At 37.7% G+C, this 72089-nt stretch overlaps 3 protein-coding genes and 1 pseudogene across 3 annotated transcripts; 1 reads left to right on the plus strand and 3 right to left on the minus strand.

The window, feature by feature from the left end:
- The first annotated feature begins 11407 nt into the window (after positions 1-11407).
- Positions 11408-12364, plus strand: LOC130026646 (olfactory receptor 13C8). The gene has a single exon (XM_056117476.1). The coding sequence runs from the start codon at positions 11408-11410 to the stop codon at positions 12362-12364; it is 957 nt and encodes a 318-aa protein (XP_055973451.1).
- A 14044-nt stretch (positions 12365-26408) lies between these two features.
- LOC130026479 (olfactory receptor 13C3) lies at positions 26409-27359 on the minus strand. The gene has a single exon (XM_056117320.1). The coding sequence runs from the start codon at positions 27357-27359 to the stop codon at positions 26409-26411; it is 951 nt and encodes a 316-aa protein (XP_055973295.1).
- A 22449-nt stretch (positions 27360-49808) lies between these two features.
- Positions 49809-55078, minus strand: LOC130026647 (olfactory receptor 13F1-like; annotated as a pseudogene).
- A 5729-nt stretch (positions 55079-60807) lies between these two features.
- LOC130026478 (olfactory receptor 13C9) lies at positions 60808-61761 on the minus strand. The gene has a single exon (XM_056117319.1). The coding sequence runs from the start codon at positions 61759-61761 to the stop codon at positions 60808-60810; it is 954 nt and encodes a 317-aa protein (XP_055973294.1).
- Between the last annotated feature and the right edge of the window lie 10328 nt (positions 61762-72089).

The raw sequence follows: 72089 nt of genomic DNA on the forward strand, positions 1-72089 counted from the left end.
CATTGCCCCATTTTTGGATGGGGTTGGATGTTTTCTTCTTGTGGAGTTCAGCTAGCACTTTGTATATCCTTGATATCAACCCCTTATCAGATGTGTATTGGGAGAATATCCTTTCCCATTCTCTAAACTTTGTATTTTGGTCACTGTTTCTTTTGAGGTGCAGAAACTTCTTCGTTTAAGATAATCCCATTTGTCTATCTGTTTTCACTTGCTTGGCCAGTGGTGTTACATCTTTGAAGATACCATTAGCTTCAATGTCATGGAGGGTTTTGCCAACTTTGTCTTCAATGTACCTTATGGGTTCTGGTCTGATGTTGAGGTCTTTAATCCATTTTGATCTTACTTTTGTACATGGTGTTAGGCAGAGTTCTGAGCCCATTTTTTTTGCATGTAGCCGTCCAGTGATGCCAGCACAATTTGTTAAAGAGGCCTAAAGACAGATTCTTAGATCAATGAATAGTGTTTAATATCCTGAGACAAAGCCTCAAGTATATGTGCATTAATCTCTGTTAATAGAGCAAAAATATGAAATGGAGCAAGGAAAACCTCTTCAACAAATGGTGTTGGAATAACTGGTGAGCTACATGCAAGAAAATGAACTCAGACCTCTTTCTGACACCCACATATGAATGGCAAATTAAAATGAATTAAGGACTTTGATATTAGTACTGAATTTACAAGGTACTTAGAGGGAAACATAGGCTGAATGCATCATTACATTGAAGCTAAAGGCATCTTTCAGGATAAAACACCACTGACCAGGGCTGGAGTGATAGCACAGCAGGTAGGGTGTTTGCCTTGCACACGGCCAACCTGGGTTCGATTCCCAGCATCCCATGTGGTCCCCCAAGCACCACCAGGAGTAATTCCTAAGTGCTTGAGCCAGGAATAGCCCCTGTGCATCGCCAAAAAATGTTCATCACCCAAAAACAAAACACAAAAACAAACAAAAAAATAACACTGACTAAGCATGTAGAAAGATAAACAATGGGACTACATTAAACAAAGAAGCTTCTGCACCTCAAAGGAAACAATGACCAGGACAGAGACAGCTTACAAAATGGGAAAAATTACTTACCCAACAACCATATGATAAAGATATGATAAGGGTTAATGTTAAAGGTACTAGCAGAACTTTACAAAAAAATCCATAGAATCCCATCAAAAAATGGGGAGAGGAGATAAACAGAAATTTCCCAAAAGATTAAATACAAATGAACAGAAAGTACAGGAAAGAATTCTACATCACTAAATCATGCAAATGCAAATCAAGGCAGCAATGATATATCATCTAACAACACAGAGAGTGGCAACATCAAAAAGAAGAAGAACAACCAGTGCTGAGGCAGATTAGGGGGCTCAGGTGGGAGAGTGAGGAGGGACCTTCATTCATTGCTGATGTGAATGCCCACTTCTCAAAGGCTTTTTGGAAAACAATGTTGGCATTCCTTAAAAAAACATAGAAATTGAGCTTCCATATGACCCAGCAATAATGCTCCTGAGAATATACCCTATGGGACCAAAAACACAATTCAAAAAAACCATCTGCTCTCCAATTGCAGCACTATTCACAATAGCCAGAATCAAGTGCCCAAGAACAGATGACTGGATAAAGAAACTATAGTACATCCTCCCAGAGCAATACTACCCAACTGTTAGGAAAATTGAAGTCATAAAATTTCCTTATAGTTGGATGAATGGAGAGTATCAGGCTGATACATAGAATGAACACTCTCATTTGCAGAACATTTAAAAAAATAGTAGACAAATCTCAGAAGAGAGAGAGTAACATGCCTCCACACCCCGAGCCAGGTTATCTAATTCAGGACACCCTGGATGGGGATAGCTTAGTCCCTCTTCCTGCCCCAACAGAGCTCTATCAGCCAAAAACCTCCAGAATCCAATTGCCACCACGCTCACAGACGATCTCCACAGGCTTGGGAATAGCCTCACCCATGAGAATGAACCTGCTGAAAACCTTGGGTATGTGGGTTTTGTGACTGAAATCTCCAGACTCTCATGGAGTCAGGAATGGATAAACTTCTCCCATCTCCCTGAGCTTCCTGAAACCTGGCCATCATGCCAACGAACTTCCTCTGGCACCATATAAGCTCATGAATGGCCATGAACCAGAAACTCACAAATAAATCTCAGAAGAGAAAGAGAGGAACATGCCACAGAGATGCCTCCACACCCCAAAGTCAACCATCAGTAAAAATTTTAACTCTAACTGTATCACCCTACCTAAAATTTTAGAATCCCTGGAGCACATGGCTGCATTAAGAGCCACACAACACCTCATATTCTACCCCACAGATGTACCAAGAGTAGCACATCACATTTGATGAGGTATAATGTAGAAGGCAACATATTTCAATCAACATATATATGTGTTGATCAAAATACATTGCCATTTATATTATATATATTATATCTTATATATATTAGCATGTGTGCACATGCACACACACATATTAGCACACAGGGACAAACCTGTAATAACATGATTGGATTTCATCTAATCTTATACAAGGGCTTATGGCTCCAGGGTGACATATAACACTCTTCACACACTTTCCTCTAAGGAAATTTCTTGAAATCATTTTTAGCGGATTATTCATAACAAGCAATGCAAAATAAATTATTTAGTATGTACTTTGGGGTGCAGGTTTGGGTGGTGGTGGAAAAATTTGAATATAATGTTGGGGGGATGGTGTAATGGTATCAGGATTGGTGTTGGAATATTGAATGTAATAAATTATCGCAAACAATTTTTTTAAAAATTATTAATATATAAATAAAGTAGTATAAAATAATAACCAAAGACAGTAGAAACGAGGTCCAGAAAGATGGACCCATGTTTGGAAACATCACAAGTGTGGGGGAGAGCAGTTAGGACAGAGAATAGACCACTATGACAATGATAATTGGAAATGATCACTCTAGAAAAGAACTGAGGGCTAAAACGAGGTAAAGTATATAAATGATACATTTTCAATAACAGTATTGTCAACCACAGTGCCTAAAAGAAGTGGGAGGAAGAAAAGTATCTACCATAGAGGTAGGCTGCAGTGGGGCTGGAGGGAAATTGGGAACATTGGTGGTGGGAACCATACAGTGGTGAAGGGATGGGTGTGAAAACACTGTATGGCTGAAATCCCATCATGAACAACTGTGTGACTGCGTCTTGTATCTCAAGTTGATTTAGTTAAAAAAAAAAAAGGAAAACTACTAAAGATATAGTACAGAGGTATGGTATTTGCTTTGCACGTGGCCAACCCCAGTTCAAATTACCCTCCCCCCAAATCATTCCCCTTAGTACAACCAGGTGACTCCTTCAGGGTCAGGGGAATGAGCCCATTGAAAATCAGATGGGCTGGAAACGTAATGAGATTTAGAGACGACCGCTGGACTAGAGCCGTTACCAACTGTATTCCACGGAACGTCAAAAGACAGCATGGCTGCCCACCTACAAGATAGTCAACTTCTTCGTCAAGACCCTGAACGATCGATTTTAAGGCTCTTCATGTTCCTAGAACAAACAGACACCATTGGGCTACATTGCACGCGACAGAGACGAATGGAGACGTTATTGGTGCCTGCTCGAGCAAATCGATGATTAACGGGAAGTCAAGTGATCAAGTGATCAAGTGTAACCAGGAGTGATCCCTGAACACAGGCCTCAGAGAAAGCCCAAAGCACATAGCTGGGTGTGGCCCCCCAAAACAAAATAAAAATAAAACCGGAGAAACTGTTCTGATAAAAGGTTACATTCTGATAAAAGGTTACATTCTGTTCTGTTTGTGCTAACCTGACTTTTTTTTTGTTTGTTTATTAAAAACTTGCATCTTTAATTTCACTATTGAAAATTTTGAATTTTTCTTCTTTTTATTTTTTTAAAAATATTTTTAGTGAAACACCATGAGGTACGGTTGTAGATTTACAAATTTTTGTGCTTGGGTTTCGATTATACAATGATCAAATACCCATCCCCCCACCAGTGCCCATTTTCCACCATCATGGATAATATCCCTCCCACCCCCATCCCCCCCATCCCACCCTGCCTCTGTGGCAGGGCAATCCCCTGTGTTCTCTCTCTCCGTTTGGGTGTTGTGGTCTGCAAAAGAGGCATTGAGTGGCAAACATGTTCAGTCCATAGTCTACTTTCGACATGCATCTCCCCTCCTGGGAGGATCCTCCAAACACCCTTTATTTGGTGCTCCCTTCTCTATCTGAGCTGCCCTTTCCTCTAGAATGCCCGGCTGGCCACTAAGCTATGGAGTAATCCTCCTGGTGCTGATCTCAACTATTCTTGGGTATTAATCTCATACTTTGTTACTTTATATCCCCCAGATGAATGCAATCTTTCTATGTCTATCCCTCTCTTTCTGACTCATTTCGCTTAGCATGATACTTTCCATGTTGTACCACTTGTATGTAAATTTCATGACTTCATCTTTTCTAACAGCCACATAGTACTCCATTGTGTAGATGTACCAAAGTTTCTTTAACCAGTCATCTGTTCTTGGGCCCTCAGGTTTCTTCCAGTTTCTGGCTATTGTAAAGAGTGCTGCAATGGAAAAACAAGTGCAGATGTCACTTCGGCTACACATTTTTGCCTCTCTGGGATATATTCCCAGGAGTGGTATTGCTGGGTCAAATGGGAGCTCAATTTCTAATTTTTTGAGAATCGTCCATACTGTTTTCCAGAAGGGCTGAACCAGTCGACATTCCCACCAGCAGTGAAGGAGTGTCCCTTTCTCACCACATCCGCGCCAGCATCGGTTGCTTTTGTTCTTTTGTATGTGGGCCAGTCTCTGAGGTGTGAGACGGTATCTCATTGTGGTTTTGATCTGTATCTCCCTGATGATTAATGATGTAGAGCATTTTCTCATGTGCCTTCTACCCATTCAGATTTCTTCTTTGGGAAAGTTTCTGTTCATTTTGTCGCCCCATTTTTTAATGGGTTGGATGTTTTCTTCTTGTGGAGTTCAACCAGTACTTTGTATATCCTTGATATCAACCCCTTGTCAGATGTGTATTTGGTGAATATCCTTTCCCATTCTGTAGACTGTCTTTGTATTTTGGTCACTGTTTCTTTTGAAGTGCAGAAGCTTCTTCGTTTAAGATAGTCCCATTTATCTATCTCTGTTTTCGCTTGCTCGGCCAGTGGCGTGGCATCTTTGAAAATACCATTAGCTTCAATGTCATGGAGGGTTTTGCCAACTTTGTCTTCAATGTACCTTATGGTTTCTGGTCTGATGTTGAGGTCTTTAATCCATTTTGATATTACTTTTGTACATGGTGGCTAACCTGACCTTTATGTAGAGGAAAACTGAATTTAAGTTTTGATATGTGATAAAATTATTAACATTCTGCTAACTAAACTTTCCTGCATTAATTGCAGAATAGAGATAATATATCCAAATATTTATTTCTGTTTAACAAGAGTTAGGAAGAGGGAAACTACTGCAAATAAACTGCAGGAGTCGGAGTCACCAAAGCTGGATTTCACATACTTGCTGGATAAACTCCAGTAAAATATTTCAACTTTCAGAATCAAGGAGTCGACATTTATATAATATGAATAAATGCCCTAATTTTATAGCAGTTTAGAAGCCATATTAGACCTTTGAGAACACTTTTCAAATAAAGGTGTTCTTAGTATTAATCATGAGAAGTTTTAGATAACTTCGAAAAAGGAAAAAAAGATAAGGTTCAAGATGATTTTAGTTTTAAAGTCTTCAAAATTGTATTAATGCTAATGGTGATAAATGTTTTTCATTTCAGTTGCATGACTACTTGGGTGTCTACCAATTATAAATATAATTGGATCTAACAACAATCTCCCTTGAGTTTTAGAAAGTTTTAATCCTGCATGTTTACATTCCTAACTTTTTTACAAATATTGAAACCTGTTCACCCCACAAAATAATATAAATTGCCTTTCTATGCTGATAGCTGATCTTTGGAAGGAGATTTCTGTGGTTCAAAATATGTAGACACAGATAATGACAAAGTAACCGAGAGCCTGTGTGTTATGTTTTTTATTTTTTTCTAATTCAATCTCTGAGTACAAGAATCAGAATAACTTAAGGCTCATCTATCAATTTTTCCTGAGGAGTAAACCACTGGTAAGTTGGGTCTTGAAAAAAAATAATTACAGCACCTGATTTCTGTCTGATTCTAATCATTATTTCTTCTCTTTATTGAACAAATTGCTGGATAAAATAGTAATTGTTTCCTGTAAAATCATTCATAAGGATGTAGCGTAATCTCAAACCAAGAGAAGCTTAGCTGTATAAATGATATTCATCTTCCATAGTCAATATTATTGTTCAAATTATGGTAAGATATCAAAAATTTTAACGCTTTAACTGAATACATCTTTTCTATTTATCTGCAAGTTCTCATTATTTACTGTTTTAAAATTTTGACCAGTTCTGGGTACGTTAGATGGGAATTGTAGCTTCATTGTTAAAAATGACAAAAGAATTCCAAATCTTAGTTTCAAATCTAGGTACTCAAACATAAAATTCAGCACTCCTTTGTAGGACCTGTCTCTTCAAAACCGTATATTCCACCACTCTCCCCTCTTACACAAATAGAATAGATCCCTCTGTCTTGTTTTCTTAGAGACACATTGCAAAACAGGTCTATTATCTTTTATTTTCTTCGGTAGGCAAGCAATTTGAACAATAATTGAACCTATTGTCTGCTGAAAAAAAATTGCGATCTGTTCCAAATATGTGGACTGCAATGAAACTATTTCAGCATCTTCCACAGTTGTTGTAGCAGTCATATTTTAAAATGTTCTTAAAGATTCTCTAAATAAATGAGATATCTTACAGCCTATAAAGTTATTTTCAAAATAATTGTTCAATTAAAATTAAGGCAGAAATAAGAAATACATTTTCGATGTGTCTATCATTCTGGTTAGGTTCTAAATCTGCTAAATTTAGACTTCTAGGCTTTGCCAACTCGACAAAACCAGTAATATTTGCATACTCTACCCATTGTATTATCTATCTATCCACAAATAAAGTATTTTGGGAGCTTTCATAATTATAAAATATTTTTTAAAAATTAGTAATCTAAAGTTTGAAAAATAGAAAAACACATGTTTCAGGCCACTTGATCACTGGTTTGTAAATTTCTGAGCTATTTCATTAGCAAGTTGGTGAACCCTTCAGTGATTATAGAAACAATAAATATCTGAGATTAATGGCCTTCCACAATATGTGTGTGTATGCTGAACAAATGAATTTTAAAAAGGCGTTTAGATATTACATTTAGCCTCCAATGTGATTTCACTGTATCATACTTTGAATTCTCTCCTAAATCTATGAAAGACCTATTTATAACTTTACAAATGAGAAATATAGAACCTTATCTCAATAACTGACCTAGAATATGGGCAAAATCTGAATTTAAATTCCCTAAGCATATAATTTTGGATCACATACTCTTTTTTATTAGTCTGTTTGGGGGGCACACCCAGTGATGCTCTGGGGTTACTCCTGGCTCTGCACTCAGGAATTACTCCTGGTTGGGATCCAGGGACCATATGGGATACGAGTGATGAACCTGAGTTGTCTGCTTGCAAGGCAAGCACCCTATCTACTGTACTCTCTTTCCAGTCCTGGATCTCATACTCTTAAGTGAGAATAAATATGACCCAGAGATTGTTTGCTTGACAGTTTGGAAAAGTAGTCTGTTAGAATAATACCTATTGAATGTCACATGCTGTTGATTTGGGCTTGTAAAATGGAATCAACATTTTGTTTATTCAAAAGGCATATATTATCTTTCCATGCTCTTCCTTGGCATCCTTTAAACATGTTAGAGAATGAAGTCCTAGCTTCTAGATGGTGACTATAACTTTTTTCAACAAAAGATGCCACCACTAGTAGTTTCCACTTGGAAAGCTATTATATCATAATAGGCTTTTCATTATGTTGACTGTTCCATAAATATTTGACAAGGAAAAAGAAAAGGATTGTGTATTCTATTCTTTTCATACAAATAATTGCATAAATGACTTCCTATTTTTATTATAAAGGAGAACTCTTTCCCTTGTAAGGTAACTGCAAAGATAACAGGTTGTGCATGTAAAAAGAGCGAAATATATTTTATAAAACTACATTAGATTTCTGTGCAGGTCTCGAGTTTATCTTTTCACTAGAGTAATGATATATTTAAATCGTATAAATGTAAAGGAGATTTTTTTTCCAATCAATTTTCATCAGGTTCTCACACACTCTTAAATATAACTTGCTATTTAAATCTTCTTTTTATTTTTATTCTTTTTTTTTATTTTTTCCCTTTATTTTATTTTATTTTTTTTACAGTTGTAGATTTACAATTTTTTGTGCTTGGGTTTCAATTATACAATGATCAGATACCCATCCCTCCACCAGTGCCCATTTTCCACCACCATGGATAATATCCCTCCCACCCCCATCCCCCCATCCCCCCTGTCTCTGTGGCAGGGCAATCCCCTGTGTTTATTTTTATTCTTTGATCACACAGGGTAATGCAAAGGAATTAATCCTGGTGGTTATTCATGGGACCATGTGCAGTGTTACAGCCAGAATCAACTTCTGGCTGCCATGTGAAAGGCATGCACTTTGTCGTACTATCTCTATGGCTGCTCAAATTTTCTTGTGTGTAATAAAAGAATTTGAAAATTTCAGTCAGGTGCTGAGTCAGAAAAGGTTAAAAATTTTTTTCTGTTTTTTAAATTTAATTTTTTGTTTGTTTTTTGTTTTGAGCACACCTAACTGTGCTCAAAAGAAAAGCAAAGACAGGGTTTTGCTTCTGTCTTTGACTCAAGAATTCCTTCTGGCAGAAAGCATGGTACCATGTGGGAACCCAGGTATCTAACCCAGGTTAGCCCTGTGCAACATAAGTGTACTACCCATTGTACTACCTATGATCCCCTAATAAAGATTTAGGGTGCTTATATATATATAATATTTTTGAAATATTATTAATTTAAAGTTTGAAAAATAAAAAAATTTACATTTTTCAGACCACTTGATCACTGGTTTGTAAATTTATAGGCTATTTGATTAGCAAGTTGGTGAGGTCTTTAGTGATTATAGAAACAACTTAAATATCTGACATGAATGGCCTTCCACAAACCCCACTTACAAAACTAAGCAAACTAAACAAAGAAACAATGACACATTCTTTGAACAAAAAGGAAATTTCTCTTTGCTTTAGTAATCTTATAACACACTAAACTAACTCTTTAATTCTGTTGTCACTTTTTTAAATGTTAAAAATTATAAGTCACATATAGTAATAAAGGCCCTCCCGTTGATCGTCGATTTGCTCGAGCGGGCCCAGTAACGTCTCCATTGGAGACTTTGTTGTTACTGTGTCTGGCATATCGAATACTCTCGGTAGCTTGCCGGGCTCTCCGAGAGGGGCAGAGGAATCGAACTCGGGTCAGCCATGTTGGCCGCTTGTAAGGTGAACGCCCTACCCGCGTTCGCCTTACAAGCGGCCAACATGGCCGACCCGAGTTCAATTCCTCCGCCCCTCTCGGAGGAACCGAAATTGTAAAACTCCTATGTCATTAGGAAACACCCAAACAAAATTACCTTGTTTTCCACAAAATAAATTATTTCATATAAACTCATTAATCCTCATTACTTTTGAGAAAAATAATACTTAAAATGTGTCTAATTGAATATGTAGACAAATTAATTTTATTCTATAAAAATGACCTGCTATATCTTCTCATGTATGTTTTTATTAATATTGTAAATGCTTTTGGCAAAGATATATATGCTTTGTTATGGTGACTAGATGCTTAATTTTTTATTACATTACATTGTATAAATTGATTCTATTATGTTTAATATTTATTTATTGATAATTTAGAGAGAAATACTTATTTTCTTCTTGATCCAATGTATAAAAGTTTTATTAATTTTTGTCTTCAGTTCTAATCAATTTTTAGTCTCTTTTTGTTACTACTTTTATTCATTTTCTTATTTTGACCAGGGCATAAAAACATGTTAAATAGTATTTGTAAGCGTATACATTCTAATATTATTCCAGATCTTAATGAGAAAGTATAAATTTTCTCTATTACTAGTGAATAGTAATTTGCTCTGTTTTGATCTATAGTTTTCTTTCAAGATTAGGTAATTACCTTCTGTTAACATCAAACTATTTGAATAAAAATTACAAATTTGTTTTCATCTAATGCATCTCTTGAATATCCTGAAATAATTATCTAGTATATTATTTAGTCTAGTCATATTATTATTTACTGATGATGTTTACCAAATGTAAAATAAATATAAATAACCTTCAATTCAATAATAATCCATGCTTTCTTAGATTGTGATGAACAAAATAATTTATAATATATTTTTGTATAGCATTCTATTCAATACATAAGTTAGCATAACTATGTTGCTAATAAAATTAATTAAAATACTTATTACTAACGATTCTTATCACAAGATGATTTTCAAACCAGTCCTCTTGGAGCCTTCTGTGATTTTATTGATAAACCATTGCTTTATAAAATTGCATTGGTTTTAAAGAGAAAATCACACCTCTTCCAAGTATGTTACTGCACCACACTTACCCCTAAGTACCGACATCTGTTCATTACGATGTTCTTAAACTGAATTAAGGCGGGAGAGTGTATGTGGTCCTAACAGAATAGTGCTTCTTCCTCACCTGAAAATTCAACCAGAAAGTCTCCATGGTTGTTTTTTTATCTCTGTATAAATTTTACTTGCTTCCTCTCAAAAATGTATTGCACATCCCTGACATAGTTAAACATACAGTTCAAATATAGTATTATTATTAACATTTATGCCTAAATTTTATATGAAGTATAAAATGAACGAATTAGGTGTCTATAGCAAATACCATTACATCTCTGTTTATGTTGTAATTGTCATTGTAAATATTTCCAATTCATATGTATTAAAACTTTTTAACCCATATATCCTTTAAAGATTGAGATAGACTCTGTACTGATATAAAGATATAGGTTGCAATGTTCTAAGCACAACTTTCTACTGCATCCATGCCATAAGAGACTAGTTCACCCTTAGTATAAAAACTCAGAACTGTTAAGAGAAAGAACGAGTAAATACGATAAATTGTTTTGTCATCCAAACATCCTTTAAAAAAATATGTTCTCTCTCAACTTTGAGAAAATCTAGTTAAGATTCCTGCTCTACTGGTTTGATTCATAGTTGAAAAACAAACAAACAAGAAAAAAAACTCTTGAAAAATACTCATGTTTCCATATACAGAACTTGAGTAATACAAATATGAGTCTTAAAGGAGGTAGCTCTCACCAACACTGTATTAATAAATTTCTGTTCTGTCATTCATAGAGTTCTGCTGGAGAAAGGGCATATGTAATATGGAAAGAAATAATGGTTCCATGTTGACAGAATTTATCCTCATTGGGCTTTCTGCCCATCCAAAGCTACAGACAGTTTTATTTGTTCTAGTTGTATGGATGTACCTGATTATCCTGCTGGGAAATGGAATCCTTATCACAGTAATCATCAATGATTCCCACTTACACACCCCTATGTATTTTTTCCTCTGTAATCTTTCCTTCTTGGACATTTGCTACACAAGTTCTTCTGTCCCATTAATACTTGATAATTTTCTGACAGTGAGAAAAAGGATTTCATTCTCTGGGTGCCTGGTGCAAATGTTTCTCTCATTTGCCATGGGGGCCACAGAGTGTATACTTCTAGGCATGATGGCACTTGATCGCTACATAGCCATCTGCTACCCACTGAGATACACTGTCATCATGAGCAAAAGTGTTTATGTGCCCCTGGCAGTAGGATCCTGGGTTGCTGGGTTTGTTGATTCAATGGTGCAGACATCTCTTGCAATACAATTATCATTCTGCGCAAATAATGTCATTTATCACTTTGTCTGTGAAATTCTGGCTATCCTAAAACTGGCCTGTTCTGATATTACAATCAATGTGATAAGCATGGCAGGGTCAAATCTGATATTTCTGGTTATTCCACTGTTAATAATTTCCATCTCCTACATTTTTATTGTTGCCACTATTCTGATGATCCCCTCTACTGAAGGAAAGCGTAAGGCCTTTTCCACCTGCTCAGCTCATTTGACAGTGGTGATTATATTCTATGGAACCATTTTCTTCATGTATGCAAAGCCCAAGTCTAAAAACTCAGCCGATAACCAAGACATCTTTGACGCTCTCATCTCCCTCTTCTATGGAGTGGTGACCCCCATGCTGAATCCTCTCATCTATAGTCTGAGGAACAAGGATGTAAAGACTGCTATGAAGAACATGCTGTACAGGACAAAGTTCTCTGACAGGATATGAATACTGATTTACACAATGTGACTTGGGATCCCAGCTACAGCAGATGCAAAGTTCAAAAAGAAAATTATCATATGAAACAAATTCATGATGTGGTATTTGAAAACATAAGATAGAAATATTGTGATTGCTTCTTTTAGTATTAGGTGTTTGTTCTAACTACAGAAATAAAATATTCTTGTGATTTAAAAATAGATGTGTAAATTTTGAATATCATAAGAAGTCACAGCAAAGCATAGTTGCTCTAAACCTTCAAAAATTACTAAAGACAAAAGGTGTCCTAAGGAGTGCTTTGTAATCTGAAATTGAGATATCATTCATTAATTATACAATGGAATATTAATATATAACAGTATATATTTATTTGTAATTTGTTTTTTCCACACACATAGGTTCTCTGAGAATAAGAACTTCTGTTTTTATACAACAATCTAAAAGACAGCCTGATTAATAACATATGCTCAATAAATAAAGCACATTATAAATAAAAAAAGAAATGTGCACCTTTCATGTCTGAGATGAAAAAGTTTATTTCAAAAGAAAATTTGGAGTGAGAGAGCTAACACACAGATAACATGCTTGCCTTGCATCCTGCTGACCCTGGTTTGAATCCCCACTACCAGATATGGTCCCCTTCAATCACCACGACCAAAAGCCCCTAAAAGGAAAAATGATTAATAAAATTGATTCAGTGTAAAATTTATTTTCTAAACTGACATTTTGTCATAAGAGTTATTAATAAAGATTTTTCTTTTATTTTTTGTGCGATATGTATTGTAATGTAAAGGAACAGCTGTAGTTTTTAAGCTACGATACCTTTTCTAGATTTCATACATAATAAGACTAATATAACAGAAAAAGACTCCTGATAATACAGCCTACATTGTAACTTATAAAGTAGAACTAATATGGTGGCAAAGAGTTCCTCTTAAGACTTTGAGGAGACAAAGTTGTTAGGAAGACTTTTTCCTATTTTATAGGATCACAATTTCTAAGCAAGCAGTAGAAGAACTAAATAAAACTAATAACTGAAAAAATTCATAAAAAGATAATAAATGGAAAAAGAGGGTCAATTGACTAATGAACTGAAAGCAACAAAGTTTGAACAAGGTGATTAAATCAGAGTTGACCACAAAATGAGATGATCCATATTTGCTAAAGAGTGTAGCCACATAACACAGAGCCAGTATAAGAATAAAGGATGACATTTCTATTAAAGATCACTTGATCACTTGACATCCCATTACTCATCGATTTTCTTGAGCAGGCGCCAGTAAAGTATAGTGTAACCCAATGGCATCTGCTCACTCTAGGAACACAAAGAACCTCAAACCGATCGTTCAGGGTCTTGACGAAGTAGTTTGACCATCTCTTAGGTGGGCGGATACTCAATCTTTTGACGTCCCGTGGAATCCAGTCGGTAACGGCTCTAGTCCAGCGGTCATCTCCAAATCACATTATGTGTCCAGCCCATCTGATTTTCGATGCCTTGGCAAACGAGACAATATCCTTGATTCTCAATCATCGATGGAAGTCGGAACTCTTTCTGTCACTTGAGTGAAGCGTGATACTCCAAGTATAGGTCTTTCGATTCCTCCTTGGGAGACCCAAATAGTGTTCTCATTCTGTTTTCACAGGACCCATGTCTCTGAGGCATATGTTAATGCACGAAGAACAGTGGAATCAAAGAGATGTGCCGAAAGCTGAAAGTTCTTCATCCTCTTAGCTATTTCTTCAATGCTCTTGTTCCAAGCCACTCTCTTCCTCCTGCGCAACTCAGGTGCCAGGTCATTCTTCAGGTTGAGTTCTTGACGTAGGTACGCATAACTGTTGCATTCGGATATGTTTGTTATATTGAGAGCTAATGGAGTGTCAGGAAGATCATTTCTCATAAACATTGTTAAAGATATTGTCATAAAAATCTATTCAGGAAATTATTCCTTTTTGTTAACACTGTACAAAGTAAATGGAAATTGAAATATAGAATGCATATCAGGTGGAAGGATATGATTATTTCAATTTGTGAGAACAAGTTCATAATACCTTTCTTTTCTCTTAACATGTAATTATTGCTACCTCATTAAATATACTAATTCCCACAAAGTACATTAAGTAGTGACTGAAATATTCCAAATGTTACCCAATAAACATTAGCCATTCTATTACTATTACTACTGAATGTATCTTAAAAGCTAACAGAGCTTTGAGTAAGCATAAGATTTCTATAATTTATACTAGAGTAATTTTAAACTATTAGATATTGTCACATGCAATTTTGCTTTTCTATGTTCTGATTTTGAATTAGGATTAGTTTACAAAGAAAACAGTAGTTTTCCTTTGCTACCTAACTTCTGTTCTGTTCTTCTTAACAAGGAGAAAGAAAGGAAGAAAGAAAGAAAGAAAGAAAGAAAGAAAGAAAGAAAGAAAGAAAGAAAGAAAGAAAGAAAGAAAGCAGGAAAGCAAGAAAGCAAGAAAGGAAGGAAGGAAGAAAGGAAGGAAGGAAGGAAGGAAGGAAGGAAGGAAGGAAGGAAGGAAGGAAGGAATTTTGATGAATATAAGGGACATGAGTTTGTTTCCTGTTCATGTTAGTATAACATCGGCCATGGTTCTTCACAGTTTGTTGGTAGCTGCAACATCTCAGGGGCATCCAGAATTTGTTTCAGTTTTCATTTCTTGTTTTCTGTAATACACAACTACTAGCCTACTCATGCTGCCTTGGAAGTTTGAATCTGTCAGTCAGTATTTCCTTCTGGTAGATTAACTATCCCATTAAGTCTTTACACTATTTTGTGATATCTTTAAAAAAAAATAAGTACAGTATCAGATAAAGCACAAGTGGCCAACAATAGAAAAAGCATAAGCTTTTTGGGGGTATGGTGTCGCCAGCAGGTCAACCTCCACCTGTGAGGCGAGTGCATCAGCAGCGTGATGGCACCGTCAGACTTTTAGAAAACCCCAAAATTGCTGTTGAGCCTTTGGCCAGACCCCAAAAACTTGGGGCAAAGTTTACCAAGAAAGTAAACGGCCAAAAGTTAAGTATGTGGGAGACACACCCACAAACCACCTCCGGCTCAGCTATATAATTGGAGGCATGGTCTCTCTGGTTCCTGATTGAACTGCTTAATGGCCATGATCCCAGAGACTCAGAAAGGAATCTCAGAACCCAAAGGCTTTTGGCAGAAATGTATCCTGTTCCTGCAGTAGTTTACTGGCGCTGGGCCACTCCAGGTAGGAATAGATTTTGTGCCTTGGCCTGTTCCCCCTGGTGGCCCAGTGACCACCATCCTCCAGAGGCCACTGGACAGTCAGGTTTGGGCCTGCAGTGACGAGACACGCAGGGCCTCACCAGATGGGGTGGAACTGGCCCTTTCCTCCCCATCCCAATGAGACCCCGAACCGCCGCCTACAAACGGTCTCTCTGGCTCCTGATCAAGCTGATTAAAGTCCATGATCCCAGAGACCCAGAAACAAATCTTGAACCCAGCGGCTTTTGGCAGAAATGCATCCGGACTGCATACAAGGTGGCTGCCGCCTCAGAGTTTATTGGAAAGCCAGGTATGAGCTGGCGGTGATGGGGCAATTGCAGTCTCATGGGAAGGGGGGCAGTACTGGCTCGTCCTTCACGCCCTACCGAGGTCACGAGTTAGCCCCCACAAGCGGCTCTATGGCACAGCCATGGCTCCAGAGGCAAAAGGACTTAGTCCAGAGCTCGGCAGCTTGCGGCAGAAAAGTGAATGGACTATGCATTAAATTACAGCACCATGCCTCCCTGAGAAGAAAAGGGTATTGCTCCCTTCCGCCTCCCCTTCCCTCCAGCAACAAGGTGGCCGCCACCTCAGAGCTTATAGGAAAGCCAGGTATGAACCGGTGGTGACAGGGCAACTGCAGTCTCATGGGAAGGAGGGCGGTACAGGCTCATTCTTCATACCCTACCTTGGTCATGAGTTACCCTCCCCACAAGCGGCTCTCCGTCACAGCCATAACACCAGCCACACAGAAACCAATCTTGCAATTATCTGGCTCTTTGCAGAAATTGAAAATCACGCCACCACGATAGTGGCCACGTGAGATTATATGATTCTCATAACCACTTATAGAAAACAAAGTATTTCACAATGCCTTTTCAGCAATTCTGATTGTTGGGGGGGGGGGAATTCTAAACAATAATGGTGCATCCTTTTTCAAAATAATGAATGTAATCAAAGGAGGGAAGAGTTAAGTAGAAATCATCTGCCTCACAGGCATTGGGAGGAGCCGGAGGGGGATATATTGGGATTTTGGGTGGTGAAAAATGAGTACTGATGAAGAGAAAGGTGTTTGATCATTGTATAACCGAGACTTAAACCTGAAAGCTTTGTAACTTTTCCTCAGTGATTCAATAAATAAATAAAATTATGAAAAAAAAATAGTAAGGTGGAGTTCATGCCCAATTCAATCAGCTAATCAGTGGCTGAATAAATAGCAGTACTCCTACATTAAAAAAAAAAAAAGAAAAAAAAGAAAAAGCATAAGCTTTTTGCTCAGACTATCATTTCATTACACAATTAAATGACAAGAGGTATTGTATTGAAAAAGACACTTTAAGTTATTTTGCTTACTTACAAACATAGATTATGAAAGTTTCTAATTCTTAGTATATTAAAATCTAATAATATTAAAATTAAATGAAAGGATAACATGAATAGTTGACTAACTCACAGAATAATCTGAGAAGGAATAAAAGGAAATTGAAAAATAAAAAATTCTTTTCTTTCATCAATGTGTATACAGCACTCACTTAAGCTCTATGTCTGACACAGAGTCTAGTATTCCTATAAATTTGTTGAACTAAAGCATATGCAAGTCTATTAATAATTAAAAATAATTTCAAGAGAGTAAATATGTAATTTCCAAAATAACTCATCAAAGTCCCATTATTTGATCCTCAAGATTCAAAGGGCTAATATTTTCCCAAGCTAACAGATGAGAAAAACTAATTTTAGGAGCACAGAAATATGTAAAATCACAACCAGGATGTGGGAAGTTACGTAGATTTTGATAAAACAATTAATAAACTTAAATATCTAACTATATGCAATACACATTCTTCTAAGGCACATATGAAACATGAATAAAACTTTATAATTTAAGATTCTGAATTAAAAAATCATAAAGTTTCAGATAGTACAAATTCTCTCAACAAAAGTAATGTAAAAGTTTAAAATATACCTCTGTCTAATTGTAAGTACTAAATACTCAAAGTATTTAGTGACTATTATAAATACATTAATAAATCAAAATTAATGCAATTCCCAAGTGTTGGGGTTCTTCTAGGAAGAGCTACATGACCATCTGGGCTGCTCTGGACAAGCTCTAGGCCCTGGCCTTGATGAGGGTAAACTGGCACCCGGAAGCCTGTCATTCCCAGGAGATGAGTATAGCTTGATAACCTTGCAATTCTGGCAGCCGGGACTTGAAACGTAGGAAGCTGACATCCTTGGTATCTGAAAGACTTACAACTCTGCCTCTGCTGTAGGTCATAGGAACTCTGTACTATTCCTAGACCATGTAGCCCACCTAGCCATAAATACGACCTAGACATAAATATGGCCTTTTTCTTTCCCTTACCTCATGCCCCCGCATCTCTCACACTCTTCACGTACTGCATTTGTTTTGTCTTTATAAACCATGTTCTCCCCCAAATAAATTTTGTCATCAGACCAGCAGTTGGTGACCTGTGTGGATGGTTTCTCCTAGCCAATTCATTGCACAAGATTCTTTGAACTACTAGCCCTAGGCCACATCATAATCTCCATAGTCCCAGGGTATCCATAGCTGCCAGATGGCTACACAAACAGTACAAATGCTATTACAACCACAGTAATGATGAAAGCTAAATATCACCTCCGTTGTTGTCAGAGAAAAAAAATAGAAGCCCCAAATCGAAACCTCCTAACTCAAATTTGATCATTTATTCCACTAGTTCAGCTGTATTCATTATTTAGTGTTCCTTCTGATTCACTAATATTTATGCCATGGTCTATGTAAAATATCTTTACTATTAACCTTTCTGGTAAAGGTAAAAGGTAAAGGCCCTCCCGTTGATCGTCGATTTGCTCGAGCGGGCCCAGTAACGTCTCCATTGGAGACTTTGTTGTTACTGTGTCTGGCATATCGAATACTCTCGGTAGCTTGCCGGGCTCTCCGAGAGGGGCGGAGGAATCGAACTCGGGTCGGCCATGTTGGCTGCGTGTAAGGGGAATGCCCTACCCACTGTGCTATCGCACCTTTCTGAGAAATCAAAAACAGTTAATACCTCATATTAAAATGATAAAACACAGAAATTATTTAAGGGAATTATTAAAATTTAAATTATGAAACCTATCTTCATAACAGAGGGGAAAAAAGGAAATCAGAGGAAATGAAAGATTTAAAACAACGAATTATCTATCTTCACTTTTTTAATTTCTTATTAAATCTAAAAAAACCTTGAAGGGGCAGAATTTCCGTCATGACCTCGTGTCAGCTGTCTTCACCATGGTACCTTGGAGAAGGTCGGGTTGAGATTCCCTTCCCACCCCAAATAGAACCCCGGCAGCTGAAAACCTCCAGAACGCAACCACCACCATGTTCAAGGCCACTCTCCACATGCTCAGATGACCTCACCCAAGAGGGAATGAGCTTCACCCAAGACGAGATGAACCTCACTGGAGAGTGGAAAGGCAGGAAAATCCAGGTACACAGGAACCTTTGATGATATTTCCAAGCCCGCTCAGATGATGACTGGGCCTCATCCCCGCAGCTCCTCCATTTTTTTTTCATTAGTGAAACACCATGAGGTACAGTTGTAGGCTTACAAGTTGTTGTGCTTGTTATACAATGCACAATGATCGAGTACCCATCCCACCATCAGTGCCCATTCTCCACCCCCACCAATCCCAGTATCCTTCCCACCCCCATCCCCCCTTCCACCCTGCCTCTATGGCAGGGCACTCCCTTTTGTTCTATCTCTCCTTTTGGATGCTGTGGTCTGCAGAAGAGACATTGGGTGGCAATCATGTTCGGTCCATGGACTACTTTCAGCAGGCATCTCCCAGCCTGGACAGATCTTCCCAGCACCCTTTATTTGGTGCTGCCTTCTCTATCTGAGCTGCCTTTACCCCTAGAGTGTGCAGCTGGCCTCTAAGCCATGGAGTGAACAACCTGGTATTTATCACAGCTTTTCTTGAGTGTTAGTCTCTTGTTTTGTTATTTTATGTTATCCGGATGAATGCAATATTTCTATGTCTGTCCCTCTCTTTCTGACTCATTTCGCTTAGCATAATATTTTCCATGTAGTACCACTTGTATGTTAATTTCATAACTTCATTTTTTCTAACTGCTACATAGTACTCCATTGTGTAGATATACCAAAGTTTCTTTAACCAGTCATCTGTTCTCGGGCACTCAGGTTTTTTCCATATTTTAGCTATTGTAAACAGTGCTGCAATGAACAAACAAGTGCAGATGTCACTTCGACTATACTTTTTAGCCTCTCCCGGGTATATTCCCAGGAGTGGTATTGCTGGGTCAAATGGGAGCTCAATTTCTAATTTTTTGAGAATCGTCCATACTGTTTTCCAAAAGGGTTGGACCAGTCGGCATTCCCACCAGCAGTGAAGGAGTGTCCCTTTCTCGCCACATCCGCGCCAGCATTGGTTGCTTTTGTTCTTTTGAATGTGGGCCATTCTCTGTGGTGTGAAATGATATCTCATTGTTGTTTTGATCTGCATCTCCCTGATGATTAATAATGTAGAGCATTTTCTCTTGTGCCTTTTAGCCATTCGGATTTCTTCTTTGAGAAAGACTCTGTTCATTTCATTGCCCCACTTTTTGATGGTGTTGGATGATTTCTTCTTGTGGAGTTCAACCAGTACTTTGTATATCCTTGATATCAACCCCTTGTCAGATGTGTATTTGGAGAATATCCATTCCTATTCTGTAGATTGTCTTTGTATTTTGGTCACTGTTTCTTTTCAGGTGCAGAAGCTTCTTAGTTTAAGATAGTCCCATTTTTCTATGTCTGTTTTCACTTGCTTGGCCAGTGGCATGACATCTTTGAAGATACCATTAGCTTCAATGTCATGGAGGGTTTTGCCAACTTTTTCTTCAATGTACCTTATGGATTCTGGTCTGATGTTGAGGTCTTTAATCCATTTTGATCTTACTTTTGTACATGGTGTTAGGCAGAGATCTAAGCCCAGTTTTTTGCATATAGTCATCCAGTTTTGCCAGCACAATTTGTTAAAGAGGGTTTCCTTACTCCACTTCACATTTCTTGTTCCTTTATCAAAGATTAGATGATCATATGTTTGAGGGGAGATGTCAGTATATTCAACCCTGTTCCATAGGTCTGCAGCTCTGCCTTTGTTCCAGTACCATGCTGTTTTGATTATTACCCGCAGCTCCCCAGTTTTCCAGCAGCTTGGCAGTCAAACCCACAAACTGCCCCCTGCACCATGCACTCATCGACGACCAAGACCCGAGACTATAAACTAAAGATTCCAGAAGAGAGCGCCGCAGAATTTCCTGGAGCCCTTTTTACACTCTACCCCACTTACTTATCAAAAGTATCACACATTTGTTTTGTTTTTAACATACTTGCTTGTATTCTCATATATTCAGGCTCAAAATGGCTCCAGAATGAAATAAAACAAATTTCATACACTTACCTCCTATTGTGGTGGGAAGGTGCTTGGTGGTGGGATTGGTGTTTGAATATTATCTGTAATGAACTATTGTGAACTACTTTTTATAAAAATAAAATATATATTTAAAAATCTTTGAAGTCTGTTTCTTTGTTCTTAGTTTATAGTTTAGCTCTATCCACTGAATCAGGTTTAAAATAACTACAAAAATATCCTGAGGCAATGAAGTTAATATATCTCAACGGATCACTGTTGAACTCAGTTGTAAAATTCTTCAACAAAAAATGATCAAACAATATTCAACAATCCTTCCAAATGATCATATGCCACTATCAAATGGGATTCATTCAAGAGAAAATAGTTGCTTCCTTTAGTCTTCATTTGGAGTCTTCACTTATTTCCTAGATTTGTATTTCTTATTAAGATTCTGATTTATTATTCATATCTTGTTAAAACTGAACACAACTTTAAATAAAAATAGGTTTGGATGAATAATAGTTAACTTAAGAAAGGGTGTTAATTTTTTATACACATAGACACAGATATATTCAAAGATACATACATATACCACAAACTATTCTATGCATGTACACTAAAATTCATATATCAATAATTCAGGATTAATATTTTTCTTAGTTTGGGGGCCACACCTATATTAGGGTTACTTTTATAAGACCATAGGTAGCTTAGACATGAACTCATTTAGTAAGATATCCTAAGCTGTAGATGAGTAAACTGAAATATGATAAAATATTACCAAGTCACAGCATTTTAAAAGTCTTCCTCATTCATCAAAAGAACCATATGAGAGAGATGATATCACTTAAATTAATCACTTAACTTCCCTTTAGTTGTCGATTTGCTCGAGCGGGCGCCAGTAACGTCTCCATTTGTCCCTGTCGCATGCTAGTGTAGCCCAATGGCATCTGTTCGCTCTGGGAACATGAAGAGCCTCAAACCGATCATTCATGATCTTGATGAAGAAGTTTGACCATCTGGTAGGTGGGCGGCCACGCGGTCTTTTGACATCCCGTGGAATCCAGTCGGTTACAGCTCTAGTCCAGCGGTCATCTTTAAATCTCATTATGTAACCAGCCCATCTGATTTTTGACACCTTGACAAATGAGACAGCATCCCTGATTCTTGATCGTCGACGGAGGTCAGAACTCCGGATTCTTTCTCTCATTTGAGTGAAACGTGATATTCCAAGCATAGCTCTTTCAATTCCTCTTTGGGAGACCCGAATAGCGTTCTCATCCTGTTTATGTAAGGCCCAGGTCTCTGAGGTGTATGTTAATGCAGGAATAACAGTGGAATCAAAGAGATGTGCCCGGAGCCGGAGGTTCTTCATCCTTTTAGCTATTTCTTTGACGTTCTTGAAGGCGTTCCAAGCCGCTCTCTTCCTCCTGCGCAGCTCGGGTACCAGGTCATTTGTCATGTTGACCTCTCGACCTAGGTACACATAGCTGTTGCATTCAGAGATGGTCGTTCCGTTGAGAGCGAATGGGGCGTCAGGAACGAGGCTGTTTCTCATAAACATTGTCTTCGTAAGATTCAGCTGTAGTCCCACCTTTCCATACTCACGGTCAAAGTCGGCCAGCATTTGTGCCGCTTGACTGATGTTTGGTGTTATTAAAACAATGTCATCAGCAAAGCGGAGGTGGTGCAGTTGCTGACCATCTATCTTCACTCCCATTCCTTCCCATTCCAGTCGTCGCATGATGTTCTCGAGGGTGGCACTGAAGAGTTTCGTTTAAATGGTATCACACTGCCGCACCCCTCTCTTGACATCGATGATTACTTCTTTGTAGAATGGTGAGATCCTGGTAGTGAATCTGCAATACAGCTCACGGAGGATCTTGATGTGTTGGGCTTGAATGCCCTGATTGGCTAGAGCTTCAATGACCGCTTCCATCTCAACAGAATCAAAGGCCTTCTTTAAATCAATGAACGTTAAACAGAGTGGCATCTTGAACTCCCGAGAAACCTCAGTGAGACTGGTTATCGTGTGGATATGGTCAATGCTGCTGAATCCTTTGCGGAACCTGGCTTGCTCGCATGGTTGTCTTTCATCTAGTGTTCTGCCAATCCTATTTAGGATCACTCGAGTGAACAACTTGTAGATGACAGACAATAGGCAGATCGGGCGATAGTTGCCAATGTCATGGATGTCTCCCTTCTTGAACAGTAGTACGGTCCTGCTGGTTTTCCACTGGGACGGAACATTGCATTCAGACAGGTAGCGTGTGAAGAGCCGAGCCAGTGTATTGATGAGTACTGACAGCAGGTTCTTCAGGTGTTCTGGTCTGACCTTGTCTGGGCCAGGTGCTGTTCATTTCTTTACCGATGAAATGGCGTGTCGGGTTTCGGAAGGGAGAACGTTGGGAAAGACATATCCATCCCGTGGAATTTGGTATGTCAGCAAGGGGACATGGCTATCGAAGAGATTTGAGTAGAAGTCACGGATAATCTTCTCCATTGCCGTTCTGGAGGATGTGATGGATCCATCAGGACATTGGAGGGCAGTCATCTTGGTCTTGTAGTTGGCGAAGGACAGGCAGGCGTTACGAATACTTTTCCCGGCTTCTGCCGCATCTACCAGCACTTCTACTCTTCTCTCTTTGAGGTCCTCCTTTATTGCATCTCTGCACAGCTTTGTGAGCTTGGACGTTAGCTTGCGGTTGCCTGAGGCATGCGCCAAACCACGCTGGCGAATAAGCTCAAGAGTTTTCGAAGATAGGCATTTTTTTGTGGCTATCTCTCTCTTGGCGTTCCTCACACATTCATGGAGGTGCTGTACCAGTCAATTGTATTCCTCGTCAATGTTGTCAACAATGGCATCTTCCCATGTTGCTGCAATAGTGCCAAAGAGCTCCCAGTTGGTGGTCGTTCTGGGAGTTCTCTTTTTAAACTTTGCAGCCCTTTCTCCCTGCTCTGTGAAGTAGAATTTTGCACGAAGGAGACGGTGGTCCGATCCCGTTTGGAATTTTGGGACAACAGTGACATAGGTCAGGCAAAACCGTCGATTGAATATGATGTGGTCTATTTCATTGTGGAATCGTCCACCGGGAGACTCCCATGTCCAACGTTTAGATTCTGCCTTCTGGAACTGTGAGTTACCATGGATGGTCTTGGTCAACATGATGAACTCAGACAATCTCTCACCCTGTTCGTTCCATTCTAGGCCATGGGTCCTGATGTGAAGTTCTTCAGCTGATCTTCTCGGTCCTATCTTGGCATTAAAATCACCCACAATGATCTTGTAGAAGGTGTGGTCTTCTTTATAGAGAGATGATATGGCATAAATTTTTGCTGATCTCAGACAGTAGCTAATAGAATAGCAAAATGATCTGAAGATATGCATCTTATATCACTGAGATATAAAGACTGACTACTTGGGGTAATATGTTATGGAATACTTTATGAACTTAAGAAGGAGTAATCAAAATCTTACAAATGTATGTCTATCATAAAATTCCTCATGAATTCAAAATCATGAGAAATAAAATTGGGGGTGTTTTATCTCTTTTCTTTATAAGTGACTTCTTTGGGACCCAAGGTGAGAAAGTATGAAAGTAATGCAATAAAGTGAGTAAAAAATAATCATTCCTTGTCTCATTAAGAAATTGTACATAACAATCATGTCTGGGATAAGAAAAGTCTGATAATTGAAGGAATTATAGACTATCTGTTGAAAGATCCAGACAGAACTATAATTGACAAGTCTGTGGGAAAGTCCATGACTGATTACTTCAGTTTTTAAGTAAATAAAAATAAGTTTTGCCTGTTAGACAACTAACTTCTATTTTTGGATTTGTATATATGACACATTCAGCATTTTTAATTACCATTATTTTAGTGCGAAGGGAATAATATTATTTAAACATTTATAGTGGTCACATCATTATTTAAACAATTATAGTGGGTTTTATATATATATATATATATATATATATATATATATATATGAATGGGAACACCTATTAGGGCGATTAGAGACCACCCCAAAAGCCTCTACCCCTCTCAGAGAGACTGGAAAGCTACCGAGAGTATCCTGCCCACATGGCAGAGCCTGGCAAGCTACCCATGGCATACTTGATATGCCCCAAACAGTAACAATCATGGTCTTCATTCCGCTGACCCTGAAAGAGCCCCCAATATGCCATCGGGCTACAATAGCACGCAATAGGGATGAATGGAGACAGTACTGGCACCTGCTCAAGCAAATTGATGAACAATGGAATGACAGTGATACAGTGATGTGACACAGTATAAAACATAGAATTATTTTACATAATTAAAAATTACTTTTAAATTCTTTAAAATTGAGGAGGAAAAATTAAAAAGCCTAACTATCATGTTGACTTAAAAGATTATGGGAAAGTTGGATATACATCCCAAACATTCCTCTGGAAGTTCTGATCATAGAGTCAAGAAATCTATCTATAGGAAAAGGAAATAGAAAACTGGGGAATTTCAAATCAGTAGAAAATGAAAAACTAATTTCAATTTTACACTCCCCATTTTATCACTGCTTCTAAACATTTAAGGGCACATTAGAAAAATCAGAATTGGCCTAATTATCCATTATACTCCCCCTTACTTAGATGACTTGCAAAAATGCTCATTTTTCCACATAGACTATTGTAAAATCTTTCCAATATATATTGTGCACTTGCCATAGCCGACAATATTCCTGAGATTATTTTTTCCCTTGCTTAAATCTCTTTCTCTCTCTCTGCCACTCTCTCTCTCTATATATATATGTATATATAATAAGGAAATATATTGACAGAGTAATACTTAGGAGGCAAAACTAGCTCTTATAGTTACTAGACAATAATACAAAGATGTAATAATAATTCATTTATTTCTCAATTTCAAGTCTTAGCTTAAATTCTGCAATTAAGGACTTTGTGAACTTGGTGATAAGTACTTTATTAAATTTATTGAAGGAGTAAATATACTGGGACCCAGTTTAGTTTATTTGTTTTCTATAATTAAGGCAACTATGATTTACAGACAATAGTCTATTAATTGTCAGGTAGTTTGTGGTATTTGACTTTTGAACTCTTGACTCACTATTCCCAAAACTATAAGTGTTTTCTAGAGCACTTTCACATAGTACACAGTAAATGCTAATTTCAGAATATGACCAAAACTGAGGTTTTAATTACACTTATTGATTGTGAGATCTAGATTAGGACAAATTAAAGTTGATTTTATTGCAAACTACAGTTGTTGGTAATAGTAACTGAGCAAGCTGGTGAAGGAGAGAATAAAAATATATGTCAACCATGGTTTATCCAAAGAAGTTTTTTCTATACAACCTGAGTCGAATCGTGTTATACAAAGAAGTATATTTTCTAACTAGGAAATAATTATTGAACTGATTTTTTGCTCAACAGATATTTTATGGCAGCTTTTACATCCTTATTCCTCAAACTATAGATAATAGGATTTAGCATAGGGGTTACTACACCATAAAAAAGAGAGATGAGCTTGTCTGTTGTCTGCCACTCATCTCCCTCATGTTCTTGAGACTTGGGTTTGGCATACATGAAGAATATGGTGCCATAAAATATGATGACTACTGTCAGATGTGCTGAGCAGGTAGAAAAGGCCTTGCGTCTTCCAGTGGCTGAGTTCATTCTCAAGATGGTGTAGAGGATAAACATATAGGAGAAAAAGATGATTGTCAGTGGAAGAACCAGAAATACCATATTTGATATCACCATGGTGATAATATTGAGAGATATATCAGCACAAGCAACATTGAGGACTGCTAATATTTCACATGTAAAATGATTGATAATGTTCTTCCCACAGAAAGGTAATTGCATGGCAAGAGATGTTTGCACGATTGAATTAATTCCACCAGAGAGCCAAGACACAGAAGCCATCAGCACATATACAATCTTGCTCATAATGATGGGGTATCTCAGAGGATTACAGATGGCCACATAGCGGTCAAAAGCCATTACACCAAGCAGCAAACACTCTGTTGACCCCATTGCAAATCCAAGGAACATTTGTACCGTACATGCAGAAAAGGAAATGTTTCTTTTCTTTGAGATTAAGCTCACTAAAGTGGAGGGAACAGAAGAGGAAGTGTAACAGATATCCAGAAAAGAGAGGTTGCCAAGGAAGAAATACATGGGGGTGTGAAGGCGGGAATCAAAGACACTTGCTATGATCAGAACACCGTTGCCAATTAGAATCACTAGATACATAATTAGAATCAAAACAAAGTAAATGATCTCTATCATTGGATATCCTGAAAGACCCAGGAGAATAAATTCTATCACAAAAGTCTGATTTATCTTACCCATACCTTCTGGTTCTAGGTTATCAAAAATCTAACACAAAATATTTTCACTGCCAAGAAACAAACGTCACAAAATAGCAAACAGTTAATTTTAAGAATATATTATAATATGTGTTTGCTTGAATTTCTGACATCCAGTTATTTTCAACAATCTGTATAACCAATATACAATGAAGATGGGGAGATGGGAGTATTGATGCCCATTGCTAATATATGTAGATCTACTTCGAAGAAACAAACATACATAAAGAAGCAATCATTCTTGCTGTCAGAGACATAGTCTTGGATTGGGGTTTCTGAAACTTCTAATTATTATTTACAAGCCTAAATTCATCATCTTCCACAGAAAACAATCAATAAAATGACAGAAGACTCTTGAATATGAACTGGAGTTTTGATTTGACAATCACCACAGTCACTGTCATCCCATTGTTCGTTGATTTACTCAAGCGGGCGCACATACCTTGTGACAGATATAAAAGTGTCTGCCCAGACCCAGCATCTGGCTCAAATGCATGGTCAGATCTGGCATGGGGTGGAGGGGCCTAGGGCTCGGGAGATGCGGCCGAGGCTGGCTCTGCTTCTGCTGGCAAGGCCTGGAGGTGGAGAGGCCGGGGGCGGGAGCACGTGGGGCCGGTGCCACTGGACTGCAGGCCGCTGGTCCAAAGGGCCTTGGCGCTGTGGGTGCCCTCGTCGTCGTTGATTTACTCAAGCGGGCGCCAGTAACTTCTCTATTCCTCCCAGCCCTGAGATTTTCGCAGCCTCTTCTTACTCGTCTTTTCTCAACGATTGGAGGCTCTTTCAGGGTCAGGGGAATGAGACCTGTGACAATAAAGATTATAAAAATTTTACCGCAATTTTACCGGATGTGACCCAAAAAGAAAAAAAGAAAAGTTGCAACTGATTACTGCCTCAATATTAAAACTTACTTTTTCCAAAGTCACTGTTAGATTTGATGTTGGTTAATTAGTGCAGAGAACATATACATATCCTATTGTCATTAAATTAGTACTTTGTATAACTTGTAGCAGGATACAAATACTGTACAGGAAACAAATACTGTACAGGATACAAATACTTGTAGCAGGTTACAAATAGATTTTTGTGTATAGATTTAACAATTTTATAGAAATCATGTCAACAGAAAAGGCTAAAGGAAACCAAAGAAAAACCAAGGTCAAAAAGGAAAACTGACTGCATACATTAAACAATACATAAAGAAAAATGGGAATAGTTTACACTTATTCTATACTACTTTTATTATAAATCAAAATTCTCCCCAAATAAGAGTTGGAAAATGGTAAGAAAATTCATTGGATAAAAATCATGAGCTTCTGATTATCCACTTACTAATGTGAATGAAAGAAGTCAGCAAATTAGTGACTTAAGAATTTATGACATTACAGGCCAGATCCTTAGGGTCTAGACCTAAGAAACTTGGTTTCCTTTCCCAGGCAAGGCTAATGATAATGCATCAGGGATTACCTAAACTGTTTTTCTCTGGCAGGAATCCCTTTCACTAATTCAATGCTACCTTTTTTTTAGGTATATTTTGCTAACTTTATTTTCATTGTATTCCCCAAACTTCAGGGTGACAATCCTTTAATATTACAAAACTGAGGTACAGAGAACACAACCTACTTTTCTTGCTCATATTTTTGCATCTACACTGAACAAAAGGCTACATATGATAGATCTTTTGTGACTAATCTAGTGAAAGTGACTTTCTAAATTCAGACAATATTCTTTTACAGAAATTTCGGATTTATAACCAGGAAAATTTTAACATGTAACATTAATTTTGACATAGAAATACATTAACATTTTAAAAATATATTTCCGTTAGCACTAATCAACTGACATCTTATATAAAAATAATTTGTAAATTATGTACATTTTAAGTACAATTTTCACATACACTAAAGTGGGTCAATTGTGGCAGAAAAGGTCTCAGACTATAACACAGTTTTAGGATTATTTTCTTCTAATTTATATCTGAAGTTTTCTAATTTGTAGAGTATGCTAAAAAATCTATTGCATTTTTGGGGGCTATTGTAAGAAAGTAATAAAACATCATGTGAAAATTATTTTCAGGACAATGATTAATATCCACAATTTGGTCATAACAAATAAGTATCTGTTTTGCATTCTTTATATCGTAAATTCAAATTGAATAACTGATTTAATTACACATTGAGGGGGTACAATTACCTGGTAGTCAAGACTTACCATTATACTGGTATATTATTAGTATCTTCTAGAAGTACCAGTTACTTCTTCTTTTATTTATGTCAGCATTATGAATTAAAGTCAGACTCAACAATGTCAGATTCCACAAATGTGAAAGAGTAAATATTTGGTAAGCAACGGTAGTAATTGTTCCCCAATCCCCAAAGCAATTTAAAATTGGAAAGAGACATATATGGAATAGAGAAACTTCTTGATGCGTTAGGGACAATGTCTCACAGACCCAATTAAGATTGGTGCTGGGAATAAAGTGTGGCTAAATTAATGTTCAAAAAATAAAATGGCATTTCTACTCAAGTAACTTTTGAAACAGGAGTAAATGTTCAAAAATATATTGCATGTGAGAGTTTTCTAGTTAATATATACTTATCAAAATTAATTCAAACTAGAAAATTAGTGGTGAATGATGACCACAGAGGTTGATTCATTGCTCCCATAAAAAGAACAACTAAAAGCTATCCAAGAGCTAGCTACCACCGATAGAACCCTAGAACATAGAGGTTAATTATTTGCCTATACCTCAGAGACCAAGACATCCTGTTGAGAAAGGTAAGAGAAGTCACAATACACTGACCGTATTGACCCTTCCCCAGACCAGCTTGGCATCACCTGGAAAGGTTTTCCATAGGTCTGGTCTCTCCAAAGGGAAAAGAGAAAATGGAAGCAACAACAAGAACCACTTGCATTGTGTCTTTGTGGGTGTGGGTGTGTGGGGGAGATGTCTCTACCCACTAGGGGGAGTGTTTTCAACCTTCATGCAAGAAGGGTTGGTGACAACTACTGACATCTGGGATGCTGTGTTGCCTGACCTGGTAGGATCGTGTAAGTGGAAACGTAGGTCTGGACAAATTCTCCTGGTCCACTGTCCAAGTTCAACAAAGCTGTGGCATTCTGGCTGTATGCTACGCTCTCTTTTGTTTTGTATATGCTGCCTCGAGGATGCTGGTAGAGCCGATAAATTTAGGAATACCTTAAAAAGTTACTTCACATCCAAAGAAATTATGTCCAAAATGAAGATATCCTAGTGAATGTGAGAAAATATTCATATATGGTATATCAATTAGAAAGCAAATTTCCAAGATACATAAAATATTTACCAAGCTAATTAAGAACCAAAGTAGGATTAACACATCAAAAAATGAAGAGGCGCTAAACTGATAACCTTGAAAAAAGAAGACATAAAAATGGCCAACAAACAAAACGTACATCATCACTGATTATTAGGGAAATTCAAATCAAAATGATGATGAGATATCTTTCCCTCTCATGAGAATGGTCTTCATTTTTAAAAAAAAAGAATGTAAACACGCTGTTCACAATAGCCAAAATCTGGACACAACCCAAGTGCCCGAGAACAGATGGCTGGTTAAAGAAACTTTGCTACATCTATGCAATGGAATACTATTCAGCTGTTAGGAGAGATGAAGTCATGAAATTTGCTTACAAGTATATAGACATGGAGAGTATCATGTTGAGTGAAATGAGTCAGAAAGAGAGGGACAGACATAGAAGGACTGCACTCATTTGTGGAGTATAAAATAATAAAACATGAGACTGACACCCAAGAACATAAGGACCAGGAATTTTTCTCCATAGTTGGAAGCCTGCTTTATGAGTGGGGAGAGAAGGGACCTGGAGTAGAGAAAGGATCACTAAGAAAATGATTGATATGATAATTTTGTTGGTTTGGGGACACACCCATTTGTACCTGGGCACATTCCTGTTGTATTTGGGGGATCTTGGAGTTCTGGGGATCAAACTCTTCAGCTCTTTGTTTTTTACTGTATACTATACTTGCATTCATTTAATAAAATTTTGGTTTCGTTGCTTAAAAAAAATGTAAACAACCAGCACTGGTGGGGATGTGATGAACAAAGGAACCCTCACTCACTATCAATTGGTGGTATGGCTATCTGTCCATTCTTTATGGAAAATGGTATGGTGACTCTTCAGTAAATAGAAACATCCTTATGATGCAGACATCTGTCTCCTGAGCATATATACCAAGAACGTGGAAGCATTAATCTGCAGGGATATTGCCACACCTATATTCATCACAGTATTATTCACAGCAGTCAAAGTCTGAAGCACCCCATGTTTCCAACAACAGAAAAAATTGTGGCAGAGATACATGAAATACTATGAAGTTATAAGAAAAGATAAAAGAATGCAGCTTCCCACAATCTGAATAGAATTGGAGGGTATCATGCCAAGTGATTCAGAAGGAAATGACAAATACCAGATGGTCTCAGGCTTTTGTGGAGTGTAAGGAAACAAGCTCAGAGATATTCCACAGAAAGGCAAACAAACAGAAATCGGCAGGGAGCATGGACAGCGGCCATGGGTTATTAATACTTTGTTGGGGGTGGTGGTGAAGTGGCATTGCAAATATCTAACAATTTTGGAAACTGGCAAATCACATTAAGTCAATTAAATAGAATAAACAAAATGGAAGTAAAAAAAGGCAACAAATATCAAAAAAGCACTATAAAGTTTCAACAGTACATTTAAATATGCAGATAAAAGACTTAGTGAGCTGGAGGATAGGTCATATGAAATTAGAAGACAAGAAGTGTATGGAAGACAGGGTTGTAAGGATATTGGCAGTTCAGTGGTAAGTGTGAAATAATACTACATGTCTAAAATGTCACTATAATTATATTATAAATAATGATACTTCATAAAAGTTTTTAATATTCAAATAGAGGATCAAAAAGGAAAAATATTTTAATAGTATAGAAAACCCATAGCAATAACCAAATACAATAATAGAAAACAATATTTTATTATGGAACTTTCATAAGGACAAGAGAGACAGGTAGTACATTTAAATAATAATGTCCTCCAAATTCACAAACCTGGGAGAAGAAATGGACATCAAGATAAAAAAAAAAATTCAAAGAACCCCAAACAGATGGATTGTAATTAGCACTACACCAAGTATTACAGTCCAATTGTAAGAAATAAAAGATAAAGAATTTTAAGCATCAATAAAAAAGATACATACCAGGAAATTCCATAAAACAATCAACATATTGATCATCACAATCTTTTCGGACCAAGAAAGAATAAATGCTATTCAAATACTACCAAAAGAATGTCAGTCAAGAATTCTAGAACCTAGTAAAACTGACCTCCAAAAGATCTGCCTTTTAAGAAATGTTAGGACTAATAATAAAAGAATGCATATCAACACCATAAAAACATTAAATGATAGTGCAAATATTTTTAAGCAGGGTAAATATGCAGTCATCGTTATATTCTGTAATATGGTAACAGAGGTGCAAAGGTCACATTTATAATAAAAGTTATTAGTTACACAACATATAAAACATGTAAATGTAACAATAATGGAACAAAAATGGAAGAAGTCTAAAATCATGGGCATAGTAATTCTATTTAACAGTTCAAATTGCGTTCTTGTTGAACATATTTTATGTATGTTTCCTAATAACAATAAATTTGGTAGTAATAACATAAAAGAACACAATATCAAAATTTAAGTATACTTGCAACCAGAGACATCAAAACACACAAAGGGATAGCATGAAAGCAAGAATGCAAGAAAATAAGCAAGAAAGCAAGAAGAAAGCAAGAAAGCAAGCAAGAAAGAAACAAAGTAAAAAAGCAAGCAAGAAAGGAAAAAGAGAGAAAGAAAGAAAGAGAGAGAAGAAAGAAAGAAAGAAAGACAGACAGACAGACAGACAGACAGACAGACAGACAGACAGACAGACAGAAAGAAAGAAAGAAAGAAAGAAAGAAAGAAAGAAAGAAAGAAAGAAAGAAAGTGAGAGGTAATACAGAGGTATTTGCCTTACACATGGCCAAGCCCTGTTCAATCCCTGGCTCTACATATAGTTCCTGGAATACAGCCAGGAGTGACCCCTGAGTCCACACCTTAGAATAGCCCCAAGAATAAGCGGTTGTGTCTCATAAAACAAAAATAAAAAATAAAGACAGAGGAACACTTTGTCCCACTTATGTCAATTTGGCTATGATCTAAAGGAAAAATATATTTATTCAAATTTTCATTTGCAATAAATTCTTCTAACCAGACTTAACTTCAGTTCCTTGCAGAGTGGAGATGATACACACTAAACATTTGTTTCAGTCTGAGGTGAGAGATATGGCAATCCTGCAAATATAATTCAGGAACTGGGCTCACAAAAATCTGAATTTCACATACTTACTGGATAATCTTCAGTGAAATTTCAACTTTTAGAGTCAAGAACTCTACATTTGTACAATAGGAACAAGTGCTCTGATTCTTTATATCACTCTGAAAGCTGCATTAAATATTTGGAAGCACTATTAAAATGAAGATGTTTATAGTATTAATCATGAGAAGTTTTAGATAACTTTAAAAAAGTGAAAAAACAAGACTTTTTTTGAGTCTGAAAATCTTCAAAATTTGTAATAATGTTGATGGTGATTGCTGTTTCTAATTTGAGTTGCATTGTCAGTTGAGTTAATTATATGATATAATATAATTATATGATATGATTAGATCTAACCACAATCTCCTCTGAGTTTTAGAGAATATTTAATCCTGCATATTTACATAATGTAATTTTTTAAAAATATTAAACCCCTTTTTGCTTTACCCTGCCCCTAAATGATTTAAATTACCTCCCTGTGCTAATCATTGGCCTTTGGGAAGAGATTTCTGGAATTCAAAATGTGCAGAATTATTTAGATAAATACTAAGTACCAACGAACCAATGGGCTGTATTATTATTTTTTTCTAATCCAATCGCTGATACAAGAATCAGAGTAATTTAAGGCTCATCTATCTTCAATTCTTCCTGATAAATAAACATTTGGTAAATTGAACCTTAAAGAAAATAATTATAGCATCCTAAATTTCTATCTGATTCTTATCATTATTCCCTAAATTTATCGAGTAAATTATTAAATAGTGAATGTTTCCTACAAAGTTGTTCTTCAAGTAGGCTGATCTCAAACTAGTGAAATGACACTATTCTTCAAGCTGTATAAATATCATATCTTCCATAGTCAATATTGTTATTTAAATTATAGGCAAGATATCTCATTTTAAATGCTTTAGCTGAATACATCTTTTTTATCTGTCAAGTTGTCATCATTTAGTGTTATAAAGATTTACATTATATTTTCAACCAATACTGGGTATGTTACACGGGAATTATGGCTTTATCTAAAGGAGAACAGAAAAGAAAACTCCAAATCTTTGAATTTCAAATCTAAATAGCATAACAAAATTTTCAGTAGTCTTTTGTAACATCTGTCTCTTTAAAAACCATCTATTCCACCACTCTCCCTTTTACAAAGAGAGACAAAATTCCTCTGTCTTGTTTTCTTAGAAGCATATTGATCACTTGATCACTTGACTTTCCGTTAATCATCGATTTGCTCGAGTGGGCGCCAGTAACATCTTCATTTGTCTCTGTCTCAAGCTAGCGTAGCCCAATGGCGTCTGTTCTTTTTAGAAACACGAAGAGCCTCAAACTGATCATTCAGGGTCTCGGCGAAGAAGTCTGACCATCTGGTAGGTGGGTGATTGCTGTTTCTAATTTGAGTTAATGCTGTCTCTAGACGTCCCATGGAATCCGGTCGCTAAGGGCTGTAGTCCAGCAGTCGTCTCCAAATATCATTACGTGTACAGGCCATCTGGTTTTTGACGCCTTGGCAAACGAGACAGCGTCCCTGATTCTTGATGGTCGATGGAGGTTGGGACTCTGAATTCCTTCTCTCATTTGAGTGAAATGTGACACTCCAAGCATAGCTCTTTCGATTGCTCTTTGGGAGACCCACATAGAGTTCTCATCCTGTTTTAAGAAGCATATTACAAAACATGTTTATCATCTTTCATTTGCTTCAGCAGACAAGCAATTTGAGCACTGTTAGTGAAACTAGAGCTTGCTGAAATAGTGATTCTCTGTCCCAAGTGTGTGGAACTGCATGTAACTATCCCAGCATCTTTAGCGGCTGCAATATCAGTCACATTTAAAAATACTTTAAATATTTTCTAAATACATGACATTTTATCCTCCTATAGAGTGATTGTGAAAATAATTGTTTGATTAAAATTAAGACAAAAATAAGAAATACATTCTCAGTGTGTCTGTCACCCTGTTTTTATTCTAAATTCTACTTAATTTCGCCTGTTTGGCCTTTTTCCAGCTGTCACAAAAACAGTAATATTTACATAGTATACATGATTATAAAATTAAACGAAAGAACATTAAATTGTTTAAGAAACTGAAAGGTTGGAAAAATTTCCTTTGGCCTTGAGAAAAAAATAAATATTTAAGTAAATCCATTTGTTTTCTACCATCTCTTTGCTACTAACCCTAATATTTCCTAACATATACTATGCTATTGTTATGTATGCTGAGCCAATGAATAAAGAAAAGCATTTAGATTAATTTAGTTTCCATCGTGATTTTACTTTCATCCGCCCCTCTCAGAGAGCTCTGCAAGCTACGAGAGTATCTTGCGTGCATGGCAAACCCTGGCAAGCTACCCGTGATATATTTGATATGCCAAACACAGTAACTACAAGTCTCACAATGGAGACGTTACTGGGCCCGCTCGAGCAAATTAATGAACAATGGGAGAACAGTAACAGTGTGATTTTACTGCGTTATACCTTGGATTCTCTCATAAGCCTATAACAACCTATTTATAACTTTACACATGATAAATCTAGAATTTTATCTCAGTAACTTACTAGAATGTAGAAAAAATCTGAATGTGAGTTCCCTATGGATGCAACTTTGGATAGCAGTGTAGCACTGTCCTCCCATTGTTCATCGATTTAATCGAGTGGGCCCAGTAACGTCTCCATTGTGAGACTTGTTGTTACTGTTTTTGGCATATTGAATATCTCAGGGAGAGCTTGCCAGGCTTTGCTGTGCAGGTGAGATACTCTCTCGGTAGCTTGCCAGGCTCTCCATGAGGGATGGAGGAATAGAACCCAGCCACGCAAGGCAAATGCCCTAACGCTGTGGGTGATCTGGCTGTAACATCTGTCACCCCAGTGATCGCCAGAGTTGATTCAGCTGATCTGGCTGTCTAGGCTGGTGTCCCCTTCCTCCCTCACCACTTCATGTGTGTCTCTCCCAAAGCTGAGCCATCAAGTTGAAGAGGACGGCCTTTCCCAAATAGAGACGGTCAGGTGGAGGATATACCAGTAGCTGCGCTCCCCTGCTAGAATCTCCAAACAAGCTCTCAACTTTGGATAATTGCAAATAATTTTGACCCACGAATGTTTGCAATTTAGGAAAGTAGCCTGTAAATGTGAACTACTGTTGGTTGGGTATCATGAAATGCATCAAAATTTGCATATATGCAAAAGGCATATATATATATATATATATATATATATATATATATAGCACAGCACAGCACAGTCCTCCCGTTGTTCATCGAGTTGCTCGAGCGGGCCCAGTAACGTCTCCATCATGAGACTTGTTACTGTGTTTGGCATATCGAAATACGTCACCGGCAGCTTGTCAGACTCTGCCGTGGCGAGATACTCTCAGTAGCTTGCCGGGCTAGAGTGATAGCACAGCGGGTAGGGCGTTTGCCTTGCAAGTGGCCAACACAGCCAACCCGAGTTCGATTCCTCTGCCCCTCTCGGAGAGCCCGGCAAGCTGCTGAGAGTATCTCGCCTGCATGGTAAAGCCTGGCAAGCTACTGATATGCCAAACAAAGTAACAACAAAGTCTCACGATGGAGACGTTACTGGGCCCGCTCAAGCATATATATATATATATATATATATATATATATATATATATGTGTGTATATATATATATATATATATATATATATATATATGGGCTGGAGTGATAGCACAGCAGGTAGGGCCTTTGCCTTGCACACAGCCAACATGGCCAACCAGAGTTCGATTCGTCCACCCTTCTCGGAGAACCTGGCAAGCTATCGAGAGTATCTCACCCGCCCGGCAAAGCCTGGCAAGCTACCCTGAGGTATTCGATATGCCAACATAGTAACAACAAAGTCTCACAATGGAGATGTTACTGGGACCACTCGAGAAAATCGATGAACAATGGGAGAACAGTGACAGATATATTTGGGGGGTCACACCCTGCAATGGACAGAACAGGGGTTACTCCTGGCTCTGCACTCAGAAATTACTCCTGGTGGTGCTTGGGGGACCATATGGGATGCTGGGATTCGAAACCGGGTCAGTGGCGTGCAAGGCATATGCCCTACCTGCTGTGCTATTGCTCCAGCTCCTTATGCGGTCTTTCCACTTACTTCCTTGGCATCCTTTAAATATGTTAAAGCCCTAGTTTTTAGAGGGCAACTGTCATTCTATGTAACACAAGCTGCCATCACTAGTCATTTCCAAGTCTTTGAAACTTTATCATTTCATAATTGACATTTTATAATTTCCTATGCTTCATAAATATTTGACAAGGGAAAAAAGGATTGTGAAGTTTTATTCTTTTCATATAAATAACTTTGCACAAAAGGCTTTATGCTTTTATTAAGGAGAAATATCTCCCTTGTAAGGTAACTGAAAAGATGACAGATTGTGTGCATATAAAGAATAAAATATAGTTTACAAAAATTAAATTCACTTGATTTCTGTGGAGTTATAGAATTTACCTTTGTTTTAAGAGAAATGATATGTTTAAATGATAGAAATAGAATAAAAAATTTAATCAATTTTATCATGTTTTCACATTCTCAAACATAGTATATTGTTCATATTTTTTTCTCTTCTCTTCCTTTCCCTTTCCTTCCCTTCCCTCTCTTCCTCTCCTTCACCCTTTTCTCTTCACTCCACTGCCTTCCCCTACCCTCCCCTGCATGATCTCATTTAGAATGAGGGAATGAACAGTGTTTCATGAAATTAAAGCCTTGACCTCAGAAAACAAAACTGAGACTACCAAGTGAGATTGGGAAAAAGGTTGGTATAGAGTGGAATAGAAAGAATCTAAGGAGGGTTGGAAGGTTTGGATATTTTGATTGTGGTGGTAATGCAGCACTTTATGTACCAAAAGAAAACATCAACTCTATTTTGACCGTAGTATAATTTAATTTAAAAAGAGATAACCTAACTTTAGTTTCAAATTTTTTCTGAGTTGTCAGGTCAATTCTGTGGTCTAGAATGACCAGGTTCTCAATGATTGTACCCAGAAGATCATGAGGAAGAGAGAATTTTACCTTGCTTGAACATGGTATGGAATCATTCTTCTGAGAAACTCATTGGCATCCTTGTACTCACAGGGAAAGGCCAGTAACTACCAGAAGTCAGAAGTTTGAACCAATCAGAAAACTGGTACATAAAACTCAAGTCACAGACTTTTTTACACTTTAGGGGAGAGGAATGTTTAGGATTATTGAATTTTGAATTTATGGAGCAGAAAATCATGGCTCATTAGGAACTGGATAAGTGTTAGATTAGAAACATCTCCACATCTACCAAACTTAACAAAAGCTTTATACAAGTGGTTTAACTCTTCTAAACTGATTATCTTTATGCAAGTTGTTTAACTCCTCTAAACCTGAGTTTCTTTAGTTTTAGTGAATATTCATTGCTCCAACTTACTCAATCACATTTCTACAATATTTATCAACTGGGTAGAAGGTCTTGTATTAAGAAGGCAAGGGATATAACCATATTTGCTTTCACTAATAATGGACCACCTTGTTGATGACATCCAGACAGGGCATTAAAATATATGTTAAAATATTTTTGGTATAGTAGATGGTGTGATTCTTGATGAAAATATTAACTTCATATGAGATATGAGAACAGAAGAGCAACTATTCATAATTGTTTCCCATATTATAGAGAAAAAAGAGGCATAACACTTCAAAGCATGCTTCCCAAAAGATAGAAACAGATGCATGACTATATAGAGTCACCATGATCACATAAAGGAGCCAGAGATATAATCTAGGAGGTAAATCGCTTACTTTGCATGTGACTGTGGCAGCCATGACTCTTGATTAAATCCAGGACACTGCAAGCGACTTCAAGGGTCACTAGTGAACACAAAACCAGGCCCTAAGCACAGCTGCGTGTGGCCCATCCCTTTCCACAAGTCCCCCAACTCCTCAAAAAAGAACCTCAAGGTATCTAAAAAGAATAAGTCAATTCTAAGAAACAATAACCTCAAGGTATCTAAAAGGATTAAGCCACTTCTAAGAAACAATAGTGACAACGGCAATTTCAGATATACTGAAGTAAAAAGGTATTCTGATTTAGTGGTCTGGGAATCGTTCCTACCAGGAAAGTTAGAGTCACAGAGTATTCAAAGTTGCAATACTATCAGTAGGACTTTAAACAGAGATTTTTTTGAAGACAATTGTTTTATCTCTGTTTAAAGGCCTACTGATTGTTGAAAGTCCTACTGATCAAAAATTCTACTGATCTCAGACAATAAACTATTGTGACTATCTCTTAAAAAGACATGAGTATAGTTCAGAGAAGGGAACATGTTGAATATTACTCTCACTGCAGATACATTTACTCTTCTGAAAAACCTAGAGATATAAAAAAAAAATTATAAAAGAAGAACTGAGATGTCTCCAGCTAGAGACATACCACAGCTGGTAGGGTGCTAGCCTTGCATGTGGCTGGCCCAGGTTTGATTCACAGCAACACATATAGTCCCCTGAGCATGGTCAGGAGTGACCCCAGAGCGCAGCAAGGTGTGGTCACACATACACAGACACATGCACAGACATACACACAAAAAAAAAAGAAAGAAAAAGAAAGGAAAGAAGGAAGGAAGGAAGGAAGGAAGGAAGGAAGGAAGGAAGGAAGGGAGGGAGGGAGGGAGGGAGGGAGGGAGGGGGAGGGAGGGAATGAGGGAGGGGGGAGGGAGGGAAGGAGGGGGGAGGGAGGGAGGGAAGGAGGGGGGAGGGAGGGAGGGAGGGAGGGAGAGAAGGGAGGGAGGGAGGAAGGAAGGAAGGGAAGGAGGGAGGAAGGAAGGAAGGAAGGAAGGAAGGAAGGAAGGAAGGAAGGAAGGAAGGAAGGAAGGAAGGGAGAGGGAGGGAAGGAAGGAAGGGAGAGGGAGGGAAGGAAGGAAGGAAGGAGGGAAGGAAGGAAGGAAGGAAGGAAGGAAGGAAGGAAGGAAGGAAGGAAGGAAGGAAGGAGGAGGGAGAGAAGGAAGGAAGGAAGGAAGGAAGGAAGGAAGGAAGGAAGGAAGGAAGGAAGGAAGGAAGGATGGTCTATGTTTTATGAACTTCCTTAGGATGAAAGGTTAGAAGTGGGAAAAAGGACTGGAGCCCAATTTTAGTTATATACTTCGAAATGAGTCAGAAAGAAAGGGACAAACATAGAAAGATTTGTACTCGTCTGGGGAAAATAAAGTAACAGATAAGGAGACTAACACTAAAGAATAGCCGAGATAAATACCAGGAGGTTCACTCCATGGCTTGGAGGCCAGCTGCACATGCTAGGGGAAAAGGCAGCTCAGATAGAGAAGGGAGCACCAAATAAAGGGTGTTGGGAGGATCCTCCCAGGATGGGAGAAGCATGCTGAAAGTGGACTATAGACCGAACATGATTGCCACTTGATGCCTCTTTTGCAAACCACAGCACCCAAAAGGAGAGAGAGAACAAAAGGGAATGCCCTGCCACAGAGGCAGGGTGGGATGGGGGGATGGGGATGGGAGGGATACTGGGATCATTGGTGGTGGAGAATGGGCACTGGTGGAGGGATGAGTACTCGATCATTGTATAACTGAAACTCAAGCACAAAAATTTGTAAGTCTCCAATGTGCCTCATGGTGTTTCACTAATAAAAATTTTTTTAAAAAAGATTGTCCCGACCATCTCCTTAAAAAGTGATGACCGAATTTTTAGCTCTATGCGATGACCTATAATGAGGTAAAACACAGTAGTTCCAAAGAGGCCAATTGGCCTAGGAAGACATAATCTCTTTTCATCTTGTCTCCTAGTCAGGTAATCTCCTCCCTCAGGAACATGAAAGAGTCTGATATTTACATCTGAGTAAGAAACTATATCTCAGAAGACTTCATTAAAAGTTGAATGACCTATGATATGAAGCTACAAACAAGTACACACAATGGGATCCCTGTGCTGACAAGAGCCTGAAGCAAAGCTTGTTAAAGTAAACTTGTACCTTTTTAACAACACTCTTCCCTCCAGATTTCGGCAGAGAAGCCTCTTCCTACGAGATTCATTTCTTCTCAACTACAACTGAAGAAGACAGAAAAGAATGTAGGAGATGATCACTTAGAAAAGTCTGAAAATTGAGTCCTGTTACTTTATCAAGAGATACCATATGTAAATACATTGCCTTCAGTCAGTCATTCAGAAAAAGTAAACAGAATATAAGTTCTAATAAAAGCACTGACTGGAGTCAGGGAGAAAGAATGCTATGCATTTTGCTTATTCACATAAAATTAAAGCCATTTGTCAGTATTACCCCTTCATGTGACTTTAGACCCAGCTTGTTTTACTCAAGTACATTAATTGCAGAGCAGTGAAGGTATTTATGACTCTCAGAAGACATGCAATTATGCAAATGGATCATTTTCATCCTGGGAAATTAATTTAAATTGACCATATAATTAATTTTATTGTCAACAATTACCATAGCTATTTATAAATACAAAGTCTAGTTGTGTAAAGGAGAATGCTGTTTTCTAAGATATTCACATAAATTCAATGCAACTATGGGTCAGGACACTATAAAGAAGAATTCTGCACCATGTAAAGGAAGATTCAATATTACATTTTGTCCTCTAATTGGGAATTTATGTAATTTATAATTATATTTAAAACTTACTCAAGTTAAGTAAATTCTCCATTTAATTTTTCTCTAATTTTTACTACTTTCTTTTTTAGTTACTCTTGGTTTCACTTTTGTCCCATAGTTTATCAAGATATGAAGTTAGTTTATTTTTTTGTGATTTTTCTCTTTTCTTGTTTTTACAATAAACACCATAACTAATTTCTTTATTTTTTAATTGAATCAGCATAAAATACAGTTACAAAGTTGTTCATGATTAGCTTTCAGTCATACAATGTTCCAACACCATTTTCTTCACCACTGTGTAGTTTTCACCACCAATGTCCCCAGTATTCCAATATTTCTCCTGCTACTCAACCCACGCCTCTGGATGTCTATGGCAGATAAGGCAGATAATTTTTCCTCTATCCCTCTCTCACTCCCCCTCCATATGACTCTCTCTTCCCCTCCATCTCTCTCTCCCCCTCCATCTCTCTCTCTCTCCTCTCTTTTTCTCTCCCCCATCTCTCTCTCTCTCACCCCGTATTGTGATTGGTAATACATGTTCTGGAAGGTTATTACATATATCACTTTACCTCCTTTCAAGTTTGTGAGTTTCCTTTTCTTCTGATATAAACCTACATTGCTATGAATGCTCTCTTAGTAGGAAGTATTGCCATGTCCTATAGATTCTCTAGTTTATATCTTTATTTTTATTTAATAGCCTCAAACCGATCATTCAGGGTCTTGACAAAGAAGTCTGACCATCTCACAGGTGGGCGGCCACACGATCTTTTGACGTCCCATGGAATACAGTCGGTAATGGCTCTAGTCCAGCGGTCATCTCCAAATCTCATTACATGTCCAGCCCATCTGATTTTTGATACCTTGGCAAACGAGACAGCGTCCCTGATTCTCAATCCTCGACGGAGGTCTGAACTCCAAATTCTTTATCTCACTTGAGTGAAGCGTGATACTCCAAGCATAGCTTTTTGATTCCTCTTTGGGAGACCTAATAGCGTTCTCATCCTGTTTTTGTAGGGCCCAGGTCTCTTAGGTGTATGTTAATGCAGGAAGAATAGTGGAATTGAAAAGATGTGCCCAGAGCCGGAGGTTCTTCGTCCTCTTAGCTATTTCTTCAACACTCTTGAAGGCGTTCAAGCCACTCTCTTCCTCCTGCACAACTCAGATGCCAGGTAAAATTAATAATTATAGACTAAGGAACCTAGTCCCCACGGAATCTAGTAACCCAACCTACTCAGCAATATGAAGAAACAAAGAAAATTTCCAACACAAGGGGAGAACAACGAAAACAATCTAGACCATTCTGTCAATACAGCTCACCTAAGGGACCTCTCTGACACAGAATTCAGGTACGAAGTCATCAAGATGTTCAATCAACTCAATGAAACAGTCAGACAGACAGCCAGTAACACCACAGAAAAAATCGACAAATTACGAGAAGAAATGAGGGCAGAAATGTCACGATTAAAAGATTCCATAGATGAAATGAGAAACTCAGTTTCTTCTCTTAAAAATAGAATGACCACAGCTGAAGAGAGAATCAGTGACCTGGAAGATCAGCTGCAACAAGCCAACACGCAACAACAAACAGTGGCAAGGGACCTCAAAATGGCTCTACAGAGAATCAGAGTCCTAGCAGATGATTCCAAGAGGAACAATATTAGAATCATGGGACTACCTGAACCTCAGGGAAACAATCCCAACGAAAAAAACACCGTCAAACAAATCATTGCTGAAAACTTCCCAGAGCTGCACAATGCAGCCATTCAGGTTCAAGGAGCCCGAAGGGTGCCAGCTAAAAGAGACCCCAACAAAAACACTCCAAGACATATCATACTTAGAATGATCGATACTGCCGATAGAGACACAATACTGCAAGCAGCAAGAGCAAAGAAGGAAATCACATACAAAGGAGCATCCCTTAGATTCACAGCAGACCTATCAGAGGAAACCCTACAAGCCCGAAGGCAGTGGCGAGATATAGTCAAAAAACTCACAGAAATGAATGCTTCCCCAAGAATACTCTACCCGGCTAAACTCTCCCTCAAAATCGAAGGAACAGTACACTATTTTATAGATAAACAGCAGCTCAGGAACTTCATAGACTCAAAACCAAACCTAAAGCAAGGCCTAAAGGGGCTACTATAAGAAAAGACAAACCCTACAACCACAACACACCCACACAGAAACATGACACAAAACCCCATAACCATTCTCTCTCTCAATGTCAACGGTCTAAATTCACCAGTTAAGAGACACAGAGTGGCAAAATGGATACAGAGACAGAACCCAACATTCTGCTGCCTACAAGAAACTCACCTCAACAGCCAGAGCAAACACAGACTCAAAGTCAAAGGATGGAAAACAATCCTGCAAGCAAACAACTCCCTCAAAAAAGCTGGGGTGGCCATACTAGTATCCGACAACATTAATTTCACCTTGAAAAAGATTAGAAGGGACAGTGAAGGCTATTTTCTCTTCATCAAGGGATACGTACAACAGGAAGAAATCACACTCTTAAATGTATACGCACCTAATGAGGGAACAGCTAAGTATTTAAAACAACTGCTAACAGATTTTAAGGATGACATCACTACCAGCACAATAGTACTTGGAGACTTCAACATCGCCTTATCACCTCTGGATAGATCAACACGAACAAAACCCAGCAAGGAATTATTGGCTTTGAAAGAAGTAATAGAAGAGAAAGGGCTTATGGACTTATACAGGGCTTTACACCCCAAAAAGAAAGAATACACATTCTTCTCCAGCGCGCACGGAACATTTTCCAAAATAGACCATGTGCTAGGACACAAAACATACCTCAACAGAATCAAGAAGATAGAAATAGTATCAGCCATCTTTTCAGACCATGATGCACTGAGGATAGAAGTGAATCACACACAGACACGGAGAACCAAATCAAACATCTGGAAATTAAACAACTCGATGCTGAACAATAAGTGGGTCAGGAACGAAGTCAAGGATGAAATCAAAAGATACCTGGAAACAAATGAGAATGAAGACACAAACTACCAGAATTTATGGGATGCAGCGAAAGCTGTATTAAGGGGAAAATTTATAGCTCTGCAAGCCTATCTTAAGTCGATAGAAACGATGCACATAAACAATTTGACCTCACAGCTCAAGACCTTAGAAAAGGATCAACAGAAAGAGCCTAAATCAGGCAGAAGGAAAGAGATCATAAAACTTAGAGCAGAAATCAACGACATGGAAAACAAAGAAACAATCCGAAAGATCAATGAAACCAAGAGCTGGTTCTTTGAGAAAATAAATAAGATAGATAAACCACTAGCAACACTCACAAAGAAACAGAGAGAGAGAACCCTAATAAATAGAATCAGAAATAAGAATGGGGATATCACAGCAGAAACTAAAGAAATTCAAGAGATCATCAGAGACTACTTTGAAAGTCTCTATGCCACGAAACACGAGAACCTGGAAGAAATGGATAAATTCCTGGATTCCTACCATCTCCCAAAGCTGAATCAAGAAGATATAGAATACCTGAATAGACCTATTCACATCAAGGAAATTGAAACTGTAATCAAAAGTCTTCCCAAAAACAAAAGCCCAGGCCCAGACGGATTTACTAGCGAATTTTTCCAAACATTTAAAGAGGACCTATTGCCAATTCTTCTCAAGCTTTTCCAGGAAATTGAAAAAACAGAAACTCCCCCAAATAGCTTCTATGAAGCCCATATCTCTCTAATACCAAAAGGAAACAAAGACACCACAAGAAAAGAAAACTACAGGCCAATATCCCTGATGAACACAGATGCGAAGATTCTCAACAAAATACTAGCCAATAGAATACAACCACTCATCAAAAAGATCATACATCATGACCAAGTGGGATTCATCCCAGGGATGCAAGGATGGTTCAACATTCGGAAATCAATCAACATAATCCATCATATCAACAAAAGAAAAGATAAAAATCATATGATCATATCAATAGACTCAGAGAAAGCTTTTGACAAGATCCAGCACCCATTCATGATAAAAACCCTTGCCAAAATGGGGATAGGGGGGACTTTCCTCAATATAGTTAAAGCCATCTACCACAAACCTACAGCAAACATCATCCTCAATGGGGAAAAACTGAGACCCTTCCCCCTAAGGTCAGGGATGAGACAAGGATGCCCACTCTCTCCACTACTGTTCAATATAGTACTGGAAGTACTTGCAATAGCGATTAGGCAAGAAAAAGATATTAAGGGCATCCAGATAGGGAAAGAAGAAATTAAGCTCTCACTATTCGCAGATGACATGATACTATACTTAGAGAACCCTAAAACCTCTACCAAGAAAGTCCTAGAAACAATAGGCTTGTATAGTAAAGTGGCAGGCTATAAAATCAATACCCAAAAATCCATGGCATTCCTATACGCAAATAGTGAAAGAGAAGCAAGTGACATCAAGAAAACAATCCCATTCACAAGTGTGCCCCAGAAAATCAAGTATCTAGGAATCAGCTTAACTAAGGAAGTAAAGGACCTGTACAAAGAAAACTACAAAATGCTACTTTAGGAAATAAAAGAGGACACAAGGAAATGGAAAAATATCCCCTGTTCATGGATGGGGAGAATCAACATCATCAAAATGGCAATACTCCCCAAAGCACTGTACAAATTCAATGCAATCCCTATAAGGATACCCATGACATTCTTCAAAGAAATGGAGCAAACACTCCTGAAATTTATATGGAACAATAAGCCCCCACGAATAGCTAAAGCAATTCTTGGGAAAAAGAAAATGGGAGGAATCAACCTCCCTAACTTCAAACTCTACTACAAGGCAGTAATAATTAAAACAGCATGGTACTGGAACAAAAGCAGAGCTGCAGACCAATGGAACAGAGTTGAATATACTGACATTTCCTCCCAAACATTTAATCATCTAATTTTTGATAAGGGGGCAAGAAAAGTGAAATGGAGCAGGGAAAGCCTCTTCAATAAACTGTGCTGGCAAAATTGGACGGCTACATGCAAAAAAGTGGGCTCAGATCTCTGCCTAACACCATTCACAAAAGTAAGATCAAAATGGATTTATGACCTCAACATCAGACCAGAATCCATAATGTTTATTGAAGACAAAGTCGGCAAAACTCTCCATGATATTGAAGCTAATGGTATCTTCAAAGATGTCATGCCACTGGCCGAGCAAGTGAAAACAGAGATAGACAAATGGGACTATCTTAAACTAAGAAGCTTCTGCACCTCAAAAGAAACATTGACCAAAATACAAAGACAGCCTACAGAATGGGAAAGGATATTCACCAAGTAAACATCCGACAAGGGGTTGATATCAAGGATATACAAGGTACTGGTTAAACTCCACAAGAAGAAATCATCCAACCCCATCAAAAAATGGGGTGAGGAAATGAACAGAAACTTTCGCAAAGAAGAAATTCGAATGGCAAAAAGGCACATGAGAAAATGCTCTACATCACTAATCATCAGAGAGATGCAGATCAAAACCACAATGAGATATCATTTCACACCACAGAGACTGGCCCACATCCACAAGAACAAAAGCAACCGGTGCTGGCGCGGATGTGGCGAGAAAGGGACCCTCCTTCACTGCTGGTGGGAATGCCGGCTGGTCCAACCCTTTTGGAAAACAGTATGGACGACTCTCAAAAAATTAGAATTCGATCTGCCATTTGACCCAGCTATAGCACTCCTGGGAATATATCCCAGAGAGGCAAAAAGGTATAGTCGAAGTGACATCTGCAACTGTTTGTTCATTGCAGCACTCTTTACAATAGCCAGAATCTGGAAAAAACCTGAGTGCCCAAGAACAGATGACTGGTTAAAGAAGCTTTGGTACATTTACACAATGGAGTACTATGTAGCTGTTAGAAAAGATGAAGTTATGAAATTTACATACAAGTGGTACTACATGGAAAGTATCATGTTAAGCGAAATGAGTCAGAAAGAGCGGGATAGACACAGAAAGATTGCATTCATCTGGGGAACATAAAGCAACAAAAAGGGAGAGTAACACCCAGGAATGGCTGAGATTAGTACCAGGAATTTTGCTCCATGAATGGAAGGACAGCCACAGGCTCTAGGTGAAAAGGAAGCTCAGATAGAGAAGAGAGTACCAAATGAAGGGTGTTATGAGGGCCCTCCCAGGGTGGGAGAAGCATGCTGAGAGTGGTCGATAGACCGAACATGATTGCCACTCAAAGCCTCTCTTGCAAAACACAGTACCCAAAAGAAGAGAGAGAGAACAAGGGGGAATACCCTGCCACAGAGGCAGGATGGGACGGGGGGGGGGATGAAGGTTGGGGGGGGGATGCTGGGACCCGTGGGGATGGATGACGGGCACTGGTGGAGGGATGGGCGCTTGATCATTGTATGACTGAAACCCAAGCACAAAATTGGTAAGCCTATAACTGTACCTCATGGTTTTTCACTAATAAAAAAAGAAAAAATAAATAAAAATAAAAATAAAAATAAATAAAAAATAAAATATAAAATCAGGGACCAGAGTGATAGTACAGCAGATAGGGCATTTGTAAAAAAAAATTAATAATTATAAAAATATTAAATCAATTTATGTTTTATAGAATAAGGAAATTATAATAGTACTTTTAAGAACCTAAAAAGACTGTATAGAAAATCCAAATTGAAATTACTTACTCCAAGTTTCAAATTTATTGTTCTTTCTCCTAGGCCAAAACTCATAGAGGACATAAACCAGCCATTTATCTCATAGACACTGTCCTAAACTTCTCACTGAATGATATCATTGACTATGTCTGTATCTAATTTCTATTTCATCCATTCGATTTGTCTCTGTAACATGAATTTCCTAAATGGTAACTTTAGTCCAAATTCTGTCTGACTTTACTAGTTTGTTTGGACTCTGTATGTGAGAATAGCAAGTATATCCATCTATGTATTTCCATGCATAAGGATGAAACTCAGATTGCATAAGGGCACACAATTGAAAAAAAACTCATTTAACCCAGTCATCTGAAAAACCTCATTTAACCTAATTACCACATTTCTAAATACAAACACATTCTGACTTACTGGGGACACAGAGCCTCAACATGAATTTTGGAGTACATAATAACGTAAACTGGAAGTAAATCATAAATAAACTTTAAAAACTATTACTTTTATAGCAGTGTTATTTATACATATATATAATTTTTAACATTCAAAACCAAATTATCTTAATTTATAGTCTTACTCCTACTGTTATAATCTAAAGTAAGACATATTTTATTATATGAAACTTATTTACATAAGAGTAAGACTAAATTCTGCAAAAAGCCATTATTTTAGAATTTCAGTGGTCAGAGTAGGAATACCTAAGTTCCACATTCTATGGCATAAAAATGTGAAACATTTACAGCGTTATAGTACATACTGACCAGTGAATGACTTAAGAGACATTAATGTTTAATGATATTAATCCCTATTAGTGATTAAGGTCACATAAAGAGAGTTTCTAATTAGCAATTTTTTTCACAACTGCTTTTTTTTTTTGGAAGACTACAGATGATAGTATTCAAAACGGGGATTAATCCAGAATATACCAAAGTCATAAATTGATAAATTTCTTGTGAATCTACAGCTGAGGGCTTTAGGTACATAGAGAGAGCTGTCCCATAAAACAAAACCACCACAGTCAGGTGAGCTGCACATGTTGAAAAGGCTTTGCTTCTACCATCTACTAAGTTTATTCTCACGATGTTGGAAAGAATGAATGCATGAGGTACATATAAGGAGCATGGACATGGGGAGAAGAAGGATGCTGAGTACAAATATAAACTCTACACCATAGAAGTATCTACAAAAAACAGTTTCAAGACAGTTAGAATTTCACAAGTGAAATGATTGACAGATAATTGTAACACAGACATTGTTCCTACCAAGGCTGTAAAGCAGCCTGTCACCCAGGAACAAGCAGCAATCTCCACACAAACTCCCTTGCTCATGATGATAGGATATCTCAGAGAGTCGCAGATGGTCACATATTGACCATATACCATCATAGACAGAGGCACACATTCACAGGAACCCATGGCAAGAGAGAAGTGCATGTGAGCAGCACATCCTGAGAATGAGATAGTGTTTTTTTTCTGGAAACAACGTTTGCCAGCATTGGAGTGAGAGGAGAAGAGGTATACCAGATGTCCAGAAAAGAAGGAAGAAATACATGGGTGTATGCACGTGGGTATCCAACATATTGATCGAGATCAGAATAATATTGCCCAGCAAAGTGATCATGTACATAAGTAGGCACAGCACAAATATGATAATCTCAACTTTGGGATAAATAGTAAATCCCATAAAAATGAAATTTGAAATGATCATCCAGTTTTTCTTGGTTATTTTATTCTTTCTTGTTTCTCAGTAACAGTAAAATAAAAGTATATGTTCTTTATATTTAAAAAAATTCATAGTATATTTCAAAGGTATTATGAGCTATTCTAAAGAAAAAAACCTCAATATTATTTACAATATCACATAATTCACTTATGTATTCATCATTTCCAAAACCTTAATTTAAGGTTATGAGATTCTACAGTTATAAGAAATAAGATATGTTCTCAAACAAAAAGAAAGTACAGTTTATACTAAAATTAGTTTGTCAGTTGTATTAAGAGAACACAGAGTAAGAAACCAAACTGTCTACTGAGGGTTTCTAATCAATTAGAATTTGCAATGTGCCTAATTAAAAACCAAGTATGCTGAGTGAAGAAATTTTTTATTAATTTGCAATGAAAAAGGATTTTCATATCATTAATTAAAATTTAAAAATTCATATAACTAGGTGGATATATTTTACATAAAAAATATCAGTAACAAACACTAAGAAGATTGCCAGGAGACCATTGACTTCACTACCTCTCAATATGTCCTGAAGATGCTATTTTGAACGTAAAAATTATCTTGAACCCACTTCTTTCTTAGAAATCATTTTCAAGCTTTTATACTTTGTGATTTAAGTCACACTGATTACAAACTATGCTACCATCAGTTACTATGAATACATGTTTAATCACTACTCTTCTAGATAAGAATGATATACAGGGGCTTCATATTCTGAGTTTTTCCTACCTCTCATATATATTTGCTCAGCACTCTACATTTTCTATTCTGAAATAGCAATCACTTATCATTTTTGTACTGAGTATTCTTATTCATTTACCTTGCTTTTAACATTTTATATTTTTAATATATAGGGGTTCTTTATGGTTACCGTCACTTTAATTAACATCTGCAATCTTAACTTAATATTTTTCATATAATCTTTATGATCTTCAAATTGTGTGAAATGTCTAAAATATGAGCTCCTCCTTTGTATATAATATGTCACTTAGTCAATGACTGCTCTCTTGTGCATATCTCTATCCCTCCCACCACTAGACTATCAACTAAAAGAATTTATTCCCCAAAGAGCATCAAGACGATAATTTGCATTTAGATTTTTAATAACACATTGCTACCTTCCATGCAGTACTCTTTAAAAATAGGCAAAAATGAATAAAATGTTGTTATACATTTCTAGCAAAAAAAAAAACCCAAAAGCTTCTCAATTTGTCATTGTAAATGAAATCTTCACTATAATGCTAAAGAGATAGTTGAATGGAAGAGAAAAATAGACTCAGTTCATAGATCCTACTTACTAAAGTTAGTAGAAAAGAGTTAAATGATCATTAATTCTCCTTAAAAACATATAAATAGGGGCTGGGGCAATAGTACAGCAGGTAGGGTATTTGCATTGCACGCAGCTGAGCCAGGGTTCGATTCCCAGCATCCCATACGGTCCCCTGAGCACCACCAGGAGTAATTACTGAGTGCAGAACCAGGAGTAGCCCCTGTGCACTGCCGGGTGTGACCCAAAAAACAAAATTCAATTCAATTCAATTAAAAAATAAAAACATACATATGGTTCCTCAAAAATTGTTCTTGATAGGGAATGGGAGTACTGTCTTCAGAGTGGGATTTCGGGCTCTAAATCCAACCATGCTGCTCACTTACTGGTATGAAAAATTAGTCAAGTCACTTAGCCTTTTTGAAACACTATTTCATAAATCTATCACTGTAGCACTATCATTCCGTTGTTCCTAGATTTGCTGGAGCAGGCACCAGTAACGTCTCCATTGTGAGACTTGTTGTTAGTGTTTTTGGCATATCGAATATGCCATGAGGAGCTTCCAGGCTCTGCTGTGAGGGTGGGATACTCTCGGTAGCTTGCCACACTCTCTGAGAGCGACGGAGGAATCGAACCCAGGTCGGCCGCATGCAAGGCCTCACTAGGTGTGGCCCTTAACAAACAGAGAACAACTCAGTAACCTGTACCCTTCTCATAAGAAATTAAAATTTAAAGCCCAAATTCATAGTCTAATATAAAATACTTTACTGATTTTTTTTTCCTCCCGTTGATCATCGATTTGCTCGAGCGGGCCCAGTAACGTCTCCATTGGAGACTTTGTTGTTACTGTGTCTGGCATATCCAATACTCTCGGTAGCTTGCCGGGCTCTCCGAGAGGGGCAGAGGAATCGAACTCGGGTCGGCCATGTTGGCCGCGTGCAAGGCAGACGCCCTACCCGCTGTGCTATTGCTCCAGCCCATTTTGCAGAAACTTGACCTCTAAGTTTAACTTTGGTCTCCACATACCACCACACCAGAGTAGTTTCTGTCATTTCTTCCCCATCTATCACCAGAATTTTATACTCTAGTTTTGACTTCTCTTGACATGACTTTTCTCTTCTCTCTTTATTACTGTTGGGTAACATTGCTTTGTCCTTCAAGAAGCTTAGGTTTTATCTGGTTACACCCACCACAGTGCTCCAGAAGCACTTCCACTTCCATTGTGTTTATCTGTAAACAGTCTTCCCTATGCTCTCCCACCCAGTTAATCAGCTTTCCCCTTAATCAGACTTTGTTAATTTGTAAGATCAGTTTCCCAGAAATCTATGATTTTATATGTATGAGTGAAATATTGCCTTTCTCTTCTCCTTATGCCTTATGAACAGTTTACTTTAAAGTAATATCCTTTTGTATAGATACAGAAAGACCGTTAACATTATGCTTTGTAATTTAGGATTTGATTGGCCTTGAATATTATTCACTCCCGGGCATCTGCTTTCTCGACTTAAGCCTCAGTTGCCCTTAGTTCCTAACACCCCAAAAGCAGGGTCCCGACGAGGGACTGAATGGACCCAGGGCAAGCAGTGAGCTACCCTGGCAGCGAAATGGGCCAGGCCAAAGTGCCACGATTCTTAACTATAAGTTAAGAGTTTGATCATGGACAAATGCTGTCATGATCCAACGTAACGACAAGACTAGGATCCTGCTAGGGGTGGGAAAGACTATCTGGCCTGAGCACCGCAGTCTGAGATCAAGATGGCCCTAGGAGAGCAATTCTATAAGTTTAAGATATTTCTTACTGTATCCATACAAAATGATTTATATAATATTTTATATGCTTGTCGGACAAGGAGAGGAGAGGCACGCCCATGGAATTCTGCTCTAGGGTGGGTCCTCCTGCTAAGGAAGGATCTGTCCTAGGAGCGGTCTTCCCTGAGGCTAAGATTTCTACCCCTGTTGATCTCCACCCCTATTGATTGTGACCGCACCTATGTAATTGTTTTTCCCCAATTCCTCAGAGAGAGAGAATTTAACGATACTGTAGGAGCAGGCAAGGGGGAAGGAGGAAGAGAGTTCAGAGAGGCAGAAGGAAGAAGAGAGTTCAGAGAGGATCAGAACCCAGACTCCAGAGAAGGAGGATGAAGGGGAATGGAGAAGGAGAATGAAGTAGCTGGGGGAGGAAGAATGGGGGCGGAGATAGAGAGACAAGGGGAGAAGAGGAAAGAATCAGAATATACTACGACTAATACCTACCAGCCTGGCCCTCGTCCCTTCCTCCGCCTGACCATCGCCATCGACCTCTCCGGGGTGGTAGAAGGGTGAGACTACCGAACGCGGGTGGCGGAGAGATAGAGCCGCCGCCGTGTGGGTGCCGTGCCCCCCAAGTTGTGTGAGTTTACACAATTACCTTTTGTCTCACTTTAATAACAAAACTATAGAGTTTTTCCCTTTTCTCATACATACTGAGTTCTCATTTATGCTCACACTACATATTTTTCAGTCTTACCTACCCATGTGATGGTATCTAGATGTCTTCTCTAAAATGATTTCAATTACAATGTTAAAATAAGTGTTTTACAGAACACTTTACTCCTTTTCTGTCAAATTCACTATATCAAGAGAACTGGGGGTCCAACATTCTCACTTTAAAGTTGAGATACTTAAAGGGTTTTATGACTTGTCTGAGATAATTGTGAAAATTTGGAACATAGAGTCAAACGTTCTATGCCAGATTAAGTACTTATTTACTTAATTCAGTATTTGTCCCACTACTTCATACTTCTCTTGAAAGTAAAAATCACTATTTTGTTTCCCCCCTGTCCCTACAAGACCCTGAGTTGCTGTTCACGAATGAGCCCTCTGGCTGCTGATCCAGCTGCTCATTGATCCCAGAGACTCAGAAACAAAGCTTGGAACCCAGCGACTTTTGGTAGAAATGCATTTAGACTACGCATTCGGTTTCCAATGCCTGCCTACTCCAGGTGGGAATGAATTTTGTGCCTTAGCTGTTTCTCCTGGAGAATCAGTCACCACTGCCATCTTCCAGAGGCCTAGGGATAGCCAGGAAGGGACCCATAGTGACGAAGAATGTGGGGCCTCATAGGAGGGGGATGGAGCTGACCCTCCTCCCCACTCCTACAGAGACCCCGAGTTGCTGCCCACAAACGAGCCCTCTGGCTGCTGATCAAGCAGCTTATCAGCCATGATCCCAGTGACTCAGAAACAAGGCTTGGAACCCAGCAGCTTTTGGCAGAAATCCTTCCAGATTTAATTATTAAAACTTCAGAATTCCAAAATCATATGCAATTCATAATCAGCAATAGAAAACAAATTGTCAAATGTTGCCTTTTTGGCAGATCTGAGTGTTGGGGTAAAATACCAAATAATAATGTTGGGTTTGGTGTAGAAATATTGAATGTAATTGAAGTAGCGAGAGTAATGTGGAAATTGTCTGCCACCCAAGTAGGGGAGGGGGGTGGTATGCGGGGGGAAACTGGGGTTTTTGGTGGTGGAAAATGTGCACTGGTGAAGGGTCAGATGTTTCATCATTGTATGACCTAGACTTGAACCGAAAACTTTGTGACTGCTCTCATGGTGTTTCAATAAATATATATATATATATATATATATATATATATATATATATATACTGGGCTGGAGCGATAGCACAGCGGGTAGGGCATTTGCCATGCACGCAGCCAACATGGCCGACCCGAGTTCGATTCCTCCACCCCTCTCGGAGAGCCCGGCAAGCTACCGAGAGTATCTCACCCGCACAGCAGAGCCTGGCAAGCTACTCGTGATGTATTCGATATGCCAAACACAGTAACAACAAAGTCTCCAATGGAGATGTTACTGGGCCCGCTCGAGCAAATCGATGAACAACAGGAGGATCGTGACCAGATATATATATGCTATACAAGTACAAAAAAGAAAAAGAATCACTATTTTGGCCTATTGATTTAGCTAGGTATCATTGACATATGTATAAATCTAAGAACACAGAAGCAGATCAATACTGTCTGATCCCATTTTCCTCAGTACATGTGAGATCTTCCTCTTTTTGTTAATTTATATGTCAATATTGAAAGTTAAAGTTAATCTTCAGCAAGGTCTTTCTTTTCAATCTGGTCAGCACTCAAAGGAGCAAAATAATCTGAATTTTGTAATTATGAAAGAACTGGGCTGGAGCGATAGCATAGCGGTAGGGCGTTTGCCTTGCACGCAGCCAACATAGCCAACCCGAGTTCGATTCCTCCGCCCCTCTCGGAGAGCCCGGGCAAGCTACCGAGAGTATCTCACCTGCACGGCAAAGCCTGACAAGCTCCCTGTGACATATTCGATATGCCAAACACAGTAACAAGAAGTCTCACGATGGAGACGTTACTGGGCCCGCTCGAGCAAATCAATGAACAACGGGAGACCGTGGACCGTGGATGAAAGAACTATTTTGAATTTTTAAATTAGGATAAAGCTATATTAAAGTTTTAATATGCATAGATCCCATTAACTAAAATATTTAAAATAATTTCTTGAGAGAAATCCTGTCATAAAGACTTGCTCTGCCATTATCTCTGTGATCACCAAAAACTTTCAGAGGGTTATCCTTTGAACTAATACAGCTAAAGTCACTGAAACAGAGAAAGAAGTTAAGAAACTTTCAGTTCTCCAAGATGTGATTCTCCAAGTTCCATTAACTAATTGGGGAAAAAATTAGGTAGACTTTTTAAAATTATTTCAACTTGCTTCTGACAGAAGTCCTGACTCTTGAGCAGCATTTGTGCAAACAAAACTGGGGTGATCACTAAAACCTCCTTTTGTATATTCCCATTGAAGCAAATATTATAATTAATAAGCATATAAATGCCTTTCATTATGGGTGATAACTTATAAAATAAATTATTTTATAATTTATTTATTTCCATTATTTCTAAATACTTCAGGGACCTAAAAAGTGAAACATCCTTAGCAACCTTTAAATATTCTAATATGAAAAGAAAACAGCAGGTAAGGCGTTTGCCTTGCAAGCGGCCAATATGGCCGACCCAAGTTCGATTCCTCCGCCCCTCTCAGAGAACCCGGCAAGCTACTGAGAGTATCTCGCCCTCACGGCAGAGCCTGGCAAGCTCCCCGTGATGTATTCGATATGCCAAACACAGTAACAACAAGTCTCACGATCTAGATGTTACTGGGCCCGCTCGAGCAAATCGATGAACAACGGGAGATCCGTGATTCGTGATCCGTGAAAAGAAAACATTGATCATTGATAATTTATTTCTATTAGATGTTCCTTATATGCTCATATGTTTTTGTGTTATAAATATTATAAAATGTTGTAATCAATCTTACTCTGAAGGACAAGTACATTTGAATTGGTACCACATTAGTAGTACTACAATACTAATTAGTAGTCTATTAGAATGAGAACTAAATTCAGTAAAATTAGTACATTAAAATTAATACTAAAATTAACATGGATTGAATTTAAGTTTAACTACTTCTTGACTGGTGTGGTATATCATAAATGTGTTAATAGTGTGGTATATCAAAAGTTCACTAATGACTACAGTCTGTCATTCATTCTTAATCATATCTGATTTTTTTTTCTTTTTGGGTCATACCCTGCTATGCTGAGGGCTTAGTCCTGGTTCTGCACTCAGGAATTACTCCTGGCGGTGCTTAGGGGACCATATGGGATTCTGGGAATAGAACCCAGGTCAGCGGCATGTAAGGCAAGCGCCCAACCCACTGTGCTATCACTCTAGCCCCAGTCGTATCTGATTTTTGACCTAAAAATATAACTTGACTTTTGTTGTTGGGAATTAGCAAATGTAATGCAAGCCTAGGCTTATAAAGTACTTGCACAAGTAGTCTTCTCTCTTCCATCCGCAATTATGATAGCACAGCGGGTAGGGCACTTGCCTTGCACACGGCAAACCTGGGTTCAATTCCCAACGTCCCATATGGTCCCCCAAGCATCGCCAGGAGTAATTCCTGAGTGCAGAGCCAGGAGTAACCCCTGATCATCTCTGGGTGTGACCCAAAAGAGCAAAAAAAATTATTAGTATCTCTCTCTCTCTTTCCTTTTGGGCCTTATGATCTGTAATACAGATAGTGCGGGGTTATCAGGTATATCCCATTGTCTACTTTCAAAACACAGTTCCTGTTTCAAAAGTAAAGAGAGAAACAGACAGAGGGACCGAGACAGAGACAGACAGAGACAGAGAGACTAAGAGATACAGAGAGACAGAGAACAGAGAGCAGAGAGGAGAGAGCAGACATAAGTGCAAGGCAAAACGATGAAAAAATTTATTACTGTCAGTTTTCTACAGATTATTTTTCTTTGTGATTTAATTTAATCTGAAGAGCAATCTATTAGACTTTTATTATTAATATCCTAGAATTCTAAGAAACTTATACTTTTCAACCACAAATTCTATTCAACTTTAATTAAGAATGGAAAAAAACACAAGAAGCATTTCAAAGAAAAGCTTTCAGTGAAATACCCTCTATTGCAATATGTCCCAAATTGGATAATCCTGCCTTTCAAGAGGTGCTAGAGCAGTCCAGGAGTACAAAAGGTTCAAGTACAATTGGAGGGCACATTTTGTTTATTTGCTTGAAGAAGACAGATTTCCTTTCAATAAAGCCACATGCAAAAAAACAAACTGGATCATCATGTCACAAAATGCATGAAACTTAACTAAAAACAAATTAAAAACTGGAATGTTAGATCCAAAATGACAAAATATATGGAATTTTGGAAAACACACCATAATACTGCTTTCCCTGATATATTCAGGAATTTGACTTCAATAGCTAAGAAAACAAAAGCAAATAAGGCAAATGGGATTACATCAAACTGAAAATTTTCTGAACCATAAATGAAACTATCATTAAACAATACCATGCAACATTGGATAACCTGACAATTATACTCCCAATCAAATAACACTAAAACACCAATTTCAAAAGACATTTGTACATCTTTATTTATTGTAGCATTGTATAAAACTAATTCTTGGAAACAAACCAAGTGTCAAACAATCAGAGAATAAAGATACAGAAAATATTCTCAACGGAATACCACTCCATTATTAGGAAGGGTAAAATACTTTCTTTACAGGTAGGGCGTTTGCCTTGCATGCAGCCAACATAGCCAACCCGAGTTCGAGTCTTCCGCCCCTCTCAGAGAGCCCGGAAAGCTACCGAGAGTATCTCACCTGCACGGCAAAGACCGGCAAGCTCCCTGTGACATATTCGATATGCCAAACAAAGTAACAAGAAGTCTCACGATGGAGACGTTACTGGGCCCGCTCAAGCAAATCAATGAACAACGGGAGACCGTGGACCGTGGATGAAAGAACTATTTTGAATTTTTAAATTAGGATAAAGCTATATTAAAGTTTTAATATGCATAGATCCCATTAACTAAAATATTTAAAATAATTTCTTGAGAGAAATCCTGTCATAAAGACTTGCTCTGCCATTATCTCTGTGATCACCAAAAACTTTCAAAGGGTTATCCTTTGAACTAATACAGCTAAAGTCACTGAAACAGAGAAAGAAGTTAAGAAACTTTCAGTTCTCCAGGATGTGATTCTCCAAGTTCCATTAACTAATTGGGGAAAAAAATTAGGTAGACTTTTTAAAATTATTTCAACTTGCTTCTGACAGAAGTCCTGACTCTTGAGCAGCATTTGTGCAAACAAAACTGGTGTGATCACTAAAACCTCCTTTTGTATATTCCCATTGAATCACATAGCAAATATTATAATTAATAAGCATATAAATGCCTTTCATTTAAGCATATAAATGCCTTTCATTTTCATTAAATGCCCCCAGTGTTCGGGGGACCATATGGGATGCTGGGAATCGAACCTGGGTCGGCCGTGTGCAAGGCAAATACCCTACCTGCTGTGCTATTGCTCCAGCCCCGAGAAATTTTCTCTAAAAGCTCATATTTAAGCTGCAACACTGAAAAATATAAAAAAATATTAAAAAAAGAATATTTGACTGATTAATTAGCTACCATCCTTTACAGTTTCAAGTGCTCAGGATCTTTAGTATGCACTTAATAATCCTAAATACTATGTATCCTTAAAATTCACCAGGACAAAAGGGAATGCCCTGCCACAGAGGTAGGGTGGGATAGGGAGGATGGGGTGTGGGAGGGATACTGGGATCCGTGGTGGTGGGAAATGGGCACTGGTGGAGGGATGGGTATTTGATCATTGTATAATTGAAAGCCAAGAACAAAAGTTTGTAAGTCTACAACTGTACCTCATGGTGTCTCACTAATAAAAACTTTTTTAAAAAATTCACCAGGAAACATTCTAGAAATAAACTATTAAAATACTATTTAATTAAGATTAATTTGAGATTAGGTGAAATTATAAACAAGTGATTCCACTGAAAAAAGTGGGCAGTTTTGCTTTGAGTTTTCATAAGAGTTAGTGAGCTTTATATATTTTTTAAAATTCAATGAGCTGACTCCTGATATATATAAAGTTATTTAGAAAGGCAAAGATAAAACTGTGCATAATACTCATCCAGTACTACAATAAAGACAGAAGATGAAAGGTACTGTTCAAAATGTTTGAGAGTGGTAAACTTCCTCATTCAAAAGTGATAAAAATCCTCATACTACTGCCCTGTATCTTGCAAGTTCTCTACATAAATATGCAATAGCTTAAATGTGCTGTTATTGTAATAAATGTTTAACAAATAGAATGATCACATTTCCAAAATAATTCGCAAGTTTCAAAAATGTTCAATGTGTTCATAACAGAATACATATTCCATTCACTTGCTAAATAACCTGTAATATAAATGCTTGACTGCTCCTTTCACATCCTTGTTTCTTAGACTGTAGATCAAAGGATTCATCATGGGAGTCATCACCCCATAGAACATGGATATAAGTTTATCAGTAGTATCCAAATCCCCTGAACTGAGTGTCTCTTTAGATTTGGGCTTCATGTACATAAAGAGAATGGTCCCATAGAATATAATCACCACAGTTAGGTGAGATGAGCAGGTGGAAAAGGCTTTATTTCGGCCTTCAGAAGTGCTTATTTTAAGGATGCTAGAAATAATTAATGAATAAGAGATAACAATCAAGAGCAGTGGCATTAGCGTGAACAACGTTGTGGCCATGAGCATGATGAACTCATTGCTTGAGATGTCAGCACAGGCCAATTTCATGACAGCCAGAATTTCACAACTGAAATGGTTGATGACGTTACTTCTACAGAAAGGCAATTGTACCACAAGGGCGGTTTGTACAGCCGAGTTGAAAAGACCCAGGATCCAGGAGCTAGCTGCCATGGGCACATAGGAATCCTTGCTCATGATGACAGGATACCTCAGCGGGTTGCAGATAGCCACATACCGGTCGAAGGCCATCATGCCCAGAAGCACACATTCTGTTGTCCCCATAGCCAATCCCAGAAACATTTGAAGTGCACAGCCAGCGAAGGAGATGGTCTTCCTTTCTGAGAGGAAGTTTACTAGTGCAAGAGGAATGGAGGTGGTGGTGTAGCAAATGTCCAAGAAAGAGAGGTTCCCCAGGAAGAAGTACATTGGGGTGTGAAGGTGAGTATCTAAGATGCTGATTAAGATAAGGGTACCATTTCCCAGAAGGATGACCATATACATTATAAAAATGAGCACAAAAAAAAGGATCTCAAGCCGTGGGTAACCATAAAGTCCCTTTAAGAAGAATTCTAGCAGCATGGTTTGGTTTTCCCATTCCATTTTACTTTCCTTTACCTGTGTAGATTTGGGAGAAGTTTTAAAATACTGCTTAATTACTACAGTAAGTCTAATAATACACAAAAACAGACATTAAAAAGATAAAAGGAGTAAAATAAGAAAAAAGAAGAGACAAATGGAACGCAAGAAAAAAGAGTATGGCAAAAAAATTATTGTATCTATTACTATGAGCTATTAATTTTGTGTTATTTTTCATACGTTACTTCATTTATAGCCCATAATTATCAGCATAAGCATTAATAAATTATAAAAGTTAAAATAATGGGATATAAGTCAGAATTGATATATTATTCAATAAAACCTAGACTCCAAGTCAAGAGTAATTATATTCCATAATTATGTCAGATTAATTTATAATTTTTGTGAAATGTAAAATCAATAAAGAACTCATTGTTCCAAATATTTGTCTAGTTTACTTGTTATGGCAGCCCCAGGCCTAATTCAGAATATTCAACAGTAATCCATTCCCTACTAAGGCATTCATTAAAATTGCCAATCTCATGGGTGAACATGAGTCAGTGTACAAACTTCCAATTTACCCCCAAAATGTACAATTCATGAAAACCTCAGAAACCTAAAGTTATAGTATATGTAACATTTTTATGAAAGACAGACTAAATGTTATTTACATTTTCACAATAAAATTGATTTTGCTCTTAAGTGTATTGTTAGTTCTGTTACTGTCACTGTCCTCCCGTTGTTCATCGATTTTGCTCGAGCGGGCCCGGTAACGTCTCCATTGGAGACTTTGTTGTTACTGTGTTTGGCATCTTGAATACGTCACGGGTAGCTTGCCAGGCTCTGCCGTTTGGGCGAGAGACTCTTGGTAGCTTGCCAGGCTCTTCGAGAGGGGCCGAGGAATTGAACTCGGGTCGGCCATGTTGGCTGCATGCAAGGCAAACACCCTACCGCTGTGCTATCGCTCCAGCCCCATGTTGGTTCTATGAATTAAAAATATTTAACTTCTCAAAATCAAGTCATAAAGTACTTAGATTACTGTAAAAAGTCACTGTCACTGTCCTGTCGCTATCCTCCCGTTGTTCACAGATTTTGCTCGAGCGGGCCCAGTAACATCTCCATTGTGACACTTGTTAGTGTATTTGGCATATCAAATATGCCATGGGTAGATTGCCAGGCTTTGCCATGCGGGAGAGATACTCTCGGTAGCTTGCCAGGCTCTCTGAGAGGGATGGAGGAATTGAACCTGGGTCAGCCAGGTTCAAGGCAAATGCCCTACCTGCTGTGCTATTGCTCTAGCCCTCTGTAAAAAGTATAAAAAAAAAAATCTATGGGGATCAAAAAATATAGCACAGAGGGTAACGTGCTTGCCCTGCATGTAGGAAAACTGACTTCTATACCTAGAATCTCATATGGTCCCCCAAAACCTGCTGGGAGTGATCCCTGAGCACAGATCCAGGAGTAAGCCCTGAGCACCACTAGGGTTGGCCCCAAAATCAAACCAAATAAGCCTTGTACTGTTTCTTTACAATCATCTTTTGTATCCACTTCTTTATTCCTGGCAAAATTAATGCTGTTCATTTCCATCATCATCAACATTTGGTAATTTTATATGCATATGTACACTTTATATGTACATATGTGGGCTGGAGCGATAGCACAGCAGGTAAGGCATTTGCTTTGCACACAGCCGACCAGGGTTCGATTCTTCCGTTCCTCTTGGAGAGCTACCAAGAGTATCCCAACCTCCTGGCGGAGTGTGGCAAGCTTCCTGTGGCGAATTCGATATGCTAAAAACAATAACTACAAGTCTCACAATGGAGACATTACTGGTGCCCTCTTGATCAGATTGATTAACAACGGGAGGACAGTGCTACAGTGCTATGTACATGTGTTCATATTTGATTATATAAAAATAGCTAAATATACTATATTTTCCTAATCCAAAAGAGATGCAGTTCTATTTCATCATTATGTTAATTTCTACATCTTTAATTACTTGGATTATTTGAGAAATAGTCATTAATGTATTTTATATATTTTTAAACTTAAAGCTTTTATACTGAAAAAAATTTGAAAATCCAAATTCTGGCAATGAATCACTTATGTATAGCTTATACATACATCTCTTATGTATCTGAAATGTCCTCTTATTCTCTTAAAGCTAAAATCTTCAGTTGTCATACATATTCAGGAGATACACAGAAACAAAGTGACTACAAGATGCTTTGAAGAGAGCAGATGTTTCACACTTCTCAAGTACTTTAGAAGTTTCCTCAACAAAATACACTCTGCTATCACCAGGGATCAGGAAAAATACATGTTTTCTGTAAAATGGAAAATACAGCAAAGATTTTTGCCTCCTAAAGTTTTTTAGGACATTTCTTTTCATTTTCCTCAAGAAATACAGTCCACTCTTTCATACATATACAAATTTCTAGTAATATCATTGTTCACGGACATAGGATTCTTTGAAAATGCTCTAATTCATTAATGAAACGAATCAACACTTAACATTTTCCCATTTGTCCTTACTTAGGAAAATTAATACAAATTGAAATTCTTAATTAAATCCTTTGACTTATAAGCCAATTTCTGATTATCCATATCCACTTTTAGCCATTACTAGGGTACTCCTTTCAATCCACTTTGCCCGTGTTTCAATCAACTCTGTATTTTCTTCTTTGGAGTGATTTTATAGACTAATAGCCTACTTCTTTTCTTCTGATTCTTCTTAGTGCTAATTGATACTACCACTCAAATCCCAACAGCCTGGTAAATTTTGTCTACGGATCAATTTCACTGTGCCAACTCTGTTCTCCATTAATAAAAATAACTATATTTTTATGAATTAAAATTTTTATTCATGTGCTTTAATATTGCTACTAAAAGGTTCTAACTATACCAATACGACATTTCTAGAAATCAGGATCTTAAAATAATTACAGTGCATTTCAGAGAAGAGGTTTAGGTAGTAGAGCACATATTCATCATGTGAGAGGTCCTGGATTTCATTCCTAGTATCACATGTCAGGAATCACATGTGACCCTTTGGGGCTTAGTGCCATCAGATAGGCCACATATCAAACAATGTGGCCCTACCCCCAAGCTTTGCTTCTCCAGGGATAGCTCAGTTTCCCAAAGCATCAATGGGTGTGGCCTTTAATAGATAAATAGTATAGCAAAACGAACACAACAGTAACCCTCCTTGGTTTTAATCAAAAAACAGTATTCAGTCATGAAGCATGGAGGGAAGCACATTTTAGATGTTATTCATAAGTAAACAAACAAAGCCCAAAGCAAACTGTGCTATAGAAATAGCTATTCTGAATTTCACCTACTATCTATCCCTAAACTCTGCCTAGTCCCAAATCTAAAGGTCATAGGTTCTGTATCTTCAATTTGCAGTGTTACACCTCGGTTTTCACTTAAGCCCCTCCGGTAGGTCGATTAGTTATAGAACTGGGCACTGTCTTTCTGAAGAATGCAACGGTCTTTCTGAAGAATAAATGAACACATATTATAGATATGATTTCTGAGAGGACTAAAACTGTCTATGGCTCACAGTGATATTCCAGGCTGGGATCCCGCAAGCAAGTTCCCCAGTTTACAGTTTCTGTGTGACCTTAGGAATTTATGTAACCTTATGACTCAATACCCTCTCCATTAATGAAGGTGCTTCAATAGTCATATTGTGAGAATTTGGGCAGAAGGAATCAGCATGTGTAAATTACCAACATATAATTAGCACTAATCTGATTTTTTCATCTTCCTTTGACATTCTTTATTCTATTCATTTCACATTTCTATCCCTGATTTTACACTCATGAAAGAACATATTAAAATTTTCCTTAGTCTGATCTGTTTGTACATATGTTCTGTTTATACCCAATAAACTAATAATTTTCCTCATATATATGATATGACATGGAGTTATGTTAGAGCAAATTCTGTGCACTTTGTAAAGAAGAATACTAAAATATGATGGCAAAGACCAATGACATTTCACGAAAGGAATTCATAAACTGACATTTGAAAACAAAGGCTCTTTCAATCTAAAGTGCTAATTAGGAGATCACAAAGAGGAAAAGAGAGATTTACTCTCTCTATGACTATAATAGTCATAGAGAGAGATTTTTCTCTTTCTATAACTATTCATTTCTAGAATAGTCATATGAATGTATTAGTCATCACAAATAACATTAAATGTACTCAAAACAGTTTCTAAAAAGTAAAAACATAATTGCAAATAATATTAATTCCATTAATCTGAGGACTCACTGTGCCTGTTCATTTTATGTGTACACAAATCAAAAGATCTAGTCTTAGCAATAAAATTTTTCAAATACACCTCCAGTCAGAAGCTCTAGGACAAAGACTACCTCTCTTCACATGATCAGTACTGGATAAACATTTTTTAAGCTGCATTGAATAAAAAAAATATTTTAAATTAAATTGGTCATAAGAGGAAAATTGTTATAGAATCCAGATTTAATGCTTTACAAAACCTCCTTACACTACATGTGTGAAATGACACCATTAAAAATGTGAGCCTTTGTACTAAACATAGTATCAGTCTACTGTAAACTGACTAAAGAAATATTTATTCTCAGTAAAATAATATGTCTATGAACCATTATTGTTTATGTTAAATTACTTCTAATTTCAAAATAAACCTTTGTTTATTTTTTGTTTTCTGTTTTCTTAATGTATTGCAGAAAACTTCCCTTAGGATTTTTTAATTTATATTTTCTGTAAATTCTATAGTATGAATGAACTAGTTAAGAAATAAGTAAAAACGTGTCTTATTTCAACTCATTTTGCTGGATACTCATCTCCTTGTATTTGTGTTATCCTAATATTTATAACAATTACCTCTAGATGAAAGGTTGATTCTCCTTTTATGTTGCAATACACAGCAGATTTTTTTTACTCAGTCTTCTAGTTGCAGCCTGTTATACGAAAGTTTCTGTGAGGTAGATGAATTTCTGAAGGTGTTACCACACAGGAACCTTAATGTCATATGATTGTCTGAAAAACATTATTAACAAGATATCATTTGAAAATGTTTTAAAACTTTGATACGTTATATCCAAATATGACTGAAAATAAATTGAGGAGATCTTTATCCTCCTGGTTCAAGTGTCAGAAAAAATATTGAGAATTTGAAAAGTTGGAATATTTCATTTTCCTTTCAAGTCCAGACAGGTACATTGCCCCATTGTGAAGACCTGCAAAGGTCTATAAGGAGTCTTCTTCAGATCCAGGAAGACAATTTATATATTTCTTGCTCTCAGGGACTTAGGTAATTTTCTAACCATAACTTTAAATTGCTTCAAGGGAATGATTTTGAAAACTTTTGTAAACCTCAAAATAATGCCCTAAAGACTTAATTATATTAGATCTGTTACAACATTTGAAACAACCAATTCAAAATCTTGAAGATTGATCTAATACCATTCTCAATCACTATCATCAACTACTGGAATCCTTATGCAAACATAAGATTGGTTGGCTTTGTCTGGATCTTTGTTCATTCTACCATGTCATCTTAATCAGTAGAAAGTTATTCATTTAATGAAACTCGAAGTTATAAATGAAAATAAAAATTTCCAGGCACTTATAAATTATTAGTGGATTATTCAATTCGTGTTTGGGAAGTTGGTGGGTGAAAAGAAGAAGGGTTAAGCTTTGAAAATCTAAAATATTGTGTATTTGCCTGTTAAACTCAGAATTCATGTGTGCTAATCTGACTTACTATAATGGCATTTTGAAAGTCAGAAATTTTGAAACTTGACAATAAAAATCTAGAAGCCATCAAGATATTCATGGTTTTAGTTCAACTTTTCAACTTAATTTGTAACTTAATTTCAACTTATTTTGTAACTTAATTTCAACTTTTCAACTTAATTTGTAACTCAGTCCTATCCAGACTGTGTCTCTCAAGAGTTCATCTAAAGTGATTTCACACAGGTTAACTGGCATCAAGTCACTCTATGCCTTTTATATAGTAGGAATAAAATACTGAATATGGATATCTCAATTGCTCTCAGTCATCTTCCACTTCTGTAAACAATTATTTTCTTTCTTTGAAATCTCCCACCCAAGTATAAAACTTTGTTTACCACAAAACTAATAAAGCATATATGAAAAAAAAAAGAATTCACCAAAGATCTGAAAATAGCAGGGAGGGAAGCAGAGCATAAAAAGGCAAACATATTAGATTGGAATTCCAACATCACTCTTTCTTAAATTCATAAAATCTCCCTAATCAAAAGGAATTGCTTCTTATTTATCTTCCAAGATCCAGGTCTACTATCACATGACTAAATCCTTACCAATTTCTTTCTTTCTTTTAATGAAAAGTCACAAGTTGTCCTCAAAATTATATATTCACCACAGATTTCAAAAAATTATAGTCATTATGACAGATGTTAATAACATTTTTGTGATATTGCACAAATATGTTCAAATAATCATTCTATTGCATACCTGAAATTATCGTAATATTCTAAGTTAATTATTCATCAATTGAAAGGTTTTCAAATCCTACATTCAGCTTTACTTAATGAAACCCTCAAATAAGTAACACCAGGACAATGTTTTAAGGAAATACTATTTGCATATGGAAGTAAACAACAGTAAAAAAAAATTGAATACACTATTATTTTAATATATTACTCTAGAAGGACCAAACATTTGGAATCTATTAACTGCTATTTAAAGGAGTTACTCTGGGGCTGCAACAGAAATACAAATAACTTCAATTCAATTATCTTCTTATGCATCAGAGTTAATGGCGCCTTCCTGTAGACATGTTTGGAAATAAAAGGTGTTGGCAGCAATCATCAGTAGCTGTTAATTGTTCAAATGCCCATTCTTAACCCCAGAGTAAAATAATATTTTCTGGAAATACTTGCAATTAGGAATATCTTTTTTTAAAAGCTCAAAGCAAAGAAATGACCTCCATTCTGATGCCTCCCTTTCTTGAAACACCTTCGGTTATAGACTCCAAACTACTAATGCTTATTCAGAGTCTAATTAGTCTTTTACTGGCTGCCTAAGTAGATACAATATGATTTTTTCTTTTGAGATTGAGCTGGAAGCATTTTAGTTCTAGCCCTAGTATGTTTTAAAAGACTACAATTTAGTTTACGTGTTTACAGTTGTGTTGATATTGATAGTCTGGGTATGCAGTTATCTCACCACACCACCACCAGTGTCCACAACCTCCCAATAAAATTCCAGTCTTAGTAGTATATAATGAACAGAAGTCCATCTTAATCTGCCCACCCTTCCTAATAACTCTGCTAAATTGACAGTTTGACACAGCTTAAATTGATTGAGTCATCTTTCCATAGCCAATAGAATTCTAAACTTCCTATTATGATAAATATGTTGTTTATTCTTTAGAGAATAACATAGCTACTAGAAACTACTGTCACCATTTTTAAATATACACTATACCTATGGTAAAAGGTAAAGGTAAAGGCCCTCCCGTTGATCGTCGATTTGCTCGAGCGGGCCCAGTAACGTCTCCATTGGAGACTTTGTTGTTACTGTGTCTGGCATATCGAATACTCTCGGTAGCTTGCCGGGCTCTCCGAGAGGGGCGGAGGAATCGAACTCGGGTCGGCCATGTTGGCCGCTTGTAAGGCAAACGCCCTACCGCTGTGCTATTGCTCTAGCCCTATGGTAACTGTCTGAAAAGACTAAGAAATACCTCACCTTTGATCACTTAATTAATTCACTCAGGGTTAGATTTTGAAGCTGTTGTAGAATACCACAAAGAAGCAACTTAGATTTTAAAGTGACAGTCTGGGTGAAAGGACAGGTGTTGGAACATTATACAACTGAAATCCAATCATGAACAACTTTGCAACTGTGTATATCACTGTGATTCAATTAAAAAATATCTTAAAATAATAAAATAAGTCCCGGGGCTGAGATCTCCAAGCCTGCTCGTATGGGGCTGAGCATCCTCCACCCAGATCCTCCATCTTCCAGTAGGCAGGGGTAACACCCACCAACTGCCCCCCGCCCCCTGGTGCCGTGTAATCCCATAAATGGCCAAGACCCAGAAACTATAAAACCCAGCTCCTGGAAGCACGTGGCTGCATTCATGGCCGTGTGACATCTTATTATTTCATTCTTACTTTGGACAACCTGGCAGGCTATACACAGCAGAGTCTGGCAAACCCCCGTGGTGTACCCAATATGCCAAATACCAGTAACAATGATGGGTCTCATTCTTCTAACCCTGAAAGAGCCTTGAATATGGCACTCTTTAAAATCTCAGGGCTAGTGTGAAGGAGACGTTACTGGTGCCTGCACGAGGCAATCGACGAACAACAGGATGATCGTGATCGTGATCATGAATAAAATACAATGACAGTCTGTGATTCAGTTAATATTAGCAGGAACATAACTTTCTAATATTTTATTGTGTAATTTTATTTTTTCATATTGAAACATCATCCCTATTCCTTTGGTCTACAACTCAGATGAATAAGTTGCCCAAATTCTTTCATTATGAAAATATTGGAACTGAGTATTCAACGAGTGCAAATAAATCATTTTGACATGAATACTGTATGTATAATTTGGCTTGGCTCTAAAGACCACAAAACTGATTCTAGTACAATTAAATGGATGTGTCACTTCCAATGTCACCAGACAATGTAGTTTTTCATTGTCTCCTACTCAGTTATTGCCCTGTATATAATTGAAGCACAGATGACACTTTCTAATAGTATTCGGAATTATTGTATAATGGCCTGTCTACTGATATGTTCCTTGTAAACAGAACATCAACAGGCCTGGGGAAATATGTTAATAAATGAAGAACCCTCACAACTCAGTAAGAGAGTGTATGTGGCCCAGGAATTGATGCTCAAGACAATCCAATCAAACAAATACATGTACCTAGCTTCAGACCTACTAATTTTATGAACATTCCCCATGGAGTTTTACTGTATTCCAAACTCACGAAGTACTTGAACGGTGGTTCTATTCCTCATTTGAGCATTGAAATCAGAAAATCTCATTTTTTAAATTCCTGATCGCTACTTCTCAGACAAATAGCAAAATTTTGGAATGATAATAAATTGTAATTCAAAAAGCCATTGTGTAAAAATCCCCACTTGCGAGCACGTTATGGAATTCCCTGCCACAGGGCTGTGTAAGCCCCTCAGGTGTGTGTGAAAAGGATGTTCGCAGGCTCTCTGGGTGTCTCTCTCTCGCCCACGCTCAGTGCTCTGGAGCCGTTTCTCCACCAGGGAAGGCTGTTGCCTTGGATGGATGAAGGAAGAACGAGGGCCAAGCCGGTTGCTGATTAGGTGCTGTTTATTCACTCTCTGGTGTCTCGCCGCTCTCTCCAACCCTCTCTTTCTATCTCTCTTTAACCCCACAATTCTTTTTACCTGCTGTATCCGTCTCCTCCAATCTCTGACGGCTGCTCTCCCTCGCTCCACGCTCCTTCAATCCCCCTGCAGCAACCTTCAATCAATCCATCAATCAATCCATTCATCCAACAATCCATCAATCCAATCCTCCAATCCATTTCTCCAACCACCAATCCAATCTTCAATTCCTTTCTCCCCCCTTTTATCCCCGAGGCAGCTCTTTTTTATCTTCTCACCATGCCTCCCCAACCACGCCTCCCCACGGGAAGCATGATCAAAAATGTTTTTCCAGACTTTCTGACCACCTGCAGCCCATAAGGTCATAACAGCCCTTACGGTGTGTTTCTCCTCTCCTTAGACCTTCAACTTAATTAGCATCCTTAATTCTCCTTCCTAATATTTACCATTCTTATGGATACAGTAATAGACATTTTTAGGCTTGTAGGGTGACTCTCCTGGGGACACCTCACCACAGACTCAGACTACAGTGCTCAAGCCAGATCAATCATTCCTAACCCCAGCAGGGTCCAAATCTAGTTATTACTTTTGGATCATGACAGAATTTGTCCATGACCAAGATCTTAACTTATAGTTAAGCATTATGGCATTTTGGCCAGCCCCATTTCAATACCAGGATAGCTTATAACTCACTGCTTTCCCTGGGTCCATCCAGTTCCTCATTGTTACCCTGATTTTGGGAATCTAAGAAGTAAGGGCAACTGAGGCTTAAGTCGAGAGAGCAGATGTCCAGGAGGTATATTATCTGGAGCCAATTAACTCCCAAGCACAAGCTTGTCTTTTTAAACTGTCCTCCTGTATCCACACAAAAAGCAACTACTCTGAAATAGCTAACCATGCAAAGGATAGTAAGGAGAAGAGAAAGACAATATTTACAAGTCAGACTCTGATTAGGAGACAAACGTAATTGACAGGTTAGGGGAAATCAAC

Source organism: Sorex fumeus, unplaced genomic scaffold (assembly GCF_029834395.1).
Source record: "Sorex fumeus unplaced genomic scaffold, SorFum_2.1 ptg000034l, whole genome shotgun sequence".
Classification (NCBI taxonomy): domain Eukaryota; kingdom Metazoa; phylum Chordata; class Mammalia; order Eulipotyphla; family Soricidae; genus Sorex; species Sorex fumeus.

Bases quoted from the DNA above. Each gene is read 5' to 3' on its own strand.
- LOC130026479 (XM_056117320.1), bottom strand. From the start codon at position 27,359: ATGGGTAAGATAAATCAGACTTTTGTGATAGAATTTATTCTCCTGGGT.
- LOC130026478 (XM_056117319.1), bottom strand. From the start codon at position 61,761: ATGGAATGGGAAAACCAAACCATGCTGCTAGAATTCTTCTTAAAGGGA.
- LOC130026646 (XM_056117476.1), top strand. From the start codon at position 11,408: ATGGAAAGAAATAATGGTTCCATGTTGACAGAATTTATCCTCATTGGG.